The sequence below is a fragment of the Gobio gobio genome, assembly GCF_949357685.1.
Source record: "Gobio gobio genome assembly, chromosome: 11".
NCBI classification, from domain to species: domain Eukaryota; kingdom Metazoa; phylum Chordata; class Actinopteri; order Cypriniformes; family Gobionidae; genus Gobio; species Gobio gobio.
This window is the reverse complement of record NC_137104.1, coordinates 12,310,213-12,371,160: the sequence shown is the minus strand read 5'-3', so window position 1 is coordinate 12,371,160 and position 60,948 is coordinate 12,310,213. Positions and strand designations below refer to the sequence as shown.

At 37.9% G+C, this 60,948-nt stretch overlaps 1 protein-coding gene across 1 annotated transcript; it reads left to right on the top strand.

Moving 5' to 3' along the window:
- Positions 1 to 4,491: 4,491 nt before the first annotated feature.
- nxph1 (neurexophilin 1) lies at positions 4,492 to 47,157 on the top strand. Its single transcript, XM_079830271.1, has 2 exons — positions 4,492 to 4,807; positions 45,243 to 47,157. Exons 1-2 carry the CDS (start codon positions 4,754 to 4,756, stop codon positions 46,005 to 46,007), a joined length of 819 nt encoding a protein of 272 aa, XP_079686397.1. The 5' UTR covers positions 4,492 to 4,753; the 3' UTR covers positions 46,008 to 47,157.
- Positions 47,158 to 60,948: the final 13,791 nt, after the last annotated feature.

Sequence of the window (60,948 nt, the reverse complement as noted above, 5' to 3'; positions counted from 1 at the left end):
ATTTGTGAGATGCAGTCACATTCACAACTATGAAATCGCAATTATGAGATTTATAATCGCAATTGTGAGTTAAAATATAAAGTTGCATTTGTGGGAAGTTGACAAATTTGCAAGGAATGAAGTCACAATTGTTTGATGGTGCATTTGCAAGATATAAAGTAGCAATTATGAGATATAAAATTGAAATTATGAGTTGTTTGAGACGTAAATTTGTATTTGCGATATATAAAATAGCAATTATGAGATACACAATTGGAATTATGAGTTAAGTTGCAAATTTTAGATGTAAAGTCACAACTATGAGATATGAAGTCACAATTATGAGATATATAATCGCAATTGTGTGATATAGTCGCAATTATGAGATTAAATGTCAATTTTGAGATATGAAGTCGCAATTATGAGATATAAAATAGAAATTATGAATTGTGTGAGATGTAAATTTGTATTTGCGATATATAAAATTATGAGATATGAAATTGGAATTTATGAGTTAAGTTGAAAATTTTAGATGTAAAGTCACAACTATGAGATATGAAGTCGCAATTATGAGATTTATAATCGCAATTGTGAGATAGAGTCGCAATTATGAGATTAAATGTCAATTTTGAGAAATAAAGTCGCAATTATGAGATATAAAATTGAAATTATGAGTTAAATTGCAAATTTTAGATGTAAAGTCACAACTATGAGATATGAAGTCGCAATTATGAGATTTATAATCGCAATTGTGAGATATAGTCGCAATTATGAGATATAAAATAGAAATTATGAGTTGTGTGAGATGTAAATTTGTATTTGCGATATATAAAATTATGAGATATGAAATTGGAATTTATGAGTTAAGTTGAAAATTTTAGATGTAAAGTCACAACTATGAGATATGAAGTCGCAATTATGAGATTTATAATCACAATTGTGAGATATAGTCGCAATTATGAGATTAAATGTCAATTTTGAGATAGGAAGTCGCAATTATGAGACATAAAATTGAAATTATAGTTAAATTGCAAATTTTAGATGTAAAGTCATAACTATGAGATATGAAGTCGCAATTATTATATTTATAATCGCAATTGTGATATAGTCGCAATTATGAGATTAAATGTCAATTTTGAGATAGGAAGTCGCAATTATGAGATATAAAATTGCAATTGTGAGTTGTCACGTTTGTTAGATATAAAGTTACATTCGTGAGAAATTGCATTTTTATGATATAAAGTAGCAATTGTAAGACATTAAACTTAATTTGTAAGATGTAAAGTTGCAATTCTGAAAAATAAAGTTGCATTTGCAAGATGCTGCTTCATTGGGCTGTGATTATGAGGCGTGTTTCAACCGAACCAGGAAAGAAAATGCCTCTGCACTCAATTGGATAGACCTACAACCAATCAGAGCAATGGAGCGACGCATAGTTGTCAGCAGAACTCAACTGCACACACGCTGGAAGAAGTAGAAGAAGAAGATGAGTGTAAACGATCTTTGCCGATGTTGTAAAAAATAATTTAAGGATACACGGAGTACTTACCAACACGATCCTCATTTTTGAGAGAAATAGTAAAGGTGAATGCATATACGAACAAGTTCTCCGTTTAGGATTAGAATGAATTCAACTCAAGCGCTCTTTGGTGACGTGGATGATTGCGTTACTGTTGATAATCTGTCCATCATCGTATAAAGCCCACCCTGACAATTTGATTGGTCCGAACAGCTCTGGTTCGAGCATAGTTGCTCCACAACGGATCAAGTCCAGACCGAACTTCCCGACCTCAAATGTTGGGCTAAGTTCGGCTGGCATTCAGGCTAATATAAAGTAGCAGTTGTAAGACATATGAGATGTGAAGTCTCAATTATGAAAAGTAAGATGTAAGGTCACAAATACCTTTTTGTTTATATATATATATTTGTTTATATATACCTTTTTGTTTTTTGTTACAAATGGTCCTTCACATCTGATAAAATAAAAAAATAAAAGATCTCAACTTCAACAAGGAATAAAATTGCAAACATTCTTTGTGGCAAAGGATGATGAGGAAGAAAATGAATTTAACATTGAATGAACCCCCAAGTCATTAATTACTGGTCCTGCGGACTTGACTGAGCAGAGAGGTCAAGTATATACCGCAGGTCTTTCACAGGCCTCAGAACTGTTATTAACCCTGGGTTTTAACATCAATAGGCCATATGCTCTGCATTCTGCTCCAAAAGCTGGTTGTGAGCAACGTCCCCTCACCCATGCGCCGTACTGCATCTCTGTAGAGCTGTCCCGGGCCTGGATGATCCATCCCTGCGGGCCGATTTGCTGCATGCTACTGTACGACTCTGAAGGCCACCGCAGCCATTCACAGCCTCATCCCATTTCAGCCACTGCCTGAGTTACTGCCTAAATGTGACACCTCAGACTGCCGCCATGCTGTAGCAATGAGACTGCCACAGATTTATGGAGTCAAACCCCTGCTGCTTTTTTTCCTCCCTGGTTTTCTTCCTTTTACATGCATGCATAGTGACAGCTGTGTAAAAATCCACACCGTCAGCATTTGCTGGTCCATAGTTTTATTTCATAGGTGTTTCTAGATTCTATTCATGGGAGCCTGTCTTTAATCTAAACCTCCTTAAAATACATAATTGAATCCTAGCCAATCTCCAAAAATGAGCAACAATTTTATTTAGTTCTATAATTTTGACCTGTTATTGGTAATTAATACACTATGATAAATACCTAATAGTTTTGTAATTGGAGCCAGGCCTTGTGAATTGTCAAAATATAAAAACAAGCACAATAGAAGAGAATGTTCAGGGTTTTTAATTATAATTTTTTTAATAATAAAAATAATCATATATGATGTTTCGGGTCTATAAAGAATGTTTTGGGTTTTGGGACCAGCTATTAATTACTTTTTAACATTGCTCTTTCAGCATCTTATGTATTGTAAGGTTTTAATAAATCTATGAATCACATATGACATTTTTATTTAAATATATATATATGTATGTGTGTGCGTGTGTGTGCGTGCGTGCGTGTGTGTGTGTGTGTGTGTGTGTGTGTGTGTGTGTGTGTGTGTCTGTGTGTGTGTGTGTGTGTGTGTGTGTGTGTGTGTGTGTGTGTGTGTGTGTGTGTGTGTGTGTGTGTGTGTGTGGCTGTGGCTTGGTTGACCCTACATTAAGGGGACAAAATGTCTCAACAAAGATGCCAATATCCAAAATCCTTGTCCTTGTGGTGACATTTTTTGGTCCCCATGAGGACAACAGCATATACATCATATAAGATGTTTTTTGAAAATATAAAAATGCCAAAAGTTTTATGTGATGGGTAGGTTTAGGGGTAGGGTTAGTGTAGGGGAATATAATATACAGTTTGTACATTATAAAAATCAGTATGTCTATGGAAAGTCCCCATAAAACATGAAAACACTACTCTCTCTCTCTCTCTCTCTCTCTCTGTGTGTGTGTGTGTGTGTGTGTGTGTGTGTGTGTGTGTGTGTGTGTGTGTGTGTGTGTGTGTGTGTGTGTGTGTGTGTGTGTGTGTGTGTGTGTGTGTGTGTGTGTGTGTGTGGGGCTTGGTAGACCCTACATTATTGGGACAAAATGTCTTCACAAAGATGCCAATATCCAACATCCTTGTCGTTGTGGAGACATTTTTTGGTCCCCATGAGGACAACAGCATATAAATCATATAAGATGTTTTTTTGAAAATGTAAAAATGCCAAAAGATTTCTGTGATGGGTAGGTTTAGGGACAGGGTTAGTGTAGGGGAATATAATATACAGTTTGTACCGTATAAAAATCATTATGTCTATGGAAAGTCCCCATAAAACATGAAAACTTTACACTGTGTGTGTGTGTGTGTGTGTGTGTGTGTGTGTGTGTGTGTGTGTGTGTGTGTGTGTGTGTGTGTGTGTGTGTGTGTGTGTGTGTGTGTGTGTGTGTGTGTGTGTGTGTGTGTGTGTGTGTGTGTGTGTGTGTGTGTGTGTGTGTTCTACAGTTGTGTTCTACAGTTCTTTTGCATATCTTTTTTACACAATTTGTTACTCTATAAACATTTTAAAAATATATATATCACAATACACTTTTTTTAAATCCATTATAATGTGATCAGGAATACCTCAATGTTTAATGGTTGTCAATGCGAGTCAAATTTAACTCAGGTTTAGGCAATAGCGCACGCTATCCGTGGAGAGTTGTGGCGCGCTCCTCGAGCACCGCGACACGTCGTCTCGCGCGCACGAAAACACGCAAAAAAGCTTCTCTGGTGGGCTGTGAGTCTCTTTTAAGTCGTCGCAATCGTGTGATACCGTCGTCTCTTGGACCAATCTCGTCCGGTTCTTTAATCTTTTTTTTTTCTTCTCCACTCTCCTCTCGTCCCACCCCCTCTGAGCTTCTCTCCGGATGTAGTACGGCGCGCGTGGCTCTCAGCGCGCGATATAAAGCCACCGCTGAGTGACAGCGCGCGCGTGAAAAGCCTCTGTCCTTGTTTCTAAGAGGACTTACGCCGCAGTCACTCCAGGCAGCAAGACCAGCGAACATCTCCCATGACATCCTAATGAAATATGACTGGATTAATGCCTATGTAACCGCTCATTTGCTCTCCCTCCCTTATCTGTGTCCAAGTTTAAAGCCTATTCTGTGGTCATGGGGTCTATAATGTCCTTTTTGCCTAGGCTAAAGGTCTAAAGCGGATACCAAGTGGATCTATGTTCCTTACAGACAAAAGAAACAGCGCAGGGAAATTAGTGGAAGTTTGAGAAAAGGGAGGATGCGGGCGACGTGTTGGTGTGCCGTGTTTCTCCTCACTCCGGCTGTCTACCTGGTAAGAGTCTCTCTTTATTTTTACCTGTGCCACTCGTTTAGTATATAGCCTAGAATATGCTCATGTGTCTTAAGTGAGGATGTGATGAAACTCTGGCACTTCGGAATGACAGCAATGCTTTACACTTTATAACTATGCTTTCAAGGTTATACAAAAATAAGTTTTATGCCCTTATTATTTGATTTTTAAACGCGCCTACGCCTATATCAAACTCCTAAGACAGCGCGAGCTTACTAAATCAACAGATTTTAAAAACAAATTGTATTATTATTTCTAAAAGCGCGTGTCATGCGGACAAAACCTTCCTCTGTGTCTGGTATCGACATCAAGTTGCGAGAGTTTTGTTTCGGTGTTCGGCCTCACGGGGGCGCTATAACAAATGAAAACAGCTGCGCGAATGAAGCAGCAGTGACAGTCCTGCACCCTGACGAGAGTCTCTTTGATTTCCACTACTCGATACACACTCAAGCCATGTCTACAACAGATGACATTTTACACATCGACTAATCACTTCATTGAAAATAAATCAAGAAAAGAAAATAGACCACGACTAGTAATTAACTTGCCGCGACCACGCAATTAAATATAATGAAACATCATACTAGCATACATTTTAAATGTAGCCTATGCAAATAAATGAACATCGCAGAACGTCAATTGTGTGCTTGGATCTGTTTAATAATGTGAACATGTTTTTATTTTATTTGGATAGAAGCGAATTTAATTTAATCTTTCAAAATATGCCTATAATTAACATGACTATAATCATGTTTAAAAATCTTTGTTATTTTTTTATTTTATTTGAGGAGTTTTAGAGATGCCGTGGGCGCGCACACACACACTGACATTAAAAACAGAAAGTTTTTAACATTGCTTAAATTAAGAACATATTATAATGTTAGCATTTACATCTGAAGAATATGTTGTTTTGGGAGTCTTTAAAATGATTTTATACCTGTATGAGGGCCTGTTATATTTTGTGCACTTTTAAATGGCCTGCTTAACACAAAAGACTGATTCATGGCTTTTTTAAAATAAAAAATAAAAAATTAACTGTAATCCTTCTCATAAACTCTTCGTAATTTCCTCCTGGTCATTGTACTTTAAATGAGTCATTTTAAAGCTGGCTACAAGACTCTCTCTCTCCCTCATCAGTGTGTCCGGCTATTACAGTGCAGTGAATTTTTCAACAAAATGCATCATTTTTATTTTAATTTAGAATTTGTCTTAATTTTTGTTTATTTTAATATAACTTTATTCATATGCCACAGGCATGTTTGAAGGGCGCATGTATTTTAAATTTTGTATCAATCTGTGTCCATTCACCGAGTAAATGACAGTAGATCGTCTTCTTGTGTTTTGGTTATAATTTCTCGCGTGTTGTATTTTATAGAAGCCAAAACACACGGAATTTTATGAAGTGTTCAGTTCAGGACCATGGACAGCGCATCCCGACCTCTACCGCTCACTCTGCTTTATATCTATCTTGCCTTTTTATATATCTGCCATTTGTTCAATTTAATTTTATTCACTTTAGATATTGACCACTATCTCTCCGTGATTGGTACATTATACCACATCAGTAAGGTTTAGGTTCTCCTTGTGTCTCCAAAACATAAAAACTGTTTTACAGACCACACACACACACATAATATATCTTTATAGCCTATGTTCATATAGACTGCGCGTGTTCTCTCGGATTTCTGTGTGCGAGAATGGCGCAATGGTTTCATTACCATCACTTTTACCTGGAATCGTTCTTTTTCTATATGAGAATAATTCTCATTGGATGGCCTGAAATGTGTCCGTTAAAGAGAAGATTGAAGCCCGTGGTGTATTCCCGTCAGCTGCGAGGCCTGTCCGCACCTCCGAGTATTCGAGTTGAACTTGGCGGCTGTATTTGATGTTTAAGCCTCTTGCGTGTGTCAGCTCGTCCTGACCCTGATAACAGCGGAGCAGCGGAGCGCGTGCATGAGGGAACGAGCAGCTGTGCGACACCAGGCAACTCAAGAAGCGCGTCTTCTTGTGTTTTTATACAGACACATGTAATGTATTAAACTAGCATTTTCGCTATCCCTCGGATTTTTTTCTTTGTAAAAAAGTATTATTTGTTTATTGCATTGTAAAAAAATATATATATATTAATGAATGCATTCACGATAAAAAATAATAAAAAATAACTGTAAAGAAAAGAAAAAAGGTTATCCTAGAAAATACGGATATTTTACAGTTATTAACTATGTACAGGTACGCTTAAAACCCATTACGATCCGTTATGTCTACTGGTAATAATACAGATGGACATATAAGGTCACGTGATAAATACACAGAGCACAGTGCCCAACACAAACACGAAACCCCATTAGAGTATCAAACATGACCCTAAATTAATGCAAAGGATATTAACTACACAACATAATCCACTTCAGTGTACATGAAGTACACCGCCAAAAATAAGAAACTACGTTTTTAAAAAACATGTGATTTATTCTCCTAATGTAGCTTCTTTAAATTATAAGGTAATTCATATTTCTTTTACTACTTTATTGTACAGTGTTATTGTTACATAATGTTACATGTAGTAAGTAATAACTATAAATGATGCATATTTACATTACATAATACTAACCCGAAACCAACCCTTAATCCTAACTCTATAATGGTTACTTAATATTACTCAGTATATGACTTAAAGGTATGTAAAATGACTATATATATATATATATATATATATATATATATATATATATATATATATATATATATATATATATATATATATATATATATATATATGTGTGTGTGTGTGTGTGTGTGTGTGTATATATATATATATATATATATATATATATATATATATATATATATATATATATGTCTTTCTTGAACGTATATGGTAGTTACTTAATATTAATATTACTTAATATTACTCAGTACTTAAATGTATGTAAAATGACTATATATGTGTATGTCTTTCTTGAACATATATGGTAGTATTAATATTACTTAATATTACTCAGTACTTAAATGTATGTAAAATGACTATATATATATATATATATATATATATATGTGTGTGTGTGTGTGTATTTCTCGAACATATATGGTAACTTGCATGCAGTTAATTAATTAACCGTTTTTTGGTGTAGCATTTTGACCTTCTTTTTTTCTTTCTTCAAACTGACATAGCCTAAATGTAATATTTAAGTTGAAATATTAGCACCGTCCGATACATTGATCTGGCATTGCACCGATCGCGCTGTATATATTTGAATATACGCCACATTGCCTAGAAAGAAGTTGGAGCTTTTGGAAACCACACACATGAATCATCCAGACGTGCTCTTCTAAGCGCACTTTACGTTTCCAGGACAACTGCATATACACATTGTGCTCTGGAACAGTATGGATGCACGGATTCATTCTCCTCCTCACAAGCCGCACAGATGTACCTTGTTATTAATACACTTGAGGATGCAACGATCCTCGGTCTGCTCAGCTGTTTTGAACCCCGGCGAGTGTGTTGTAGGAGCTGCTCAGCCAGCTACATCCACTCCATTTAAGACTCCAGTGGAAAGCTATGCTCGAGGTCTGAACTAACCCTCTTGTGTCTAATGATAGGCGCAGAGATGGTGTGAAATGGTTCAAGAAAAAAAATCCTCAGCCCTTAGTCCATTAAACCTCACCTACGCTTCAGAAACCACCCGTAAGTCACCTGACACGGGTCCCTTTGGAGACATTTTGACACGCTGGCTGTCAGTCTCTTTAAATGAGTTAAACACAAATGCCCTTTTATCACCCTCTTGAGGTCCTTAAATTAATCAGAACTTAAGTGATACAATCAAGATTGTCCCGTTATGATAAAACATAGGTTAACAAATGTCAGCACTTGACTGAAGTGGCGACCTATCATCTAGCTGCTCTAGTTCGTTGCATTAAAATGCATTCAAATCGGGTTCTCGGCTGAATCCGGAATAAGGAATGTTTGTCTGTTTTGATATATATTTTTGGCAATGTTTCCCCTTCAGGATAGGCTTTGATTTTGGGTGGTGAGTTAGTGTCAATGAAGTGTGTTAAGGCTGAGTGATGTTAAGCTCTGAAGAGATGAAGAAGAGTGGTGGGGTCTGTGCGAGAGAGGAGAGAGAGAGATAGAGAGAGAGAGAGAGAGAGAGAGCCCAGGGCTGTATAGTTAGTGTGCAAAGCAATGTAATCTGCCCTCCTCCCATGGCACACACACTCATATCCGCTGTTTAATAGACTTGTGTTCACATCAGTGCCACAGTCCATTTATCCCAAATCTATGAGTTTCATGAAGTGCCTCCGTATTGCAGTTAAGGACATCTGCATTATGTTAATGCACGTCTGTAGGTAAATGGTACCATCAGCAGTTCTGCACCAGATAATTGGAGAAACAGGATTTTCGGGAGACTTTGTGCAGTAATCACTGCTGAGATGAGCCGAACATGCGAGACCTAACATGGTTTGGACTGACCTTTGACCCTTGAGAGAGGTGCTGAGTTTCGTCTGAGCTTTGGTGTGTGTTTATGCCTGTGTGTGAGAGTGTGTGCTGATAGCAGCGTGGGGCCGGCGAATGATGTAGTGGGATTGACGTCTGAAGGTGACCTTAGTTCAGCAAGTGGCTTAAACCTTTGCCAAGGGCGTTGCTCTAAGCCCAATGCTTTCTTACAACTAGCACCACAACACAAACCACAGCTAATTTACTATGATGAGCTCACTTTTTAATGTGAATGAAAGGAAAAGATTATCAGAAGGACTTCTTAGAGAGGCAAGAGCAAGTTGAAACTGTACTGTAGTAGAGGAAACAGTTCCTGTTGTTTTTGAAGCATGATTGACCTTGTTCATACAGGTTGTTAGTATATTAGTATTATACTTATAGTATATAAGTATATCAATGATTTTAATATCAATGATATATTTTAAATTCATAAATTGGAATTTAAATTCAGTTGGTCACCCCCCACATAAAGTTAAATTGGGTTTTAAATGCATCCATGGGAAATTAACTGATCTTAAGATGATGATCTATCCATCAATCTGTGTGTATAATGCATATATATATATATTTGTGTGTGTGTGTACTATCTATACACCTCGGACTGCCGGGTTGTATAGATCAGTGTGTGTGTATAGATATTAGTGCTGGACAATCGATTAATCGCATCCAAAATAAAAGTTTGTGTTTACATAATATATATGTGTGTACTGTGTATAATTATTATATTATATATATAAATACACACACATGCATGTATATATTTAAGAAAGATTTTCATGTATACACTGTATATATATTTATATAATTTATATTATATATAAATATAAATATTTGATATAAAAATATAACATAGTTGTCTTAAATATATACATGCATGTGTTTGCATAATTATTATAAACAGTACACACACATATATTACGTAAACACAAACTTTTATTTTGGATGCGATTAATCGTGATTAATCGCTTGCCCAATACTGATATATATATATATATAATATCCATATGAATGTCAATGTCAATTAAATATATTTAATAGTGGTACAGTAATATACAATTAAATATCTTTAATGGTAGTACAGTAATATATATTACTGTACCACCATTAAAGATATTTAATTGACATTGACATTGACATTTTTATAGATATTTTATAGATTTTATAGATATATATGTTATGTATTTTATATATTTATATAATACTAGTGCAGATTATTTTCTTTAATGCCGTCACCATTACTGTACCACCATTAAAGATATTTAATTGATATTGACATTTTTTATATATAGTTTTTTATTCTTTTATGTATGTATGTATGTATGTATGTGTGTATATATATATATATATATATATATATATATATATATATATATATATATATATATATATATATATATATATATATATATATATATATATATATATATATATATATATATATATATATATATACATACAATTCTATTATTATTTTCTTTAATGGTGACCGCACAAAAAAATCTACAGTAGTTGATTGATTTATCTACCTTGAGATGTTTATATTATATTTGAGAGCGCGTAACACACGTCATCACATGTGCTATGATAACCAATTACTTTATAATCTTGACATCATTGAATTTCTGTCTGAGTTGTATGACAGTCAATGGCTGCATCCGAAATCGCATACTTCCTTTTATAGTAGACGAACAACAGTGTGTGGCAAAAGAAATAGTCAGAATTCACAGTACTACTACTCCCCGCGAAATTCTGAAGTGTGCATGCGATGGACACTTTACTATCCCATGAGGCCACGGGAGAGGATTTGTGAATGATAGTGAAGCGAATTCAAAATAAGTAGACTCAAGAGAGTATGTGATTTCGAACGCAGCCTTTCATTGTTTGTGGATACATAGAAATGAATGTGAAGTGCCTAACTGCTGCAACATTGTCAGTGAATTCTCTTAAAACCAGCATTTTTGGGGTATTAAAAAAGTACTGTTTAATAGCAAACATGTTCATTGATTGAATCACATGATTCATTATTTGATAAGCTGTTTCATACTATATCTTCATACTATAGCTCCATTGATGTTTTTCTTAATGCAAAAGTTAATTAGCATTAGCGTGCTCTTCATTTGCCCACAGAAGTGTCCATCCTGACCTGTTTATGGCCCTGCAAGGGCTTTCCCACATTTCACTTTTAAACTAGTTCCTCTTCTGACCCTCCACACACGTGCACTCAGTGTCAAGCTAAGGACACATCACGGGGTGGAGACAGGACAAGGTTGGTTTGATTTATTACCACAGTCTCCGTTCTTCTTTCCACAAACTGCTCCTGAATTTCAGTCACCTACACAGGTCAGAGGTCAGCATTGGAACACAACCCGAGAAGGGCATTGGATCTGGAAAATTATACCCCAGACTGACCTGAACCTCAATGGGCTATTTTTCCCTTCTCACTATATATAGAAGCATCCTCCCCAATCGCATCCCCGCGGAGCTGTGTGGTCTGGTGAAAGAAACATTTCTAAATACTCCATGCAAAGCCCGCGGAGAGGCAGGAAGGACCAGATAACCTCAGCCTACCTTCCTTCTATCTTAAAATGCTGTGGGACTCTGAAGTTTCTTTAATGCATGAAAGGCCGGAATTAGAGAGATGAAAGAGAAATCTCTGAGCCATAAACGTCAGTCGGACAACAATAGTCACGGATTACAACGAAAACACTGTTTGGATGCACGTCTACAGTCGTTTCTAAAAGAAAAGAGAATCAGATTCATAGTTGTGCCGCTGAATTAAAAGCATGGCAAAGCAAGAGGTGTTTATGTGTTATATATAAAAGCGTGTTGGGGCTGTCTCAGGTGGCTGTTTTATGGGAAGTGAACAGGAACAACTGCTCATCTGTAGACAGTGTCTTTCTCCTCCTCTGATTGCATATCAGATGATAAAATGACAGTTTTTGTTGTAAGATGACAACCAGTACGCATTATCTTCTGGTTGCATTTATGGACAATTACTGTCTTTCAAAGGAATTACCTGTCTTTGCCTACAGGTGGAGCACTGTCACTTGTTCAAGATGCTCTTGAGTATACAATGAGTGCATATTGTATGGCATTTTATTCACATATTCGGGTTGTTTTTGTTCCATTTCATTTGTGAATACGGTTAATGCATGCTATTTTCTGCATTTCTCCTTAGTTTGTATTCACATTTGCGCCTAGTTGTTCCATTAGGTGAGGAAATGTTCTGCAGTCAAGTTATTTATATCAGAATTTTTAATATATATACACCGATCAGACATAACGTTATGAACACTGACAGGTGAAGTGAATAGCACTGATTATCTCTTCATCACGGCACCTGTTATTAGGCAGCAAGTGAACATTTTGACCTCAATGGTGATGTGTTAGAAGCAGGAAAAATGGGCAAGCGTAAGGATTTGAGCGAGTTTGACAAGGGCCAAATTGTGATGGCTAGACGACTGGGTCAGAGCATCTCCAAAACTGCAGCTCTTGTGGGGTGTTCCCGGTCTGCAGTGGTCAGTATCTATCAAAAGTGGTCAAACCGGAAGAGTGGTGAACCGGCGACAGGGTCATGGGCGGCCAAGGATCATTGAAGCACGTGAGGAGCGAAGGGAGCGAAGGCTGGGCCGTGTGGTCCGATCAAATAGACGAGCTACTGTAGCTCACACATACATCTTTGCAATTTAGTACTAAATATGCCATCAGTGCTTATTAGATTGGAAAGTTAATTCAGTTTTAAAAAAAAAAAAAAAAAAATATATATATATATATATATATATATATATATATATATATATATATATATATATATATATATATATATATATATATATATATTATATATACTTCAGAAAAAAGCATTACATTTACCAAAAGAGTCTAAATAGATTTACAATGTTAATATTTCTATTTCAAATAAATGCTGTTCTTTTGAACTTTCTATTCATTAAAGAATCCTGAAAAATGTTTTACAGTTTCCACAAAAAATATTAAGCAGCACAACTGTTTTCAACATTGATAATAATAATAAAATCAGCAAATCAGCATATTAGAATGATTTCTGAAGGATCATGTGACACTGCCATCACAGGAATAAATTACTTTTTAAAATATATAGAAATATATATTTTAAACTGTATTTTTGTAGCCTGACAAGCAGCTATTGGAACTCACCATTGGCAGAGCTCAATCCGAGGGGCGGGATAAACAGTTATCGTTCAAATTCCCTCTGCACGCAATAGGATGGCGCTACAACCAACCAGAGCAACGAAGAAGGTGAAGCAGAGCTAGTTGATAGATTAAACGTTCACCGTATCCGGTCGGCAAAACTCCGAACACATCTTCCTTTCTTACAAATGACTTCAGTGCCGTTCTTTGTTCTTTTCTCAAAGAAAAGCTGCACTCCAAGTCTTCCAGAGTCACGGCCAAAGCCGATTCAAAAGGCCGCTGTTTGCCTGCTTCTCTACCGTCATTATGTTAAGCACGCCCACCGACTCTATACACAAAGTGATTTGCCTGACCAGAGTTTGTTTTTTCCAGCTCGCAAGCCAACGGAGAGTTGCTAGACGCCCTGGCAATTAAATTTGCTGCCGCTAGGGTGCGTCTAGATTTCTAGGCTAGTATTTTTGATCAAATATATACAGCCTTGGTCAGCATAAGAAAAAAAACTGAACGGTCGTACACCTCTCCAACCATTGAATGTCTATATCCAAAGTAACTTTGAAATGATTCCCATGTGTTTGGCCTGTTTGAAAGATCCCATGCTCTTCTATGTTGTCCATAAATCTTCAATATACCTCTGTGGGATCAGAAAATCTGAACTTATGTTCCACACAGAAAACACAACCTGTCAACACAACACACTGTGAGGAAATATCTGCAGTTCTACAGCTTAGGCTGAATGCGGGAGATTTAGCCATGGTAGACTTGGACATTACAGTTGCTTGTGTTTGTCTTTGTGTAATTAATAAAGTTAATTAGCTGGCACGTGGATGTGGTTTCTGTACTACATGAAAAAAATCCCATAAACTTGACACAAAGCTACACTCTGTGTCCGGTTCAGCTGTTCTGCATTAGGTGGCTCACCACTCCACTGCATATGCTAACTAACTGCAGTCTGTGTGTGTGTGTGTGTGTGTGTGTGTGTCAATCATGTTTATTTTACAGAGCCCCAGTTACATTTCTTCTCTCAAAAGCAGTTCTACTTATCTTGAGGCGATCAGTCAATAAGTAATTTTACATGTCACTCCTTATTTTTGGACTAGAATTAGATGGAGAGTGGACGTAAAAAAGCAAGATGAGATGGCTTGCGTGTGGCAAGTGCATTAGAACGCTTCATGACTGCTAACCAGAGGAACAGACCAATCAGAGCGCTTATCACTCCTCATGCAGTGAATGACAGTATTGCATTACATGGCGGGGGCCGGCTGGATTTCACTTCTATTGATTTTCAGAATCACAATTATTCCTCAGCATGTGTGGGCATGCAGCCAACACGAGGTGTCGAGAAAAATCATTGAAAGGAAAAAAGGAGGACATGCTGAAGATTTTGAGCATGGAGGCAATACAGTAGATTGAGGGACTGATGTCTCTTGACTGACAGTTTCCAAGCCGTGCCAGTAAGCTGAGATCCATTCTGTCATTTGGAGATTTATTAGCATTGTCTGTTTTTTAGGAAGAACAATCCAGTTTCTTCATCTCTGTCCTCATCACTTTTTCATTCTACCACTTTCATTCTACTTCGAACACAAAATCTGGCTGTTCTTTTTGAAAGGCAAACCGTGTGTGTGTGTGTGTGTGTTGTGTGTGTGTGTGTGTGTGTGTGTGTATATGTGTGTGTGTCTCTGTATGTGTGTGTGTGTGTGTGTTGTGTGTCTCTGTATATGTGTGTCTCTGTATATGTGTGTGTGTGTATGTATGTGTGTGTGTTGTGTGTGTGTATGTGTCTGTGTGTGTGTGTGTGTGTGTGTGTGTGTGTGTGTGTGTGTGTGTGTGTGTGTGTGTGTGTGTGTGTGTATGTATTGTGTGTCTCTGTATATGTGTGTGTATGTATGTGTGTGTGTTGTGTGTGTGTGTGTGTCTCTGTATATGTGTGGCTGTTCTTTTTGAAAGGCAAACTGTGTGTGAGGGTTTACCTGAACCACACACACACACACACACACACACACACAGTTTGCCTTTCAAAAAGAACAGCCGCATATATACAGACACACACACACACACACACACACACACACACACACACACACAACACCCACACACACACACACATATACATAGACACGCACACACAACACACACAAACACGCACACACATATACAGAGACACACACACAACACACACACACACACACACACACACACACACACACACACACACACGTATACAGAGACACAACACACACACACACACCATGTTTTATGGGGACATTATTTCCCATAACATAGGGTTTACCTGAACCACACACACACACACACACACACACACACACACACACACAATGTTATGGGAATAAATGTCCCCATAAAACATGGTGTGTGTGTGTCTCTGTATGTGTGTGTGTCTGTGTGTGTTGTGTGTCTCTGTATATGTGTGTGTGTGTGTGTGTGTGTGTGTGTGTGTGTGTGTGTGTGTGTGTGTGTGTGTGTGTGTGTGTGTGTGTGTGTGTGTGTGTGTGTGTGTGTGTGTGTGTGTGTGTGTGTGTGTGTGTGTGTGTGTGTGTGTGTGTGTGTGTGTGTGTGTGTGTGTGTGTGCGCGTGCGTGCGTGTCTATGTATATGTGCGTGTGTTTGTTGTGTCTGTGTGTGTGTGTCCAAAAGAACTTTGTTCACAAATGTCAATGATTAAAATGTTTATTTGTTTGTTTGTTTGATTGTTTATTTACAATAGTTAAAATGAAAATGTAGTGTTATTATTTTATTATTATATTCTGCTGATTATTAATTATTTAATTCAATAAATGTGTATTCTTATTTTCAGAATGGTTTAATGTATTTATTATTAACCTTTGTTGTTGTTGTTGTTGTTTATTATTAGTATCATTATCATCATATATTATCATTATTACTTTTTTATTTGAATATTATTATATTCTATAAAAAAAATTTTTTTTATTTATTTAAAATTATTTTATTCAGCTTAAATTTTTATTCAGCAAGTTTTCTGACTTTAGTTTTTTTTTTTTCAGATCCAACACACTTTGCTGATCTGTAATTCTCACGTCTCTAATCCTTCAGTATGCGTCTTAATTAGACAGAGAAAAATCCTTGTAATTAATTGACATGTGAGGGTGTCATTCATGTCAAAGCATTTCCCTGGTTTTGTGAAGCTGATAGCGGTGCACGTGATAGAGACTGAAGGGTGGGCGCATTATGGCGAGGTGATGGATGTGCTCTGTTCTCCCAGAGCAGCCCGAACACCACCGATCTGTCAGCTCTCAAAAGCCATTACTTAAAACATTAGCCTGGGCCCATAGCAGCAGCCACTCAGCCACAGACAGACAGGTAAGCACGATTCTCCTTACGCTGCTCCTGAGGGACGTGGCTGTGGAGCGTGAGCAGGTGTGTGTGTGTGTGTGTGTGTGTGTGTGTGTGTGTGACTGACAGCACCACTCACACCTGAACGGGCAGCGTGTTATGATATGTGTTACTCCCTTGTCTCGGCTGAATTCCATTCAGTGTCATTCAATTCTATTCAGTATGATTTAATTTGATTCTACTGGAAAAGGCATTATTTCTGCAAATGTAGAAGCCTCTGTTAAAATGTAATTGTCTCTCTGACAGCGTTTCGAGACCACATGGTGTGATGCGAAATCAAATTTCAGACAGTTGTTTAAATTAGTTTTGGGATCATTTGAGACTCAGTGACTTCTTCGGTTTTAAGACTCCTACTTTTCTGAGTTGTAGCAGAAAAATAGACAATCAATGTTTCAAAATCAGTTTTACTTTACACTCTTAGAATAGACGGTTCTATATAAAACCTTAAAAGGTTCTGTCAGGCGCTTCACACATTGGCCACACTTTAGTTTAGGGTCCAATTCTCACTATTAACTATGACTTTTGCCTCAATAAACTCCTGCTTATTAAATAAATTACTGCTTATTAATAGTTGGTAAGGTGGTAATACACATTCAGTAATATGCATGCTAATAAGCAACTAGTGAGAATTAGACCCTAAACTGAAGTGTTAACATTTTCATTACATTTTATGAATTAAACAGCTCGTAAACATACTTTATCGCCTGTTAAAGGGGGTATATGTAAGAAATTACATGTATTAATCACTTCTCTATTGCAATGTATGAACAGCTTGTAACAAAACTTGAAAAACAAGAAATTCTTAGGTCGCCTCTGAAAGCCATAGACTGATTTTTATGTGAAGGAAAATCAAAAGGGTGTGATGTTTACACACTCTCCCGAGAGCCTCTCTTTCATTCTCTACAGCGACTCGGGGCCTGTACAAATACCCATTCTGTTTTTTGCTACTTGAGAGCATGTGCACGCAACAGGAAGTAAGTGCACAAGACTGTCCCAGGTCTTAAAAAAGCCAAAGCTCAGTGCCCTTAACACACACTAAACCAACACCATCTAAGCATGTGATGAACGTGATTTCACAACATGTTCCTGCATCAACATCTTTGTTGATCCTGGAACAAAATTCCAATCAACCAATCAAATTTGAGGGACAAGGTTACAGTTTATGTCGAGTTTAGGCTTACAACGAGGGTGAGGTGCTTCAACGTCAGTGTTATTCACATATCATATCCCTCTGATTTTAGGGATACGTTATGGGTAGAGTTAGGTTTAGGGGTAGGACTACATTTTCTGAAAGGAATGTTGTTCCAGGATCAACAAAATATGTACAATCATGGGCTGTGTCCGGAATCGCACACTCTCTTGAGTAGGTATTTATTTTGAATAAGTAATTACTTCACGACTGCTAAAAAGGTATGTTCTATATAGTATGAATGTATTCTGGACGTACTACACTCTAAAAAAAAAAAAGGTTCTTCGTCATAATCATAGAGGAACCACTTTTGGTGCTATATAGCACCATATCTTAACATGTTCTGTATATGGTAGCGGTGCTATATAGCACCTTAGTCAAAGAACCGGTGAAGAACCTCTGAAGAACCGCTGAACAACCACTGAAGCACCAAAATTGGTGCTATATAGCACTTAAAAAGGTTCCCCTATGATTACGAGCCAAGAACCATTTTTGGTGCCATATAGAAACTTTTTTTTGAGTGTTCATTCGCCTTGTCATTATCATGTGACCCACCAGCGTCAGTTATGTCGCTGCAATGCCATTCACAAATCCTCTCCGTTGCCTCATGGAATAGTAAAGTGTCTGTCATATGAATCTTATGAATCAGAATCTTGCCAGAAGAAGTAGGTCATCTGGGAACATTCTGCCTACTCTTTTATGAGTACTGTGAATTCAGACATACTTTTGTGACACACTGTTTTTCACCTACTATATAGTAGGGAAGTATGTGATTTCGGATGCAGCCATAGTGACACTAAGCATATCCCATCATGCATCATGTTCAGGAACTTGCGTGCCCCGAAAATTGGAAAATATTCCACTGTGAGTTAAATTATTTAGATATTATTACATATAATTTGGTAGCAAAACAAAGTGTGGTACATTTTATTGGTGCAAAGACGCTTTTTGACTTTCTCAGTTTGTGTAAATCCAATTGGCGTTCAGAGTATTTATTTTTTCCCACATTAATTGCACACATGTCTAGTACAATTATGTGGTTTTGTTTTATTAATACAGTGTATACTTTTTTCTTGATTTACCCCGAAAGAATGGAGGTGAAATGTGACAACATGCCCCATAGGTGGGGTACATAGTAACATGTGGTGGGGCTCATTGTAACATGACCAAATGACAGCTTAAAATGTTACCTGATATAATCAAAAAATATACAAGACAAATTAAAATATTTTGTCAACAAAATACAATTATTAACTTTTTCAAATAAAATAATGGCATTTTTTAATCATTAAAAATATAAGCATTTTTGAGTTTGACTACAAACACAGTGCTAAATACAGTTATACAGCATAGTTCAAAACATAATAATAAATAATAATTTCTGAAGATTAACTCTCAGGGCCCTATCTTGCACCCAGCGCAATTGACTTTGTACACCGACGCATGTGTCATTCCTATTTTGCACCCGCGCAAAGCGCGCTTTTCCCTCCACAGAAGCACGTCGCTAAACTAGTGAATGAACTTGCGCTCCCTGGGCGGTTCAGCGCAAAAAGGGAGGCGTGTTCCGGCAATCCCTGGTGCTATTTTGCTGTTCCATTAAACAATTGCGCCACTGACCAGAAAAAACCTAGTCTAAAGTCAGTGGCGCGTTGCGCGTTGTTCATTGTGCTATTTTAAGGGCGCATGCTTGACCATAATGTATAGCGTGCACAACGCGCATACACTTTGCTCATGTAATCTACACAGATGCAACAGTTATTTTTGCAAATCATAAATTGTTGAGATGACGACACATGAGATGACGGAAATCATTGTGGTGTGCCACGAAGATGTGAAAAAATAGGCATAAATCTAGCTTACAAATTATTCAGGCTAATTGTAGTCTAATAATTAAGGAGACCTGTTTGCCCAATAGTGGCAACTTCTGGCAAGACATATATGTATATAAGGACATCTAACAAATTGGTTTGTCCGTCAAGAACCAGGAAAAAAAATCGGTGAGGGTGGACGCAGCGATGTCCTCTGCTGGCGTCAGGTCCTGAGTAGAGGCAGATCCACCTCCCGTTTCACGGCGTGCCCGATTGATGCTGGCAAGCTTGGACTTTCCCCGTCTTCTGATGTCATTGTAGCGCTTGCGGCACTGGTGCGACGTCCTGGGGATGCCAGCTGATGAAACAATTGTGGCTATTTCCTCCCACGCCTGTTTAACCGGCGCTATTTTGGGTGGGTTTCTCCCATCCCCATACAACACAACTTCTCTGTCTTTCACTGCTCTTACAAGAACATCAGTCTCCTCGGCTGTGAACCGCTCCTGGCGTGCGCCTGGTAAATACGCCATAATAATAGCAATCCATAATGGAACTTGCGCACCTGCTTTTAAAGGGAATGTTGGATGACGCTCTGATTGGTTTATTCACGTTACGCCCAAACCACACCTATGAATAATGAAGCTACTTCAGACCAACCCATTTTAGATTTGCGCCGGGCGCAAGAGCCATTTATCCCGCCGGAAAATAGCAACAGCGCCGAGACCCGCCCACAAAGTTACTTGCGCTTCGCGCTTTGACACTTGCGTTTCAGATCATTAAAATAGGGCCCTCAGACATTATTCACCCTTTTCTCATGGTTTCTCAAAAGAATTCATAAAAGTATAGAATATAATGGCATATTTCTAATATGAGCTCATTGTAACGCAGTGTTACAACACACCCCGTCTGCACAACTGGGATTTAAATCTTGGCTCATGTCTTCTGCTGTTAGATCCGCATTAAAGAATGATCAACTGTTAAATAACAGATATAAGATTAAAATAATATTGGATTTGTCTTATTTTAAATAAACACAAAAAACAGAGATGAAAACTAAACTTAAGTAAGAAATTTACTTTTGATATGGTTAAATAAATGATTAATAAATGAGATTTTTTAATTTTGGCGCTATTTTTTCTCTAAATAATGTTTATATGGCAACTAGTAAATACACAAAGTTTCGTCATTCTGGCATGTGTGGAAAGGGTTAAAACATGCGTGTTACAACTAACCCTGCGTTAGGTTGTGCCCCGCGCTCCCCTATTTTGTACACCTTTGCAGCTGCTTTTTATCACTTGTTTGAAGCGCCACAATTATTAAATTGTGTCGTCTGTTACATAGGGACTACTGAACAGACTACTAAGAAGCTTATTTTAGAATGCTAAATATTGAAAATTCAAAATAAAGCGGTGTAAACACTTGCATTACTATAAGCGTGTAATCAAAATTTCTACACACACTTGCAGTCTTCACGCCCACTTGGGCCAAATACAGGAAATATATAATGTAAGTAGACAAGTGGTCAGTAGACCTTAAGTGTGGGTATATGGACAGGCCCAAAGTGTGCAACACTAGCTAACGTTAGCTTAGAGATGGAATTCACTGACCTCAACAAACGCACAGCACAAAACTTTTCTGTTCACACACAGTAACAGTGACATAAACAATGTTAATCTGTAATGATTCAATGAAATCAACTAATGACACATGAAATGAATGCAATGTTCAGGATAATGCCGAAAGAGCTATTCTGTACTGTAATGTCAATGTGTCGTGCAAAGAAAAGGGATTAATTCAAGCTAAAGTCTTACATAGCCTGATCTATATAGTTTCAGATATACTTTATAATCAAACTATCATAACTGTGTAAGTTGAATTACCTCATCTGTCGACATGATGTCTGTGAATTGCAGAGCTCGTGCAAACATATCCACATCGCAAAGATCAGATGCTTTCTTAACTGCTGCTTTCTCACCGCTGTCAATTTTGTGTTTATTTTGTTATTGAGAGGAAAGCATACAGTACATATTTACATATTCATCTAAAATTCACTCTTAGCAGCATGGACGGCGTCAGATGTTCATTAACAGTAAATCGCTGCAATGGAATTTCTAAATTATTTTTACTAATTTCTGAGCGAAGAACAAAAAAGAAATTTGACGTGAGTATATGACATATTGTTCAGTCTCTTGTACGTTGCGTCATCGTTTTGGCCGAGGCTCGCTCACGTAGTTTGTGCACGAGTGCGAGCACAAGCAATAAGTTGCTGACTGCAGTTCACTTAACGGCCACCGGTGTCGCTATAACACTGGTTTCTGAATCCCACATAAACATTAACATGAAAAGCATTATGCAAGACATTTCTTCTTATATAGAAACTTTTTAGCACAAAGGTTCTTTAAAATTGAGTCAAGAACCCTAGGGTTCTATAAAGAGCTATACACTCTAAAAAAAGGTTCTATATGGCACTAAAAGTGGTTCTTGGCTCGTAATCATAGGGGAACCTTTTTAAGTGCTGTATAGCACCAATTTTGGTGCTTCAGTGGTTCTTCTGCAGTTCTTCGGCGGTTCTTTTGCTAAGGTGCTATATAGCATCGCTACCATATACAGAACATGTTAAGATATGGTGCTATATAGAACCAAAAGTGGTTCCTCTATGATTATGACGAAGAACCACTTTTAGCATTTTTTTAGAGTGTATTATTAGAGCTATATTAAATTTTTCTATATAAAAAGTGTAAATACCTTTAGCATATGTTGCCATATTTTAGAGGACACACGTCACTGGTACTGGGATGCTGGAAGCAAACAAAAATCTTTTTACTCTGAATGTTTTATTTATTTATTAGGCCATAGGACTTTCAGTTGCCATAATTAGCTTTTAATATACTGTATAAATGCAGATTTCAACGTTATCTTAGACAAAGCTGTTAGAAAATCACATCGGACCCATGTTATTTTGAGAAATACCATATGAATTGGTTACTTGTGAGATCAGCACTGATTAAATTCAGGTTATCCCGACATGTTCACCTCCTCCACCTCTCTTTCTCTTCCTGTTTGTCGGTAGAAATGTAAGAACTATTTAAAGTTTAATTGCTCACACAATGAAAACTGAAAGATCCCTGGTTATTTGAATGTGTTTGTGGAATAACGGACTTTTATAGGCAGTATAAACAAAACTTTTCATAGTTTTTTCCCCTTTTCTTTTTTAATTTGGACACTTATTTTGTGTATAACTGTTTTACTGCAGTGCTCCCTTACTTACACAGTCTCTCCTGAGTAGTTTTCTGTTTTTCCGCACTGTCTGATAGTTCACTTATGCTCTATCATGAATGTGATATTTTTCATTCATGGATCACGACACTTACCATTTGACCTTCTTGAACTACACACACACTCATTGAAAAGTTTGGGATAGGTAAGGGTTATTTAGTTTTTGAAAGAAGTCTCTTATGCTCACGAAGGCTTTGACAAAAAATACAGTAATATACAAAAACAGTAATATTGCGAAACTTTATAATTGTTTTCTATTTTGATATATTTTTATGTAATTTATTCCTGTGATGGCAAAGCTGAATTTTCAGCATTATTACTCCATTCTTTAGTGTCACATGATCCTTCAGAAATCGTTCTAATATGATGATTTGCTATTATAAATATGCAATACCACCTTTATTCCATTTCCTGTCAATTATATTCTACTCTGTTGTATATAGCACACCTGTACATACAAGAGTGTCTATTTTTGTTATGGTGTATACATATTTGTGTATCTTATTCGCATATCTTTACACTATCTGTGTACTGTTCTGGAAGCTTCTTCTGTCACCAAAACACATTCCTTGTGTGTGCAAACATACTTGGCAATAAAGCTCATTCTGATTTGATGCTTAAGAAGCATTTGTACTGTGTAATATTTTTGTGGAAATTCGTATATCATTTTTAAGATTATTTGATGAATAGAAAGTAAAACTGGTTACAATACAAAACAGATTTCTGAGTGGTAGTTTTGGAGTGGAAGATAGAACGATCATTAGGTCTGTATAAAAACAGAAGTCAAAGGAAAGTCAGTGACAGAAAAACAAATGTGTGTGTGTGCATGTGTGCATATATCTGTAAGATTAATACATTTGCGTTTGCATGTTTATCCAACATGGACGTTACAAACATTGCACCTACCATATAAGCATAAAAGCAAACACATATTTTCAATAAAACCTATAATTTTTTACTCCACATTATTTCAGATAGAAAAACTGCCCAATATGTTTGATCATAAATGCTGGTAAAAGCTTACAGACAAACATGAAATACACTGAGAAGCTGATGATGTCCCCTGGTATAGGAAATGGAGAACGCCACACTCTACGTGTCTGAGTATCTTCAGGGCTTTACTTTGATGTGTTATTAGTCTGTGAAAGTGCATTAGAGCAACGGGACAGTTAGTCTCAGCAAGTAATACATAGTAATCAGAGCAGTGGATAACCCAGAAGGAGGTTTCTGAAATTAGTCTCATAATCTCCACTTGACACGGACACTCACACACACACACACACACACACACACACACACACGCACACACACACGCAACCACCCTTAAAAAATATCCCAAGAGCTTGTAAAAATTTAGCAATCATCATAGGGAGCAACACAAACAACAGCAAAAAAAGTGATTTTAGGCTTTACTTTAGTGGAGATAGGAGAAAGAAATGTTTAATTTGATTTATTAGACAACATAATAGTGAATATACACTCATTTGTCAAGGACAGCACTATAAAGTTTAAACAAAACTTGTTTCCATTGTGGTCATTGCTGTAAAACACAACTTCAATCCTGGTGTCAGGTTATAAAGGCATTGCATTCTATTGCAACACAACATTTACATCACAATTAATCATCCACCCAAAAACACTAATACAAATTCATCATTAAAACAACCTATCTAATAGCCAACTTTTAACTTTCATACTCTTCATACTCTTTACATCTAGAGGCAACTTATTTCACTCTTGGGCCCCTGAGTATTCGAAAGTACACCGTACATTGTTTTAAAACGACATCATGTGATATCCATTAGACTCTGCCTAGTATTATAACAATGTTTCTCACATACCCTAGAAGAATACGTATTAAAGTATGTATGATCTCTTTCATTAATTATCTTGTGTACCGTTTAATTTAAGGGGTAAACTCTGCTTTCTATAGATAACCACTTAACATGTCTAAAATGGGAAAAATCTAAATGTGTAAAACTACTAAAACCTAAAACCAACCAAATCAATTTATTTTGAGATTATGTTCTTATCTGGTGTGCTTAAAAAAAAAATATATATATATATATATATATTTATGACCTCTTATCCACTGTGGAACACAAAAGAATATTACAAGTTTCAACTTTTGTCCATGCATTTAAAGTCAACAGGGTCCAAAACAGCATTAGACCCCTTTGACTTTTAGTCTGAAAAAAAGCCAGACATTAATACACACACACAAACACACACACAGGGGGGTTTTGTGAAATGTGGGGACATTCCATAGGCGTAATGGTTTTTATACCGTACAAACCGTATTTTCTATCCCCTTACACTGCCCCTAACCCTAAACCTAACCCTCACAGGAGACTGTGCAGTTCACTTTCTGTGAAAAAAACCTTGTTCTGTGTGATTTATAAGCATTTTGAAAAGTGAGGACATGGGGAACGTCCTCATATTTCACCCTCTTTTTGTAATACCTATGTCATACCCATGTCATTATACACATTTGTGTCCTGATATTTCACAAAAACATGCCCACACAGACACACACACACACACACACACACACACACACACACACACACACACACACACACACACACACACACACACACACACACACACACACACACACACACACACACACACACACACATAGAATATCATGTGCGGATTTGGGGTCACCTGCTAAGTGCTATTAAGGACATGTACAAAATTTGTCTATGGAGAATAGCATTTCCTGTTGGGAGAAAGGAGACTACAGGCGTTGACCCTCCCTGTGAAATTGTCAGAGATGATAGCGGCGCGTGGCGAAACCATTTAAGGTTAAATCTAGCATACAAAATCCACTTTCATTTGTACTGCTGCTGCTTTCCTGCACCAGCGCAAAAGCAAGTCATTTTGAATGAATCTTTTCTGCTTCCTCCCTCTCTCTCTCTCTCTCTCTCTCTCTCCTGCGTTCTCAATCTCACACACACATGCATGCACACACTCACTCGCTTTCTTCTCATCTATTTGTTTGTGTGTGTGAGAAAGAATATAAATCCCAGAAACACAACTCTAAATACCGCAGAAAGTCATCTGGCCATTTATGGATTCCTCACCCTGTGGTGCATCATGGGAATTCTCTGTCTGCAGCACATCCCATCAAGTGCAGTCATGTCATTATGTTATATATTATATTTTTTATTTGTTAATCTCTCTTGCTGAGTGTGATCAACTTTTTATGAATTCCTAAACTTTCTTTCTTTCTTTCTTTCTTTCTTTCTTTCTTTCTTTCTTTCTTTCTTTCTTTCTTTCTTTCTTTCTTTCTTTCTTTCTTTCTTTCTTTCTTTCTTTTTCCTTCCTTCCTTCCTTCCTTCCTTCCTTCCTTCCTTCCTTCCTTCCTTCCTTCCTTCCTTCCTTCCTTCCTTCCTTCCTTCCTTCCTTCCTTCCTTCCTTCCTTCCTTCCTTCCTTCCTTCCTTCCTTCCTTCCTTCCTTCCTTCCTTCCTTCCTTCCTTCCTTTTGGACAGTACTGTTTCTTTTTATAATAATAATAATAATATGTGTAATAGTATGTTCCTTTTTGGAATTAAAAAAAGACAAATTATTTATATTATTAATTATTTTACATAGACTTATAGTAATTATGCAATTACTTTTAATATATTTGTATATTATATTATATTATTTCTTTCTAGTGGACAGTACTGTTTGTTTCTTTCTATAGTAATAATTAATAATAATAATAATAATAATAATAATAATGGATTGTGTAATATTATGTTCCTTTTTTAATTAAAAAAGAAAAAAATAATTATTAATTATTTTACATAGGCTTATAGTAATTATGGAATTACTTTTAATATTATATTATTTTAATTAAATTATATTATATTATATTATATTATATTAATCATATTATATTATATTTCTTTCTTTTTTTCTTTCTGTTTCTTTCTATTATATTATATTAATTATATTATATTATATTATATTATATTATATTATATTAATTATATTATATTATATTATATTTTATTATATTATATTATATTATATTATATTATATTATATTATATTATATTATATTATATTATATTATATTATATTATATTATATTATATTATATTATATTATATTATATTATATTATATTATATTATATTATATTATATTATATTATATTATATTATATTATATTATATTATATTATATTATATACTGCATGTTGCTCCAGGGGGATTGTCCCACTGTGTGCACTGTAAGTCGCTTTGGATAAAAGCGTCTGCCAAATGCGGCAAAAGGTAACACATCAATAAGCTATTAATTCCTTTCAAGTTTCCTTTCAGAAAGGTGCGTGATGCAGCTGTGCATGAAATTTATGTGAACGATATGTCAGCTGCTTCTGAGAAACAGGAGTTTGGGTATGCGTATGTTTGTTAGTTTAGCCTGCAGCTTCTCATGTGTCTTAGATTTCAGGAGGCTTCGAGGTGAAGTATTTCATGCTCTCTATGTCTATGAACCCGAGCTCATATGCAGTCAGGTACTCTAGAGTCTGTCTTCACGCTGTTGAAAATGAACTTTAGGCTGTGCTCTGTTTAAAGAAGTGCAATCGGGCAACATGCCTTGAATGGAAAGCAATTTGCTGAAGGGTAATTGAAGAGAAGTGATAAGCTCGGCTGTCTCAGGATTCATTGCTTAAATTTCATTAGCAAGAGTTTTTTTTTGGTGTGTGTGGGGGTCTCTTCCAGTGTGAAATTGAGTGTTTATCACGAGTGCCTTTGTAGATTATTTGCTTCTCTTTAACCAAGCACCTTGTGAATTTGCCTTTACCTTGCTTTCTTTCCTTCTTTTATAGGATGAATGAAATATTCATCTTTCTGGAGAACACTCGCTCTCGTTCTCTTTTCAAAAACAAATCAAAAGCCATAATCTTTCTCATAATGTAATAGTTAAAAGTGTCAGCAATTAAATAAAGCTACAATATTTCTGAAGGACCTACAGTGACTGCCGTATTTACAATTGATCTGAAGTGAAAGGAAAGTTGTCCTGTGTCTCGGCCCTCATTTCCATGTCGTAACCACAGGCCACAGACAAAAATATCCGAGACATTGAGTAATCTATCAATATCAAGGATCTAATAAGGAGTAAGTCCACCTTTCGCCTTAAGTAGAGCTTCGGTCTTCTTTGTAGGGGTTTTATATAAGTACTGGACTATGGGGTGAGATATTGAGTCATTAATCAATGAGAAAAGTTAGCGAATCTTGCGCTTTACGCTCTTGAACTTCCTTTAAAAGCTCACTGATATTTACATCTGGTGATTGGAAGCCAAGGCATTTGACTCAATCCCGGTGTCCACAAGACTGCTCTTTAGTATGGGTATGATCATCTTTGAATATGGGAATGTTATGTGGAAACAACCTTGTCCTATAAAACGGCCTATAGGCGTTTTAAGAGCATGCACAGCAATCTTCAGATCTAATCACTGTCGTGAGATGGTTGCTCGTATCATTACAGATCCCCCACCATGCTTTACAAGCTGACAGCAGACGTTGTGGGTTGAAGCAACCGAAGGATTTCTCCAGATGTAAACCCTGCAGGAAATTCTGTAGAAAATAGCATGGAAGATGATTCATAATGCCAAATAACTTTTCTTGCACTGATCTTAAACTCAAGACAGTTCCAAACTTCAGACAGGGCTACAGTGATAATGAAATAATTTCATATGCAATACATTTGTGGTATTACCACCATCCTGTAGAATTGATCCTTTGTAGGTGTTCCTCTTTGCAGATGCACATTGTCCAAGTTGGTCATATGCTGATGTCATTTCTGAGACTGTTTGCTTTGTTGTTATTTTTTCTATTTGGCCTTTTTTAAAGCCCTGATAATGTCCCAACATTGCTTTGAAAAGTCACAAATACAAAAAGGTAGTTGGAACAAAAGTTGACCTTTTTGTTTTAAATTTGATTCATTTTTTCTAAAACTTCATCTAAAATAGTCTACACTCTAAAAAATGCTGGGTTAAAAATAACCCAAGTTGGGTTGAAAATGGACTAACCCAGGAATTGGGTTGTTTTAACCCATTGGTTGGGTTAAATGTTTGCTTAAAACAACCCAATCGCTGGGTTAGTCCATTTTCAACCCAACTTGGGCTATTTTTAACCCAGCATTTTTTAGAGTGTAATACAATGTAACTATATTGATAACTATAACTATAAAATTGTAATAATCATGCGATGGTAACTGTAAAAATAACGACACAGATTATATTGTTGGAATCACAATTTTTTTTTGACAGCCAATCAGAATCCAGACTTTAAAGAGCTTGAGCATTTAAAGTGGCAGATGACAAAACTGCAGTGTGCACGCATAATAAACAGATCGTTATTGAGCACTGATGTGGATTAAAATAGTTATCTTTATAGTTATTGTTCTTGTGAACAGGCCTTAATTCATGAACATTAAACAGTGTATTTGACTGATGTTCCTGAAAACCAATTTCCAATGTCTATCACACAATGGTGGGAGGAAAAACTATAGGCATTAGCTATTTGCACTAAGTGAAAATAGCATATTTTCTTAGTGATAGCTGCTATTTACAGAGTTTAAATAGTGATAAATTCTGTTTACACTATGTAAAAAATTTTTTTTTTTTCTTTGCAATAAATGTAAATAGTATTTAGATGCTTTATACTTATAAATTGTGGCAGATACCAATTGCACCTCAGTGTTGTTGTATTACACAGTATGCAATAATAACATAGAGTGTAAATTATTATATTTATTAAAATTATTAAATGGATGCCGCCGTATTGGGACAATAAAGCCCTTCCTCCTGCTACCCCTAACCCTAAACACTCTATTATTAAACACACGTTAGACATTTTATTTCCACTTTTCGAATAACATTTTTATTGGAAATAAGTTCCTTTCTGATCTGATCTGATCTGATCTGATCTGATCTGATCTGATATGTGATGGGAAAAGGGAGCAGAGTGAGTTTTGCAAAAGGCAGATTACAATGTGGTTCGATTAGTCAAAACTTGCAGCCACGTGCCTTACCCCTAAACTATTGATACTGTTAACAATGCAGCGTCTTCTGTAATTTTTCCAACCAGACGTCAGTCGGCAGAGTTATTGTAAATAGCCTCTTCCAACAAGGTGGGCTATTTGCACTTAGTGTAGACATTACGAAAAGGCATTTATGTGCTTTTGCTAGGAAACAAAACATTTCTTTGGGGTACGCAGTAGTCTTGTTTTGAGAAACATAAGGTTTTGGGCAATATTTTTGCGAGAGACTGCAAAAGCATTGAAATGCAAATTTTCTTCCCATCTCATATTATTTTTTCATCACTGTGTCTCAGTAAGTAATCATGTAATAATCCACATTTAGAGGATCATTATTGCAAACAAAACTCCATTAAGATGAATTACCCTCTGTTCAGTGCCGTGGTCCTGATTAACAGTGTATGTTTTGCGATTAATTGTCAAATACTGTTAATTGTATGGCCTTTGCAGCCACATTTTTAAGCATATATTTGAATTCCAGCTTCAAAATGTAAGTATTTTTTAGCATTCCTTGTATATATCCAGTGCGCAAAATAACACCAATCAAAGTGACACGGGAATCCAGGCTCAAATGCACATCCCGTTGTTTGCTCTTCATTTCAATTTTAATCATTTTGTTCAGAGCACAGTACAAAAAAAACCAAAAAAATTGAAAATCACACAAATCCAGCCCAAACATCAATGATTGCATTGTGTATTCATAATGTTTACATGGGCAAATAAAGCATCAGCCTTCTATCAGCGAAGCCAGTATAGCATTATCTAGATATGATTGCTTCTGGTTTACCTGTCACCAAACAGATGAGCGTGAGATGAAACCGGTCTGTTTTTATCAGGAAGCAAAGAGCCTGTCGGCAGGTTAAAGTGGCAATGGCAGATACTGTAACCCGTAAGTAGCCCTGTCAATGGCCCGCTCCGATGGACATGAGCGTATTGATCTCTGACTTTCAGTTAAATGCTCCTTGAGGGGGTCTCGTGATAGCAGCTCCTGTCTTTCCCCTCGCATCTCTCTCTGTTTCACATTGCATCCGCAAATCAATGCGGCACTGTAACACACCACAGGCCGCCTATAAAACTCAGCTGCAGATTTCCAGTGTAGAGACAGTGGCAGAACAGCGCTTCGGTTCTTCTCGGCTGAATTATTTGTGTCCTCAACCACTAAATCATATTGATTAAAGCTTGTCACGGATTTGAAATGAGGTCCTGTGGGGTCACTTGCAGCAGAAATGGCAGTTTATTGGATTACAGGCTTAATTTGATTTTGAGCGACGAGCGTGCATTATAATGGCATCCTCCCTGGAGAGCACTCCTCTTTACCTGACTCTTGAACTCGCCTACCACTTCAACCAAAAGGACAAAACACACACGTATAAATACACTTGACACTAAAAAAAACGTTTTCTGAAATGTGAAGCCTCTTATTCTGGGCTTTGTGTGTGTGTGTGTGTGTGTGTGTGTGTGTGTGTGTGTGTGTGTGTGTGTGTGTGTGTGTGTGTGTGTGTGTGTTTGCATTTGCACTTATTATTGTGTTTGTGGCTCTGAAATGGCACCCTAAACACTCGGGGTCTTCCTACGAGTCCGCACTTTCAGACGTAATGCCGATTTGACTGTCGGAAAAAAAAGTCTGCGGCAGAGCTCGCTTCAGTGCAGACTCTGTAAAAGTAAAAGTGCCTAAAGTGATAAATGGGACACCCTATGGTCTCCTGGACTTAACAGCCATTGTAAGTCCACAAGACCGAAAGTTTAGTTTAGTTTAGTTTATTAGTTTATAATGACGTGGACAGTCCCTTTTTTATAAAAAGAGCAGCTTTAGCCTCTACGGCTAATTTCCAGCTGTAGTCCCCGGCCAGTTGTTAATAGGCATACATCAAGTAAAATAAATTACAATTATATTTACAACAGGGCTAAGCAAGATGGTGTAAGATGTACAAATGTGTGACACACACACACTTGAGGCAAGCACAAACAAACAAGCACCAGTTGCAAAGACAAACAAACAATACAAGCACAAACAAACAAGCACCAATTGCAAAGACATAAAAGCAGTTCATGCATTAAAACAGTTCAAATTTGCGTACAAAATAATCATACAAAAGCCACATTGAGACACAAGACCTAACATTGAGGCAGGCAACAAAAGTGCATATGAAGTGAACCATTTGGGACAGGGCTTGTGTTGTCCTTTAAAGAGGCTGTTTTATGCCATTTTACAAGTTTTTGGGGTCTACAACACCTTATTTATCACATCTTTTGCATTGTTGCAGCACCTCTCTTCCCAGTCTGTCAGCAACGCTCTGTTTAGTTCCTGTCTCTATGAAGCCACTCCTCCCGAAAAGCACAATATGCTTTGATTGGTCGGCTGGACAACCAAGTGTGTTGTGATTGGTTAACCACATTGAGTGCATTTCGGAAATGTAACGGCCCTTACCTTAAGGGGATTTTCAACAAACTAAAACGCAACTCAAGCAGGCCTCACATCTTTTTTTGAGTATGCCTTGGGCGGGAATTATTTAAATGAGGAATATTTCGAGATGTATGTTCTCATAAGGCATTTCTGGGAGTTCAGAAACAGTGTGCACAGATATAGAGAATAACTCTGTAACTTTGTGGACCCTTTTCACGGTCAAACAATAACATTACACAAAAAAAAGTTGAAAATGTAATATATATAATAACTGCATAATATATAACCGCTTTAAATAACGTTAATAACAGTAGATGTTCAGATTTGAGATGTTTTTAACTAACCTATGGATTATGAGTGTGCAACGCAAGGGTTAAATTGGTATTTTCAAGGGATGGAAACACTAAACTGGACTAGATCCAACAAAAAATGGACTTGACTAAAAATAGATTGATGGAATTGATAAGCATTCTGCCAGTACATTTCATATTTCAGTCTTTTTTAGACCTAGTATTAGTATTAAACTTATTAAAATTTAAACCCTGGTCTAGGAAACATAACCCCAAATTATTTAAACTAAGTTGAAATTCAATAGCTTTGATCACTATGTTAGTTTTTTTGAACAGATTCATGATGTTACTAACTTGCGGCCCCTTCCCATCACGCACTATACGATCCGTCTTTCTGCTGCAGATATAGCTAGCGCAGGTGTCTAATGGCACGGTATAGATCCAGGTCTGCCAAAAAGGAAAATAAATAAAGAATAGCAGTAGAAGAAATCATTTGGAGAAGAGCAGCACAGCTTCAGTTTATTATTCCAGCCTAAAATCTCATTAAGTGTGACATTGAGGATTAGTTCAGAGGGAAAAAGAGTAGAGAGAGAAGTCTCCCACAAATAGCTGTGAGGAGCGACGCGCTGGCTTTTGTTTGCCATCATTAATTCTGCGCTGAAGTGGCTAAGAGGAAGGCCCCGATTCACTGATCAGAGGAGGCCCCCCGAATATGACAGCGGGACAGGTGCCCTCTCTTCCTCTTGCTCTCTTTTCACACGCTCACTTTTCCTCTCTGCGTCTTGCTGCGTCTGTGTTCTTCTCTCTCGCCTTCTCGGCTCTTAATTGGGGTGATTGGGCGGCGGGGCCATCTGCGATGCTGACAAAGGGAAGCCTGCTTTGATTTATGGAGCCTCAGGCCACATTAGTCTCAAGATTTCCACAGTAAATATCAGCGCTCAGCAGCGGAGTTGGCTCAATAAAATCTGCATTGCTCAGGAAGAGAACTATGGGTTCCTCCGTGGGAATAGTATTGAGATGATGTTAGACTTTCACTGTTACACTTTGGGGTGCCATTTTAAAGGTGTAGTAAGCGATTTCTGATAAACACGGCTGATAAACAAACCCAAAAGGATCACACCCATATCATCAATAAGGTAAAGCAATTTGTGTTACTATGATAATTCAGGTTGAATGTCTAATTGTTGAATAGAGCATCAAAATCTACCGTGTCTAGTTGGACACTTGAACATTTTTAATCCATTTGCGCATCTAATTTGTATAAATCGAGCGTTTGAAGCGAAATAGACGTGCGTTCAAGGCACTCCAGGAGAAATATGTCATAAAACACCACTCTGCCTCTTTTCATTTTCATTAAAAAAAATCTTTAATAGCCTCACAAATGTGGTCCAGGCAACGCACTACCTACATTATCTTCACTGCATGTATATTTAAATATCCCCAAAAAAAAATTAAGTTATGAAACTTCTCTTTGCCCTCAGTCAAAATGATTTGACAGACAACAAATGATAGATTCATGACACCAAAGATCGCCCGTTAGATCTACACAAGAAGAATTCTATCTCATGTTTAACCACTACAGAGACATCCGACACAGTGGCAAACGTCAGAAGGACTGGCAGAGGAAAGGCTCCTCTCGCCGGGGTTAATGAGCGCTGAGCGCCCGGTGATCGCCTGGATCTCACAACTCCAAAAACGATTTAAAAAAAAGATAATTTTGTTAAAATAGGCGCTCTCTTTATAAATAAACCACAGATTTGAGCTTTAAACAACTACATTCTCACCTGAAAAAGTCTTGAAACTACATTTTGTGACACAATAGTAGTATTTTTAAATTATGCAGGGTTTCTCATCATGTCACTTTACCACTTGACAGCAGCAAGCAGGCTCCTGATTGGTTAACGCGGTGCGAATTGACGCCAAAGTTCAAATTTTTCAACTCGGGCGTCAGGCACGAATTCGCTTCAAACGCGTGAATGCACAAAAGGCACCACTCGCGCAAGATGCTCAATTCGCTTCAAGTTCTCATAATTCGCGCGAACAGGACGCGCAAATGAGGCGGAATCGCGTCCATCGCGCCGCAGGACCTCCAGACGCGCATCAATGCGCCTTTCCATTGACTTAACTTTGAAATCACTCGCTCCTGACGCTCTATTCGTGTTTGGTGTGAACGCAGCATTAGACGCTCCTCTACTCCGTCGATGGAAAAGTCATCCCTTCCATCCCCAAAACAAACACAGTTTTCATGAACAGAGCACCCTACGTAACACGATAGTCCAAATAACTAATATATTACAAATGTGACCAGATTAAGGGGTTGTATCGATTACTAAAAAGGGAACTAAAAGAAAAAAACATGTATTAGGAGTATAATATCTCACTTTTCACACTTCACACTTCAGAAGCCAATGCTTGAAACGCGCGGTAGAGGAGGTTTAGACATTCCAGGCCTTTAATAATATTAATGCAAATAAACAAAGAAGCGAAGATGACGCACAAGTATATTCAAGCAAAAGACAGCATATCAAAGTTCTGTGAAACACAGCAAAACCAACATTACTCTACAATAATGCAACCTCTGTGTCCGTTTTCAGGTCTTCCTGCTCCTTAAGGTCTATCCAGGGCTGGAAAGCTTCTTTTTAAAGTTATATTCTCCTGGCCTTTTCCTCTTTTGTATTTTCTCTGCAAGCTCTCTCTTTCTGTAGTCATTCTGCTAATGTCTGTCTTGTGCATTGAGCTCTCTCTCCTCCCCCCATCATGAGTGGACATGCCCCTTACTGCTGATTGGCTACAGGTGTATTTGGTGCTTGGTCCGATCCACTTTTCAACTTTTTTTTCAACGAGTTTTTCGAAAAATGCTTACCGCACCTTCAAAGGACAACGTTCTATACTTTTGTAGCATTTTGCATATTGAGTATAATGTTAGTAAATGTTGGTGCATAGAGCTGCATTATTAATCGTTAAAAGATTGTGATCTTGATTCAAACACAATCTTATTCCTAAATGACAATGATTCGGCAAGTATGATCACAGTGAACATTCAAATCTGTGTTGGAGCTGCCGCTGAGCCAGAGGGAGCAGTTTTCATTTATAAATATGAAACAGCTTCACAAACAGTCTTTTCAACCGCACAGTATGATTATTTCAGAGTTAAAATAATTCAAATGATCACACAAGTACTGGGATAAAAGTGTATTGTTCCGATGAATGAACACTGATGTCTACTGTTCAGCAAAATACCTTTTTAAAGTAACTTGAAGCTTCAAATAAAGATTGTATCAATTACATTGTTACAACCAGTAGGTGGCGACCAATGACTGTTAAAAAGTGTATTTGTCATTGACTCATTAATTTAAGAAATTCATTCAAAAACACTGATTCATCGGTAATGAAATGAGTGAAGTCTTTATGAGTAAGTCATTGAATCATTCATTCAAACCGATTTATTTTTAAATCATTTATATATACATACAAAAGTCGCAATTCTCACTTTGTCAGGAATCGTGCAGCTGTAGTTTATAGCCTGTAATTTAATATCTCTAACTTTCAGGTTTTTAGATCTAGTATGTTATATGCAGCAGTGTAGCTATTGTGCTGTTAAATGACTATGTTCACCCGATCAGTGTTTGACAGCTGTATTTAAAAACAGGTGTGTGAGACTGTGAGTCACAAATTCTTCTGTTCAGCTTACATACTGTATGCTATTTGAGCCGCAGCTGTATGAACGAGTAATCAATGTCAATTCCTTGTTCTCTCACTTGCTAAAGGTGAATATCACCTGTAACTATAGTGAACATGACTAAATTAAAAATCAAAGATGGCAACGTCCTTAAATCAGAAATGATCAAGCCTACAAAGTACATCTGTCAAATTGAAAATTGACACCGTTAACACAGAATGCATTTTTGCATTCCACTGTGCTATTTTTCCATTGTTTTTCTATGCAAACATGCACTTTGCTCTTCTGTACAGTCTATGTATTACACTTTTGTTGCAATATCTACTTGACAGAGTTAAAATAAGTTAATGAATACCTAAATAAGAAAATATTAAAGTGCAAAAATAATATATAAATACTTAAATATAAAAAAAAATCTGAATACCTATAAGTTCACTTGTAGTACTTGCAGTACAAATGAAACACTTAGTTCTAAACTTGTTGTGTACTCTTACACTTCAAGTATACTTAAAAGAATACTTTTATACACTAAAAAGTGGGCCAATTTAGTCCCAAGTATTGAAACAGTACACTTAAAAGTATACTTCTAGTATATTGATATTAGTATATTTACTACATAAAGTACTTAAAACTTAAACATACTTAATAAAGTGAAGTTGAAATTTTGCAAGGGTATTTATGCTGCGTTTTAAGTTTACCAATGCAAATCCATGCAAGACGAACGTTGTTGACCGTTCTCTTTCGGCATCTTGAGCACGAGTTTCTTTATAGCGCCATATCGAGTTTATCTTTTGAAAACGTGTCGTTTTCCATTCCTCAGTGCAATGTCTCGCCTTTTAAATGCAATAATGGGACCCACTTTATATTAGGTGTCTTTAACTACAGTGTACTAACATTTAAATTAATTATTTGAGACAATGCACTGATTGTGTACACGTTTTTACAATGTACTTTTTTTTTAAATACCTGCATGTAATTATAGCTGTAATTAATCTCTGTAATTACATCTATAATTACTCTGTTGACCTTACCTTACCGCTTAACCAACCCATAAATCTACCCATACCAACAAAACGGTCCCTAAACGTATCCGTATCCCACCTCAGTAGCAGCAAAAGTGTTTTGCAATACAATATTAACATTGTATTTATTTTTTGATGATGTACAGTTAAGGACACCTAATATAAAGTGAAAAATACATAAACAATGTGCGGCCAGTTCACACAGAACACATTTTTCGTTCCAATTTACACTGGTTTTAATTAGTTTAACAATGTAAATTTTTTGTTTTGCACAGTGTCTCACTGTTTTTTCGCCATACCGAGCACAAGAATTGTATTTTTATTGTATCATGTCAGGTTAAAAACATTTCGTTCCTCAGCGCAACGTCTCGCCTTTTAAATGCAAAAACATGTTTTGTGTGAATGGGCCCCATGAGGCCGGTTCACACAGAACATCTTTTAAATTCCACTTTATGGTGCTTTTAATAGATTACCAATGTAAATATATTAGATGAACATTGTTGACCATTGTGCAGTCTCTCTTTGCTGTTGCGGTGTCTCAAGTAGAGAGTTGCGTTTTTGTAGCGCCATGCATGTGAAGGTAAATGTTCAACTTTTAAAAATGTGCAATTTTCCATTCCTCAGCGCTGCCAAAGTCCCTTTAAGACAAGTCATTTTACTTGGCGGCCATCTTTGAAACGCCTCTCAGACATGCAAGTGCAGCTCCTATCTCTTTGAATAGGGAAACATCAAATTCTCCAAAACTGTTCGCCAAGTTTACAATTAAATTTCATATTTGATACATACACCAATGATATCTGACAACAACTGTCTCATAAATTTCGTTTTTAAACGCTCAAATCATTAAAAAAAAATGCATATTTCCAGGCTGGATCAGAATAGTTTCGCCCGGGACTCTATCGCAACTTTCAGGACTGCCCAAGAGGACATTTGACTGACATGTAAGGCAACCAATCACAGTTTGTTTTGTTCCGCGTCATGTTTATGGGAGTGAAACTGTAGAGTCGATGTCCCTGCAATAACATCCTGTAGAATTCAACCAATCAGATGGCGACTTTGAAACTCCTGAAGTGTTTCCAGATAAGTGTGCCATTTGCATCAGCCATTCAACCAACGGTCCGTGGGCGTGAGGTCTGGTCTGAGGCTGAGACTAGGATCAGGATAATGCGCATACGCAGTCCTAAGTGTGCCTCACTATAGGAAGTGCACTTTTGATTGTTTGTATGTAACGGAGGCCAGCTAGTAGTTGCTGTGCACTCCTCTGATCTCAAGAGACGCTCTATCGACTGACGCTAGAGGTTGCAGCCTTTAGCCTCCTTTTTAGAGCGTCCGAATCTCATGCCTCCCGTGTGGATCGGGCGGTTCGAACAGAAGGGGTTACATTGGTGCCGTGACACGAATGGGAGTGAGGTTTAGGGGGGGTGAGTGTAACGAAGGCCAGCTAGTAGTCGCTGTGCAAGTAAACCTCACTCTTCTGATCTCAAGAGATGCTCTAGCAACTGACGCTAGAGGTTGCAGACTATAATGCTGGCGGACCCAAGTTCAAGTCCCGCTTGGAGCGGGCGGTTCAAACAGGAGGGGTTACATTGGTGCCGTGACCCGGATGGGAGTTAGGTTTAGGGGGGTGAGTGTAACGGAGTCCAGCTAGTAGTCGCCGTGCAAGTAAACTTCACTCCTCTGATCTCAAGAGATGCTCTAGCGACTGGCGCTAGAGGTTGCAGACTCTCATGCTGGTGGACCCGGGTTCAAGTCCCGCTTGGAGTGTGCGGTTCGAACAGAAGGGGTTACGTCTATAGGAACCGGAGCTTCTAACGGAGGGTGCATTGATGCGATTACTTTACCAATCAGTAATTGGCTCTTATTTAGAAGGCGGGACTTAATCCCCCATAATGCATGTTGCACTGTCTCTCATTCATTATAATACGAGTGCACTGTCTTTTTATTTATAAAGTCTTTGGTGCAGCGTCTCATGTTTTAACAAGAACAAGAACTGCTGATCGTTTACTGCTGCTTCGGGAATGTGTGTTAGATACGAGTTTCTGTCATGCATTTTAATATTCTCATTTGGTTGTTTGGTAATTGCAGAAAAGGCATCTCATACAGAGCATCTCAGATGATATGAAATACGGAACATTTTCTGTACGGTGTTACACTTCTGTTGCAATACCTACTTGACAGTGTGTCAGGGGAGTCCACGGTCATTGTTACAAACGCACACTGGCTGCTATACACAACGAGCGTGACAGCCTGCTTTAATGGCGCGTCTAACGGCCTTCTTATGACACCATTAGGCAGTTCTAGTGCATGGTCACAGCCTGATATTCCATGGCTGCTTAGCAGCTGTCCGACTCTTGCAGCAAGCGTGTCTCTGCCCCAGCGGCCCATCCTAAAGCACAGTGCTTAGTTATGTCGCTAATGGGCCTATGCAATGCCTCGCACTCCTACAAACCAAATGCACACAGTAGGCAGCAAGGAAGGGGGGTGGGGGGAGGGTGGCAGAGCCTGCGAGTGCTTTGTTAGCAGAAGTGGAATTAGTTGAAATCCATCTTCATTTTTGCCTTTCCTTTTCATTTCTCTCAGGACGGCCGCAGCATGAGGCGCCTTGTTTAAGCATCTAGGTTGTGGATGGCACGAATTGCTGAGGAGGAAGAAGATATGCACCATTTTATCTCATCACCCAGGCTGTAAATGTTGTTTGGGAGATTGTTAAAGTGAGGTACCGGAATGATCCACTGAACAGTTTTATGGCATATTGTTTTGCACAGTGGAGGTTTTGGCCTCGATTTAGCGGTTTTATTGATAAGGACCATGTTTTCTCTGGAACATTTATCTCAGGTGGACGTTATGATCCTTTATTCATTTTTTGGTAATTCTCCTTTCACTCTGCGTTTAGTGTATTTCTGTGGGATAAAGGTAAGTGGTGGAATGTGCAGTCAGGGTCACAGCTGAGGGCGTTCTTTCTCTACTCAGAGATATATCTGCTTCCTCTTCTCATTCTCTTACTACTGTCACTTTACAAGAGCTATTATAACTATGGCCATTATCGGCTGGCCTTTGGTCCTCCTGGTATTTTGTACGTCAACTCTGTCAAAGAGACAGTGTGACTCTGGAAGGAAGTTACTCTCCACAGCAAGTGTACTTACCCTTCATAATGTAGGCATAAGTGTGGGAATTTTTCTGGGGTTATATATAGGTAAAATTATAATAAAAATAAATATAAAGGTTGGTTTTTTTACTATAAATTATATATTTGATTTTTTTAGAATTTTAGTTGTACAAGTTCAGGGAGTCACCGTCATGTTCTGTTTTGTCATGGACTTTCAGTGTTTTCTTCCTGTCACATGTTTCTTTGTTCAGTTTTCCCGCCATTCGTCAGTCCCCATGGTAACCCTCATTGGTTAAGTTCCTTCCAGCTGTGTCCTGTTTATTACCTCATTGCCGTTTGCTATTTAGTTCTCCCTTTTCTCTCAGTCCTTGTCTGATCTCTGTTGTGTAAAGTGGTGTGTTCCTGTCTTCCTGTTCACGTTGATTAAAACTTACAGTTTGCACTAGACTCATCTTCTGTCATCTTCCTACTTACACACACCCGTGACACAGGGGGTGTCCTTTAATTTAAAGAAAAAAAAGAAGAATGTGTTTTCAGTCAATGTTATGATGAAGAAAGAAAAATATTACTTAAAATATATTTAAAACATGAGAAAACATTTCTCATTATTAATATATAAATATATATTTTTAGTATTATTACTACTATTGCTATATAATTCTAATATACATGTGTGTGTGTGTGTGTGTGTGTGTGTGTGTGTGTGTGTGTGTGTGTGTGTGTGTGTATATATATATATATATATATATATATATATATATATATATATATATATATATATATATACACAATTTGAATAAATAAAACCAGAAGAATGTTTTCCGTGAATGATATGAAGAAAGATAAATATACTACTAATTATAATAATTTATAATATCAATAAGCATATCCATATTTATACATTTACATTTTTAATAATTAAATACATATTTTTTAAATAGAATGTATAAAATATAAAACAATATATGTATGTTCAATTTATTCTAATAATTTATTCTAAGTATATAATTATTAAAAATTAAAATGTATAAATATTGATATGCTAAAATTATTATTACTATTATACATTGTACTTTTTTCATAACGTTCACTGAAAACACATTCTTCAAATTATATATATATATATATATATATATATATATATATATATATATATATATATATATATATATACACACATACTAATTGGAATATAAGTACATATATACTTCAAGTAATATTTCAAGTAAAAAAAAATGTCTTCATCATAACACTCACTGAAAACACATTCTTCTGTTTTTTTTTCTTTCTTCAAATTAATGGACACCCCCTAAAGCTGAGGCTGATTATGATTTTAAAAGGTTAATTTAAATGTTCTCCTCTTTTAAATATGTGGACACCTGCAAAAACGCTGGGAACAACCACATTGTAATGTTTCACTTACTAAGTAAGCAGCCCTCGCGATGTAATCAATGTGTCAATAATATGCTAGCTAACACTGTAGTTGACTTATTGATGCATATTAATACCTTAATTAGTGCAAATTAACATTCAAATGGAAACACAAATGTGCGGCAATAACATAATTGCATTTTCAGAATTAGCCTGTGTAATTATTCCATTTAATCTGCTATCATTAATTACGACCAAATGTAAAGCTGTGGCTTATGTTAGGCAAGCAGGGTCTGACTCTCGCCGTTAGTTAGGACTGCAGTGCAGTCATAGAGCATGTGTTTCAAGGTTAAAAACAGTCAGTGGAGTTCAACTGCTCACTACATTTTTAATTCTTCAGTTAGCGGTGCACACTTTTATAATTTGGCACACCATTCTGTACACGAGTATTTATAATTTAAAAAAATATTATTTGGCAAGTTACTCAACGTGACTTTCTCTGATAACTATTCGGCGTGACTATTCAGATTTTTTATTTCTTTTACATTTTTTAGAATTATATGAAATAATAATCTAATATTATTTACTATTTTTATAGCTTTTATTAGTGGTGTTTTAACGAGTGTGCTGACAGCATTCTGTGCTATAACTGTTAGAATATTTGCACAATAAAACCCTATTTTATCCTATTCAGATGCATTGTTTTCTGAGTGCCTCACCATAGCTTTTGTGTTTTATAGATGCTGTGTCAAGTTAAAAATGGTCCAAAATATCCATTCACGCAACCCACTAAGTGGTTGATTTATAATATATCATTTTACAAATCCCCAGTTGTTTGAATGAAAAATGTTTGCCTTTGTAAAAGCCTTTTCATTTGTATAATGTTTGATGATGTTCGGCTTGCTGTTGGGATTATAGCCAATATGATCCATTCTGTCTGCCTTGAAGTTCATAAAGCAGGCAGACTCATTAAGACTCACACCAGGCACACAGATTCATGTACACACGCTGCTCTTGCTGACCTGATGCAGTGCAGTGCCTGGGGGAGCCCAGCTGTTTGTGCCTGGCTGGCCGGCTGTCAGTGGGTGAGGTGGGAAGGGCTTGGCCGTGACTCCCCTCTGAATGTGTTTACCAGATGCACTGTTGCCTCAGGTGAGCACTGCAGCTGGCTCCGTAAAGCTCCAGCAGTCGGGCTGGATCCAAGCCCATCATGGCAAGACAGACTGGACAGACCCAGGCTTGCATTCAGACATCCGCTGTGTGTGCAGGCTTTATGCCCAGGAGATCTGACTCCTGGCCAGTGTTTTGCTGTTTGTGCTTTCCACGTGTGAGCTTTTTAAGGTCGCCAAAGGTGGACAGGCACAGACTAGCCATCGGCAAAGAGTTGGACACTGAAGACAGGCCTGTTTTGCAGTTGTTGAATGCAAGTCTTTGGATTTACCTTTTAACTGGCTTTTTTTTCTTTCATGTAAGAGCTTTGTATTAAGCAGTTAGTCAGTCATTATCACAAATACACCCCTTCAGGGTGGCCCCTCTGTTAGGGTGTAGTACAGGGGTCTCCAAACTCGGTCCTGGAGGGCCGCTGTCCTGCAGTTTAGTGCCAACCCCAAATAAACACACCTGAACCAGCTAATCAGTGTCTTACAAGGCCCCAGTTAGACACTGATTAGCTGGTTCAGGTGTGTTTAATTGGGGTTGGAGCTAAACTCTGCAGGACAGCGGCCCTCCAGGACCGATTTTGGAGACCCCTGGTGTAGTATGTAAAACTTTGCAAAAAAAAAAAAAACATACTGAATGAGTGTCAGAATAGTATAAACAGGAAAAATAAAGAATAAAAATGAGAGATAAGTATAAAACAGTATGAAAATAAAGTACAGAAAAGTACTAGCTGACTATATCCTGTGTATGTTACGTACTGTAGACTATAATCCATTGGATGATGAATGCATAAACATGAATACACGTTTTTCCCCCTCAACATTTTGTTAAAACAAGCACTATAAAGATCCATTTATTAATGCAAGTGCCCTCCCAGTCAGTCAGGCTGCATTGAACTTCACACAAATAGCTCCTTGAAACTTGTTCAGCCTTGGAATGTTTGTATTGCCCCTACAGCAATTAGCCATTAATAAATAATAACTCTGTCTTTAATCATGCTCCCAGAGTGCAAAACATATTACTCTCCTTTAGTACGGGGCAAGGCCTCTTACTCCATACATGGGGAAGAGTAATGTTCCTTAATTTCTTTGAAACATATCTGAACTCTCTTCCCATCACTATTGTGGATGCTTGTCAGGTGAATGATGAGTTAAAAAAGGCACGAGCACGAGCAGACCGCTCAATTCCCAAGTTTTTATGTTAAACTTCTCTTCATTTGCATTTTAAACCACTCTTCAAGTCACATATCGATTACCTTTCAAGGTTCGCGATGTGAAATCCTTAAGTGAGCCACGTGGCCTCGCTCCCACCCAGCGCTGTGTTTAAAATGGACCTGCATCGCCCTCGCACGTGCTGTGAGGCAATTCTGTCCGAAGGGTCGGGCAGATTGGTAGCGAGACCTTATTTTCTAACTATCGATCCCAGGGGTAGCCCTCGAGATGCAAAAACCACCGCAAGACGGATCTGCTGTCAGGTCTTACAGTAGAAATCAGGCAATCAATGTCACGGCGAGCCGCCAGGCCCTGTATGGACCTAATTCCACTCATCTGCACTAAATGGAGAGAGCCCAGTGGTTCATCAATCATCAATTCAAGGAGCACTGGCTGGTTAATAGTCTGCTCTTTACTCAAAGAATAGTCACCGGTATTATCAGGGAGGGCCGGCGGAGATCCCCTCCCCAACTGCACGACGTGGCGAGTTTGATCGCTGTATTCTTTTTCTCATTTGCCACGCTCCGTTCTATTTCCCAGACGGCTCCTGTCAGCTAACAACGTTGCAAATTGAAGCTTGCAGGCTCGATCGATTATCTTTTTCCCCCCCTCATCCTAATCCATTTGATCTGTCTGTTGAGTAGGAGACTACATGATTGTGTTGGGGTGAGGGGTCAATATCTCCCGAATCAAGAGTAATATCTACTTAATTCCTTTTTCCTGTCGAGCGGCACAGGATGAAATGCTCACTTGCTTTGCATTATGCGTCTTCTGTAGCTCTTTGAGGTTAAGACGGCTTAATAATGTCCTCTCCATCTTCCTTTCCTAGGTTTCAAGTGCCCACGGTTCTATCCCGGGGAAGTCGGAGCTGCTCAAATCAGGGAGCCCCAAGTCGACACTAAAGCATATATGGACAGAAAGCAGTAAGGACTTATCCATCAGTCGACTTCTATCACAGACTCTCCATGGGAAGGAAAACGCAACAGCCCTGGACCTGCACTATGACACTCCGGAGCCTTACTCAGAGCAGGACCTGTGGGACTGGCTGAGGAATACCACGGACCTGCAGGACTCTAGGCCTCGAGCCAAACGGCGGCCGATGGTCAAGACGGGCAAGTTCAAGAAAATGTTCGGCTGGGGAGATTTCCACTCCAACATCAAAACGGTCAAGCTCAACCTCTTGATCACCGGCAAGATCGTCGACCACGGCAACGGCACCTTCAGCGTCTACTTCCGCCATAACTCCACGGGCCAGGGCAATGTGTCCGTCAGCCTGGTCCCGCCCACCAAAATCGTCGAGTTTGACTTGACGGCCCAGCAGTCGGTCATCGACGCCAAGGACTCCAAGTCCTTCAACTGCCGCATCGAGTACGAGAAGGTGGAGAGGGGCTCCAAAAACACGCTCTGCAACTTCGACCCGTCCAAGACATGTTACCAGGAGCAGACGCAAAGCCACGTGTCCTGGCTCTGCTCGAAGCCCTTCAAAGTCATTTGCATTTACATCTCCTTCTACAGCACCGACTACAAGCTAGTGCAGAAAGTCTGCCCAGATTATAACTACCATAGCGATACTCCTTACTTCCCCTCTGGCTGAAGGTAGCTGCTGACACCACCTACACGAAGGACAACGAGAGGCAAAGGATGGAGCTCTCTCCCCATCCACAACAAATACATGTTCCCCGTACCGTCCATACCATGCGTTCATGGCCTGGATCTATAAAAACAACTTGACAAGAGAAGAATTTGGCTGTTTGCACTTTCATTTGAGTGCTTTTGTTTGATTACTTGGTATCCTTTAAGTTCCTACACTTATTATTATTATTATTATTAATTTATTGTTTATATCTTAGGGGCAACCACAGGGGTGTTGCTTGTATGACCCTGTAAACTCACAGTTTTGTCCTGTAATGTTCCGTTTTAATTTAGAAATGTGTAAGTGTTTGGTTTCTCAGACTATTTGTTTAATTAGTTTATTTGTAGAAGTACATATATGTTTCTTAGAACTGCCAAGAGGCCACGAGGGTGTAGATACAGTAGGACTTTTATGTTTAGATGGTAGTTCGCCTCAGAAGCGATGTCGCAGGAGAATTATTCGCAATCGGAATCTCAATGTTCCCTCCACCTTCAAACTTTGTAACAGCCCTGGAGTCCCTACACGTTCTTGAGTAATTCATCCCAGCCCGAAGGCCCAAAGATGAGGAGAATGGCTTGGTTCTGCTGGTTATGAACAGGCCTTAACTACAGGCATGTTTTCTACCTATTACAAAAAAGCTGTACTGTAATAATTGCGGATTGTTCGGCCCAAGCTGTCTCCTGTAGTTTAATAAGATCCAGGAATGTTTGGAGGGCTTGCTCATTGTCACTTATAATACACTGTAATGTAATGAATTCTATATCCTAGAGCCTAATTTGTATGAATGGTTTGTATTGTACATAGTTGATCCAGATGGAGCTGCTTCTGTATATGCCTTCATTCATTGTCTGTTAACCCAAAGCCCTACACACACTCTCTCTCTCTCTGCACCTCATTCCATATATGCTTGTTCTCGGTTCCTCGGACAAAGAAACTGATGTTGCTGATGTAGATGTGAACTCCATGAAATCCATGCTCTTGTACAGGGGCTGTAAAACTGTCAAAATATATATTAGAAGTACTTATCATCTGTATGATCATGTTTACTTTCAGGGGGAACAAGGGGATGGAGATGTACAAATGAATAAAATACTGAAAGTTTTATCAGGTGAAGTCTTTCTTGTTGTGTGTTATTCAGAATGTTCTATGAAAATCATACTTTCTATATACGTATCTTAACAGTAAATTCATACATACAATGTCAGGTAAATGTAGTCAGAAGTAATATGCAGTTTAAGGGGTCATATGATATCATTCATCTTTTGAAGCCTGTTTAAAACTCAAGAAGCTCACAAGAAGAACTGTATACCCTTGTTGCCGCAGGATTTGGTAAAGTCTACTGAGAGGGGAGATCTTTCATTTGCAGATGCAATATGTCTCAGTGGCAGGAAGTGGAGATGGTGAGACCGGCAGACCAATAGTGTCTGTTTCAGGAGCAGGTACTGCCACAGAAAGCTCCAGTGCAGCAGTAAGGATCAGCGGTCCGCTGTAAAGTGATTAGGGCCTCCGGCGGGAACAATCCACTGAGTTTAGCTGGCTCACAACTTATCAGTAATTAAAGAGGGCACTAGGTTTGTGTCTTCCATCGCCTGTCCACAGGGGTTTTGCAGACAGACTCATTTTGGAGCTGTCTGAAGTTTGTCTTAAATTTACTCTTTCTAATTATCCTAAAAGATGAGGTTGTGCACTGTCAGTATCTATCTATCTATCTATCTATCTATCTATCTATCTATCTATCTATCTATCTATCTATCTATCTATCTATCTATCTATCTATCTATCTATCTATCTATCTATCTATCTATCTATCTATCTATCTATCTATCTATCTATCTATCTCTGTCTGTCTGTCTGTCTGTCCATCATCGTCTGTCTGTCTATCTATCTATCATCGTCTCTCTGTCTGTCTGTGTCTATCTATCTATCTATCTATCTATCTATCTATCTATCTATCTATCTATCTATCTATCTATCTGTCTGTCTGTCTGTCTGTCTGTCTGTCTGTCTGTCTATCTATCATATATCTGTCTGTCTATATATCTATCATCGTCCGTCTGTCTGTCTGTCTGTCTGTCTGTCTGTCTGTCTGTCTATCTATCTATCTATCTATCTATCTATCTATCTGTCTGTCAGTCTGTCTATCTATCTATCATCGTCTGTCTGTCTGTCTGTCTGTCTGTCTGTCTGTCTGTCTGTCTGTCTGTCTGTCTGTCTGTCTGTCTGTCTGTCTGTCTGTCTGTCTGTCTATCTATCTATCTATCTATCTATCTATCTATCTATCTATCTATCTATCTATCTATCTATCTATCTATCTATCTATCTATCTATCTATCTATCTATCTATCTATCTGTCTGTCTGTCTGTCTGTCTGTCTGTCTGTCTGTCTGTCAGTCTGTCTATCTATCATCGTCTGTCTGTCTGTCTATCTATCATCGTCTGTGTCTGTCTATCTATCTGTGTGTCTATCTATCATCGTCTGTCTGTATGTCTATCTATCATCGTCTGTCTGTCTATGTATCTATCTATCATCGTCTGTCTGTCTGTCTATCTATCTGTGTGTCTATCTATCAACGTCTGTCTGTCTATCTATCTATCTATCTATCTATCTATCTATCTATCTATCTATCTATCTATCTATCTATCTATCTATCTATCTATCTATCTATCTATCTATCTATCTATCTATCTATCTATCTATCTATCTATCTATCTATCTATCTATCTATCTATCTATCTATCTGTCTGTCTGTCTGTCTGTCTGTCTGTCTATCTATCATCGTCCGTCATCTATCTATCTATCTATCTATCTATCTATCTATCTATCTATCTATCTATCTATCTATCTATCTATCTATCTATCTATCTATCTATCTATCTATCTATCTATCTATCTATCTATCTATCTATCTATCTATCTATCTATCTATCTATCTATCTATCTATCACCGTCTGTCTGTCTATCTATCTACACCCTTCCTTCCTTCCTTCCTTCCTTCCTTCCTTCCTTCCTTCCTTCCTTCCTTCCTTCCTTCCTTCCTTCCTTCCTTCCTTCCTTCCTTCCTTCCTTCCTTCCTTCCTTCCTTCCTTCCTTCCTTCCTTCCTTCCTTCCTTCCTTCCTTCCTTCCTTCCTTCCTTCCTTCCTTCCTTCCTTCCTTCCTTCCTTCCTTCCTTCCTTCCTTCCTTCCATGTATGTTGTTTAATGTAATAGACAAAGTTAAGCATTAAAGCAGTATTTCAGTGCATCAAATAAATATATTTATGGTATTTTTATACTGCTTTATACCTAATATAAATGCATTCACTTATTCATTAAAAATTCACTAAATAATAAATAAATAAAGAGAATAATTGCATTTGTATTGTTAAAAAAATCCATTATATTACGCAAATATATATGTTTGGCTAGTTGTTACTGGTTGCTCAAAACCTATTAAATGATAATGTTCTTAATCAACTTGTTTGGTCCATTGGCAGCTCCCCTCCTGCGCAGGAATGAGAGACAGAACTGCATTTCTCCCTCTGGTGGGTCAGAACACTTCGATCTCTATAACACAACCTGCGGCAGAATCATAATTAAGTGACAGAATAACCAAACGCAGTATTTATTCAATTATGACACCCACAGCCGCACCCGCCCCCTCCTTTGGCTGAGCCCGTTTCCGCCGCATGGAGGGGCCTGACTATCACGGGGTGTATTTAACTCAGATGTTGCTCGATACAGATTATGCGCTAAACACCTTCATGATAAATAGCTTTAACACCTCCAGATCAGATTTAGTAGCTTTCTTTCCCTGCTTAGCACTTCGCAGCCATCCCAGGGGGGACAAAGCATGCCTTAAAGTCAGGGAAATTCCCAACAATGGGTTTTGGTCTCCAGCCCAACATTAAGCCATCCCAGCCAATCCCATCCCACTCCGAGCTCTGCTTTTGCCTCTGCAGAATTTCTGTTTTAATCAGAAGCGGAATGGAAAAGGACCCTGTGTGCCTCTGGGATATTTTTCCATTAACCATTCTGACACATGACTGACTGTGGGGGATTATTGGTTTTTGAAGAACTATTAACAGCTGTACATTTGCATTTTAATACAGTTCTCCTCCACTACTAATGCAATTTTGGTTCGTAGCTTTGTTGCCGCCTTGTTCCTAGAGCAATTCAGGGTAACAGCAAAAAGGCCCTCTGGCTTTAATCATTTTAATTGCCATGAAAAATTTGTTTTCATTAATCACTCCTGAATCTCCGCTACTGTGAGAGCGAGCGCGCCATTACTGCTCCTCCTTAAAATTGTTACTCATCATTTCCTGAAAGTTTGCTACAGCGATGGGCAAATTTCCCTCTCAGACTTTTAAATGGCTGGAGGGGGCCATTTCAGGACAGCACTCAATTTTTTTGTTTATTAAATGAGGGAAAGGACATGAAATATGGGCTATTAGGATAGAGGAATGTCTAATATATAAAAAAAAAGTCTTTTTTTCCTACTTCATTGTTCTAGCTTTTAAAGATAAAACATTTTTGAGCACAATTTACGAGTCTCCACACTCCTAATAACAAATCAAAACACATTTTATGGCTGAAAACACATTCAGGGTTCTCAACCTAAATGCATCCCCGGCTTTCATTGGTGTACTGCGGGTCATCCGTGTGAACTTTCTGTGCATTTACAGCTTATTCAGATGTAACATTTCCTTTGATTTTTACGCAAGAAGGTGAGGCAGCGGCCCGGGCTGGGTCTGTGGAGAGATGGTAACCTTTGCTAAAGCACCTCCATTACCATTTCTGCATGCTGTCTGGATTCATCTCCCTCTCCAGCAGCCAGAAGGTTAGCACGCCACATTAGGCATTATGCATGAAGGTGTCATTTGAGACACAATACAACATTTTCAAACACCACTGATATTTCCAGCTTTGTTTCAGTCACCTTCCTCTTCGTTGGACATTGTACTATAAAAGTGATAATTAACACCAGACGATATCACAGGGCCATGCACCAGGGTTTTGAATGTTTGCCAATTAGCCTATATCAGAATCAAGCTTGTAATTTGCTTCCTCGAGAAATCTTATTGGATGTTTTTACAGTACATTTTTAAACATTTCACCAGCACACATTGGTAATGTTAAAGGGGAATATTAAAGTCTTATCAATTGCAACAAACGTTTTGTTGCTCTTTTGAAATTTCATTGTGCTATTAGAACATACCCAACATTTCAGAATACATCTTCCTCAAAAAAACAACAACAAAAAAAAAGTTAAATAAAGTAAAAAGTAACGAAACTTCGGACAGACTTCTTAGGCAGTGTAACCGTTTAATGATCTACAGCAAAATAGAGAGAGCTTTAGTGAGAACTAAACAAATATTTGATTACTACATTAGTAATTTCTCGCTAGAAATGACATCAGAAGGGGAAAATGTTGGTAAAAAACGTACATTTACACACAAACTGACCAGCAAATGCAACTCTCGGACGCCATCTTTTTTCCCCAGCTCAACTGTCACAGAATGGAAAGCACAGGATTGTTGGATATCAAAGGCAGCGAAGGATACATATATGCTGCCTTCAAAAATCAATCAGATGAAAGTATCTCAGGAGACAGGAAGTGAAGCTAACATTAGATTCGGACGTGCCTTGATGCCTTCCTACCTTGAAATGTGTCCTCCGAAGGCAGCATTTTCCTGGTTTCCGACGCAGCCAGTGTTTTTTTTTGGCAAGCACATAAATACTGTCTCTCTTCTTCTGTGTGACAAGCGAGTGTCAGAAGTGTTAAGTGGCGCAGCACCACCTTGTGTACTGGGAGCGCCATCTACTGAATTTGCACGTTCACTTGGCGAATCGCCAGTGAAAATCATTTGGGTGTGAACACAAAGACGCGCTGAAAAAAAGTCTCGAAAAACGCTGGTGATATGCACGCGGTGTGCACAGGCCTTTAATCGATAGATTGAAGTGCTCGTGCGTGTGAAGACTGCGCAGTGCACGAGCGCCAAGATAACACTGTTGCGCCACTGATAACAGCGGCAAGGAGCACTCGGCATGATTTAAAAAGCAACAAATCCCAGTGCCACATCGCCTCTTATATAACACAAACAAACTTATTGCTATTCAACTAGAGATTTTGTATGAGATGTTTCAAAAAGTGGTGGGGGCAATATCGACCCTGGCAAAACATGGTGGGGACATGTCCCACCTGCAAATTATGCCTATAGAGATCGCTAAGACATGTGACCAACTGGGCGGTAACGTCATCAGAATGCAAAGAATTATGGGTATGTTTGGCCCGTTTACATGGCCTGGCATAGCAGGGTAGTGTTCTGGCATGAAAATAATAAAAATTAGAGAGAAAAACAGAATATAATCCTACAAAATGCAACGGGCTAAAGAAAACATTGTCAGACCATATTGCCTAAAACTAAATCCTAACGCAAAGACGAGATCTGATGAGAAAATAAAGGGAATCAAAGGACTGGATCCTTACGAGCTGAGCGACTGGTCAAGGGACGTCAAACTTTTGCCCAACTTCCAGCACCCATATATATATGCAACTACATATTAAGTGTTGTGCGTTCACACACACACACGCGAAGTTTTCAGAATTCAAGTCGCTGCAGTCTTTTTAACAGATGGATGGGTCTAGGACCTGGAGATTGTAAAAGTGGGGCAGAAAACTGTCGTCCGTTCAAAGTTATGCGAATGTTTTAAGCACCACACTCCTCACTCTCTCTCATCTATCTGCATGCAGTCCGAATTGAACAAACCTGCGTGTGTGTGTGTGTGTCAGGCCGGCTACACACTGCAAGCGTGGCGTGTCCGTTTTTATTTCGGCTCCCATGTTAACAGGTTAGAGCGTTCACACTACCTGTGACTCGAGCCGCGCGGAAAACGCGTGCATGCTACAAATAGAACCGACGCCTATCTTTCACGCAACACGGTGGAAGCGCCGCGTCAGACACGCTTCTGGTGTGCAAAGACACAAAAAACGCCAAGATTGCAGTGTGTAGCCGGCCTGAGAGAGGGGGGCGCGGTCGACACATATAAATATACTCCGTCATTTTGTTCATACAGGACATCATTCAAACGGCAAAGTGTTTACTTATATTTGTATACCCCGTTCTTAAGCTTTATGCACCTTCTATCGTGAGAAGGACTATTGCAGTTTATAACAGTAGGTAGACGGAATCTTGAACACTGCGTTCTTCCCTCCATGCAAAGAAGACTGGCGCCCGTTTGTGCCGCGGATTCCCAAAATGCTTTGCGTTTACCACTGGGAATATACGTCATGATGACGACACATTAGCAATCTCTATGCATGATTCATTTGGCAGCGGCTATTCACACTAAGTGCAAATAGAATGCTATTTACTAAGAGAAATAGCATACTAGTGTTAATTTTTTTTCAACCTTTTTTCACTGACAAAAACGAGTGGATAACTAAATAAAAACTAGTGTTGGATGACAAAAACTATGACGAAAATCAACTGTCATTTTCTTCGTGAAATAAAAATGAGACGAAAATGTTAGGGAGGGACGATTAGGGAAGAGATCCAGTCAGAACTGATATATCTTGTGTAACAGATGCGCACATTTGATTTGAACGTGCTGATCTAACCGCTAACGTGATCTAACGTGCTGATAAAACACGACGCTATTGCGCTTCTAGGCTCACCCCAGCACTCCAAAGCGGCTCAATCAATCAATAACACACATTTATTGTAACAATGCATATTTTATCTCCTCATCTGAACTTGAATGAGCAGCTGCAACTGCAACAGAGGCGTAGACATTTCAAAATAAGAGTCCCGGTGTATTTCGAGCTTGTTTATAACTACAAGTCACGCATTATATATTTTTTTGGTTACACAATAAACTGTATTGCATTTAATTCCAATTTAATTCGTATTCAGGAGGAAAGACCAGTATTTGACACATATGCAATCAAATTGAATATTCAATCAGGGTTATAATAGTTAACTAAAAATATTTAAAAACTCGTCATTACTTGAAATTAAATGAATTAAATACAAATAAAAATAAACAAACTTATTTGAAGCTTTAGCTTAACCTGATATGGCCTACTGACATATGGCCTATTGCCTACTGCCTATGGCCTATTAAAACTATATAGCTGTTTTTAAAAAACAAACAAAAAAGTGAATTGAGCTCTTTTGTGTATTTTTAATGTCAAAAACAAAATGATGTCAAAATGTCAGTTCAAGTGACAGTCGGTTATGTAATGCTTAAATGCTTAATTTATTACAATTTAACTAAACTCATTAGATTTTAGAAGACTAAAACTAGACTAAAACCAATTCAGGGGACTAAAATATGACTAAAACTAAATGGCATTTTAGTCAAAAGACTATGACTAAAACTAAATCAAAAATCGCTGTCAAAATTAACACTGATACTAAGTGAAAATAGTGATATATTCCATTTACACTATGTAAAAGTAGCAGTTCTTTACAATATGTGTAAATAGTAATTACATGCAATTTATACTTTATTTTGACAGATACATATTTGCACCTCAGTATCGTTGTACATTAACAGAATGCAATAATAACATAGGGTGTAAATGATTATATTTATTACAATTATTAAATGGATGCGCCTTAATGGGACAATAAAAGCCCTCTCTACCCCTAACCCTACCCAATAAATGCTTTTATTATTATTATTAAATATAATTTTGTTAGGCACTTTATTTCTACTTTAAGAACATTTTTCGTAATTTTTATTGAAAGTAAATGCCTTTCCGATGTGATATGTGATGGGAAAAGGGAGAAGAGCGAGCTCGCCAAAAGGTCGATTGCGTCAAAACCAAGATCCTTAAACCTTACACTCTACTGACTACTCCACTGAAGACACTACATTATTATTTATTTAAATCTTGTTTGGCCCAACCAGGCATTGTTAGGTGGAGCTAGTGCGAATAGCACTTGCCAACAAGGCACGCTATTTGCACTTTGGTGTAAATAGACGTTAATGGGCAAAACTCTCCTCCCATAAAGTTTGCGTCTGAAAGGTAAACTCCTACAAATGCACATACAATAAAGTCAGCTGCAAAAATAACACTGTCCACACCTTTTCATCGCTAATTTTTCACTGCATGCTTTTAGTAAATCTTGCCCTTTGTATCTTATGCATTTGTTGTTACAATATTGGCATTAAAAGGTGTTGTATTTGTCATGACACGCAGATGTTTCTATTGCCAGAAAGATAATAATTGTCCTGTGACATTAATATAGGCTACTCTAGGTCAGGGGTTTTCAAACTCTATGATGCCAAGGACCCCCAAATATGATGAACCTTTTATGAGGGACCCCCTTCCTAAAATCCACATATATATATAACATTTAAACTGATTGATAAATAGTAAGTGTAACATATTGCTTCCAAACTTACATTGACTATACTTAATGTTGGATGTATAAACCTGAAGAAGAACATTTTCAATTAAACATGATTTAGCAACTTTAACAATAAATGTATGTCAGCTTACATACTGTCTTACAAGCCCATTGAGCGAGATAAAGGGGACTATAGGGAGAAAAACTCACTAAAAAGATACACAACAAACATACAAATCTGGAAAGTATACGGCAAGAAAGGAGAGAAACATTTAGAGATGAAACAGTTAGAATGTTCAGTAGACTAACCATTTTTGTGTTGTCTTTTTATTCTCTGAAATTTTCTGGGGACCCCTTAGAACCTTGAAAACCCCTGCTCTAGGTCACAGCACCCTAAACGATCAAATAAAAAGAGTCTGAAGCCCAGGAATTGGTTCTCTGTTCAGCCAATCAGAAGATTGATGCGCTTTCTGCCTTTCAACCATTTAGCGCGAAAGGGCACTCCAAATATGGGCAACCGCACGTGCTAATGCAGTTTTAACTATTTACTAGTTTGGAGTGCGAGTCGCGAGACGTGTTCAAACAGCACGAGGTAGAACCAGAAAGAAGAAAGATGAAAGTCCAAGACGGTCAAGATTTTCAACACTGGTTATGGAGAAGAGATCTTCAAAACAGGTACAGATCTTGCTTTGCTTGTCTTGACAGGTTATTTGCTAAAGAAAGGGCGTGTCTAACGTTAATTCGGTTGCGAGGTTTTATTTTGCCTCGCAAGTGGAGTTTAAATAATCACAAATACGAGCAAATATGACCTTTTCAACGTAATTGCGCTTTACGTGACGTCACGAGCGCGCATCACAGAACAGATATCTTGGATGACAAGGGGGTGAGTAAATTATAAGCAAAAGTTTATTTGAAAGTGAACTAATCCTTTAAGATACAAAGCAAACATATACAATTCTGCAATACTGCAAGAAAGGAGAGAAACATGAAACAGAAATGAACCAGTTAGAATATTCAGTAGACTTCATCCATTTTTGTTCTGTCTTTTTATTCTCTTAAATTTTCTGGGGACCCCTTAGATACGGTGGCCCAGTAGTGCACAACACAACAAAATTTAAAAAGCATACATAAGTTCACAACACAACGAAATGAAACCACAACACAACGAAATCAAGACACAACACAACGAAATCAAGCCACAACACAAAGAAAAATCCACAACACAACGAAATCAAGCCACAACACAACGAAAAGTCCACAACACAACGAAATAGCCACAACACAACGGAAATGCTCCTGACCACTAGGGGACTCTCGGAGTGCGGTAAAGTTAGTTTTCCTTGCATTGTTCTATAGATTCGCCAATCTTACAAATATTTAAACACTACGATCAGTTTTAAGTGTGCAGTTGTATATCGACATGAAATATCAATTAAAAATCACTTACGTGCATAATAGCTGCATATTTATACTCGAGAACGCTTTGACCCGCTGCCTCGGCGCTAAGGGAGCGTCTGCCAATTCCACCAAGTTGAAACATAATTTGTATGAATTAAAAAAAAAAAAAATTAATTTTCAAAGTCCAATGTTGTGTTGTGCATTATAAAGTCAATTTTACCAATACAATCAAGCTGTGAAATTTTAACATGTCTGTTTTTAAATGTTAAAAGTAATTTTAATTCATACAAATTATACGTTTCAACCAATTGGTGGAATTGGTAGACGTTCCCTTAGCGCGATGGGATCGGGTCAAAGCATTCTCGAGCATAAATATGCAGCTATAATGCATGTAGGTGATTTTAAATTAATTTTTCATATAGATAAACAATGGTTAGCCTACATACTGTTAAAACTAATTGTGGTATTGATTTCTTTGTAAGATTGCCGACTCTATAGAACAGTGCATGACAACTTTACAGCGCTCCGAGTGGTTGGGAGCATTTCCGTTGTGTTGTGGCTATTTCGTTGTGTTGTGGACTTTTCGTTGTGTTGTGGCTTGATTTCGTTGTGTTGTGGATTTTTATTTGTGTTGTGGCTTGATTTCGTTGTGTTGTGTCTTGATTTCGTTGTGTTGTGGTTTCATTACGTTGTGTTGTGGATTTATTTCGTTGTGTTGTGAACTTATGTATGCTTTTTAAATTTCGTTGTGTTGTGCACTACTGGGCCACCGTACTTAGAACTATCTGGAGGACCCCAGTTTGAAAACCCCTGACTTAAAGCACCATTAACCAGGAAAAGTTGCTAAAGCTTTTCGAAAGACATTTCTCCATGCTCACAAAATTCAACTGTCTAAAGTTTTACCAGCCTATACACATCAACTTAAATCTGTAAAACAAATCCTTACTCAGGAGAGAATTTTCACACTTGAAAAGTGCATGGACATTGTTTTCATGGATTGCTGATCCCTTATGCAGAAATGAACCATGCCTGTTTTCCACATGGCTGTATTTGTCTTTTTCTCGGCTCATTCTCCGGATTAGATTTAATGAAGTGATCCATGGGGGAAAAGACCACTTCACTCTAAACTACAGTCTGATCGAAAAAGGAAACTGTGGAGATTTCACATTTTGGAGCTCTATCTGTATTAAACACGTTTATGTGAACCAAGTAGCACATCTTTGAGGAATTGAAGGTAATATAATCTAAAATATCATGTACAGTAAATTACTTTTATTTATACTGATAAACAGTTAATGCTAGTACATTAATTAATGTCCACACAGTAGTATCAATGATACAATAATACAGATCATGTGTGAAATGCATGTAAGGGCACACATTGCCTAAATGTTTTCATTTACCATGTTTACTATATTAATTATGTTATGGACATGAGCATGATATAGTAGCAGTGACAGCTATCTATTTTCAAAATGTTATAGGCTAGATTTTCCACTAACAAGCTACTTGACACACTGAATTGGACATTCAGCTTTACTTTTTTTATACTTCTACTATTTAATTACATGCTGCTGTTTTGTCAAAATGGGTTTGACTCAGTTGCCGGGCCAATTAGAGTTTATTTATACAAATTCTTCAAGTTTAATGTTGTCACCCTTGAGATTCATTGTTTTTGTGCCAAATAAATAATACTGAAACGATTGTTAAAAAAGCCATATAATTTCATAGTAATATTTAAAATATATTTCACCCTTTATTAGCCTAAATGTTGTCAGATATTTTTTGCTTGTAGCATGTAGTGTAACTCATTTATTCAAAAGAGAGTTGTTCAACCAAATCTGCTTGATGCGCGAGAATGAACCTCTTTGGTTCTTGTGGAAGTTCAAACGTGCTGTGTAACACAAGAATGAACCTCATTGGTTCTTGCTGAAGCTCAAACGTGCTGCGTAACACGAAAATGAACCTCATTGGTTCTTGCGGGAGCTCAAACGTGCTGCCTAACATGAGAATGAACCTCATTGGTTCTTGCGGAAGCTCAAACGTGCTGCGTAACACACGAGAATGAACCTCATTGGTTCGCGTGCATAAAGCAAACATGTTTGAGCTTCCGTTTACCTCAACTGATATGTGATTAATGTTTATATGTTAATAAAAGCCTAAATTCAATCTCTTCATCATATAAAGCAACCGTCTCTTCAGAAAATGTGGGCAATTCATATAGATTATCTCAAGATCTCTTTATGAACTTTTTGAAGCGTCAAAGTGGTAGTTCGTAGTTGCATAGCTGTCAATGAGGGACAGAAAGCTCTCAGATTTCATCAAAAAAAAATTGTGTTCCGAAGATGAACAAAAGTCTTACAGTTTCAAAGTAGCTTCAAAAATGTCTACTTTTTCAAACAAACACCGTTACAACCAAGAATACACCTTAATAATATAACCTAAAATGTTACTTGACCTCTATATCCATCTTAGAAAGTAAAGGGCAACATTACAGTTGAGTGAGCAGGCCGTCTGAATTATTTAGAAAGAATATGATGATGTATTACAGCATGTGTGTGTGAGATAGAGAGAGAGAAATACCGGCCAGTTATCATCATTCACCCTCACCGTAAGTAAACATAAATATTAATGAAAAAACATCACTCAACAAAGCCCTTTTGTACCTGGGCTTGTCAAGTTTGTTACTGATAAACAAAGCAAGGTGAGTCTGGCATTGAGATGTATTGGGGAGAGGTAAAGAAAGAAAGAGTGAAGGGGGCGTGCAGTATAGTATGGGTAAAAGCACTGTTTGGATTTGCAGCACCATCCTAAACCCACCCTTAATAAGATTAATGTAGCCTCCAGCCATGCTGTTCCGCCTGGCAGAGGATCAATCGAAAAAAGTCAAGACCATATTAAAAGGATTATAGATTAGCAATTAGATGTCTTTTGACTGGGGGAAAAAAGATACTCAATGAGGTGAAATATGGCTCTATATTTTCACCTCAGTCTAAGTCAGCAGTTCAGAGGTAAAAGAGGCAATACCGAGAGCGCAACGGTAAAAGAGAGGGAGATTGTCTGGACAGCCTTTTCCTAGGTGATCTCTCCCGGGAAGACTTTCCAATCATTAGCAGCCTAGACGATTTTCATATCTTAACCGATTTTAAAACTGGGAGACCACAGACATAAGGGCACACCTGACAATTGTAACATTTCACAGTGAGACGAGATCTCACGGAGACTTGCGAGATCAAACGTGACTTGAGAAGAAAAACAAATGGCGGATGATTGATGTTGTCAGCTGGTTCTCCTGGCGTGGGTTTTGTTTTACAGGAAGAAAAACAAAGGAGAAAAAAAGAATATAGGTGAACTTCTTTCTCAATACTCCACTTTTGTGGCATACACTCGCGCCCCTCCTACGAGTTCGCACTTTGGTGACGTAACGCCGGGAAGAAGTCTGCTGCAGAGCTCGCTCCTTGGTAGGCTCGGCAAAAGTTTGCACCGAGACTGCAAACGGGCGCTCGGGAGTACCGTTCTTAAACCTAAAGACGCGTTTCCACCGATATTACCTAGAAGAATTTGTGCCAGGAACTTTTTTTTCTCCAGACCTGTTGCTGTCTGCGTTTCCATTGCGGTCTAAAGCACCGTAAAGATTAGGCAAATTAGTCCGGTGACGTAGGACTGTACGCGACTTTCCAGTTCCCGCTGGCTTAATAAGGCCTGAACCTCGTCGTCGTCCATCAGATGTATTTTTTAAACTCCATTGTTGATTCGAATAGCAAACAACTCTTACTGCAAGCAACACAACAGACTTTTAAAAATGGTGGTTGAAATAAAAAGCTGCATGGAGTCAACTAATCAAAATGCTGTGTGAACTCAGCCAATCAGCATGTTCAGCTGCCAAGTCCTACCCCTGAAAGATCCTGAACTTTGAAAAAGTACACCCTCGTGAACAGGGACTTTTTTTTAAAAGGGATCTTCATTTAGGCCCTGGTTCTTGCGGTCGAAACACACAGAGTACCACCCCAAAGTCCCTAGTTTCTGGAGAAAGTTCCTGAGCCCAATTTAAGATTTGTCAGCTTTTTTATTCTGTTTTGCGATTTCCGTGAATTTTAACAATAGGCCTAACGTTAGTCCATTTTATCCCACATGGACATCTCGTTTCTTTTCTCAAATCTTCACT

Coding starts and splice junctions, on each gene's coding strand:
- nxph1 (XM_079830271.1), top strand. CDS start 4,754: ATGCGGGCGACGTGTTGGTGTGCCGTGTTTCTCCTCACTCCGGCTGTC. Junction 4,808..45,242: donor TCACTCCGGCTGTCTACCTG/GTAAGAGTCTCT, acceptor TTCCTTTCCTAG/GTTTCAAGTGCCCACGGTTC.